The sequence below is a fragment of the Salmo trutta genome, chromosome 4, assembly GCF_901001165.1.
Source record: "Salmo trutta chromosome 4, fSalTru1.1, whole genome shotgun sequence".
Classification (NCBI taxonomy): Eukaryota; Metazoa; Chordata; class Actinopteri; order Salmoniformes; family Salmonidae; genus Salmo; species Salmo trutta.
The window spans coordinates 10,024,235-10,096,323 of NC_042960.1; the positions used below are offsets into that span (position 1 = coordinate 10,024,235).

Here is a 72,089-nt window from a genome sequence, read left to right on the forward strand (position 1 = left end):
GGAATATTCCGAATGTAATGTCACTGAGGCAACTATATTATTTGCAACATAATATATATATTATTTTTCATTCTCTCCTTTGGATATATACAGATGATTTAGCAGAAACGTGTTACATTTCCAGAACCTTTCCAGAAAAAGAAATGGAATGCAGTAGAAATGATTTAATCTTAATTAATGCATACGCAAAAAACAGCGTGATATTTTTTATATGCATTTAACTGGATATTATCTAGCTGATTATCTTGTGCTTTAGTGAAATCTGAGTCTAACTCTTCTCAAGTTACGTTTGAAAAAGCCCTTCATGCATTTGCAGCAACATTTACAGTATGTTCATTACATGAATCCAATTATGAAATGACATTGGCCTGTTAGGAAACAGTCATTTCAGACCTCCCTATCAGGAACAGGAACAAGTGCCGGCCAGTCGGTGGTCCAGCTGTGACCCCCTGGGGCCAGGTCATCCTGACAGTCTTGTTAATGTCCCCCCATCAGGCTGGTCAGGCGTCTAGCAGCTGGTCTATACAGCCACCGGCCCCTACCCGGACTAGTCCACTAAAGCAGCTGATTTAAGGCCGTTTGTGACATCAAGGCTGCTGCAGTGGCCATTCAGGCTCCTAATCATGTTAGCCCGCCTCAACGACCAGACGCCCCTCCATCCTCCTTTCTCTCTGATGACTAATCAAAGGCCAAAGGGGTGACTGGGACCGCGGTCTGCGCATGGCTGGCCTGGTCCACGTACTGTCGACTCGGGGATGACCGACCGACCGGCTGGTGTGATCACAGTGATCAGATAAGGGAGCAGAGCTTCTGATAGCAGCAGACTCAACGAGCCACAACCTCACAGAACCCAGCCAGCCCAACAGTCACTAAATAGAGCCTGGGTTCAATCAATCAGCCACAAGTGGTGGCTCTTAGTTTTCTGCTATCTTGATATTATCTAGAAATCTCCCCCTGTGCGTAATGGTGAAACAATTGAACACTTCACTAATGCTGTAAAATGACTGAGTGAAAGCGAAACCCCTAGTATATCTTGAGAACAAAATTCAGAGGACTTTTTAATGTGTTCTAAAACACCAGTAAATAATCTAGCCTTTGTAGGCTAATCATCTAAATACAGTTTGTAGCCTTGTATATCCATCCTGGTAAACAATGTGTATAATTATAATGAAATGTAACCTTGGGAGATATGCTACATAATTATTACATTTACACATGTATAACAGACTTGTGTCCCAATAATAACGGCCAAATATAATACAGCGATTTATGCTGAACATTTCAAAATGTTATATAAGACACAACAACTATAGCCTTCACGTCCTGTATGTATAAAACCACTGACAGTAAATGTATTGGGTTATTAAGGAGTTATACCATCGCATAAAATTATAACACAATCAACAGAATGGATCTGTGTACACCTTAAACATGGCAACGCAGCATAATTAATAAATAAATTACAAAAACTCTTAACACACCTCACCCTGAGAGAGACAGGGTCAGAGAAGGAGGGTCAGAGAAGGTAAAAGGCCTTCCCTCCCATCTCTCCATGGGGAAATCCGCCACTGCAGATTCTAGCGTCTCACACACACACACTCACACTCACACATGCATTCACCTGGTACACATGCACAGATGCTCCTGCGCATGCAATGGAACACGCGCACCAACGGGCACACACACACACACACACACACACACACACACACACACACACACACACACACACACACACACACACACACACACACACACACACACACACACACACACACACACACACACACACACACACACACACACACACACACACACACACACACACACACACACACACACACACACACACACACTGACCTTTGACATTATAATAGACAAGGCGTCATCGAATTCCATCGTAGATCCCTTTAAATATCAACGTTAGGATATTATGGGAGTAATGGGGGGTTGGACAACACTTGATATTTAAATATATGAAAAGAATCTCAGGTGAGATGTCTGTTTCCCTGTAAGCTGCTCTGTTCTAGGTTGAATTAAAAGCCTGTCAGACAGACATGGTATCTCCTTTGGTAGAGAGGATGTCCGACATACAAATAAAATGACTAGAACGGATATTCCCATTCAAATCAAATCAAACTGTATTTGCCACATGCGCCGAATACAAGTGTAGACCTTACCGTGAAATGCAAGTCAATATTCCTGTGATGAGGGCCTTTTCTCCCGTTCTAGTAGTTCTATTTCTATAGTGGGCTCAGCATCGACTCCTCTGCCTGCCTAGTCTGCCTGCCTGTCTGTCTGTCTGTCTGCCTGTCGGTTGGTCTGTCGGCCTGTCTGTCTGCATGTCTGCCTGGCTGCCTATAGCAGGGGTCTCCAACAGGTCTATCGCTAGATACCAGTAGCTCGTAACCCACCTATGAGTAGCTCGTAGCCCACCTATGAGTAGCTCGTAACCCACCTATGAGTAGCTCGTAGCCCACCTATGAGTAGCTCGTAGCCCACCTATGAGTAGCTCGTAGCCCACCTATGAGTAGCTCGTAACCCACCTATGAGTAGCTCGTAGCCCACCTACGAGTAGCTCGTAACCCACCTATGAGTAGCTCGTAGCCCACCTATGAGTAGCTCGTAGCCCACCTATGAGTAGCTCGTAACCCACCTATGAGTAGCTCGTAACCCACCTATGAGTAGCTCGTAGCCCACCTATGAGTAGCTCGTAGCCCACCTATGAGTAGCTCATAGCCCACCTATGAGTAGCTCGTAACCCACCTATGAGTAGCTCGTAGCCCACCTATGAGTAGCTCGTAGCCCACCTATGAGTAGCTCGTAACCCACCTATGAGTAGCTCGTAACCCACCTATGAGTAGCTCGTAGCCCACCTATGAGTAGCTCGTAGCCCACCTATAAGTAGCTCGCCAAACAATTTCCGAAAGTATGTGCAATTTTTCACGTGTTCCATCGCAAACTGTCATAAAGAAATTTCCCAAGTATCAGACACAAGCTCACAGCTCCAATCTAATGAACGCAACATTGACATTGTCCCACCCCTGGTTAGCCACTATTGGCTTAAAAAGCCAAACCTAACACAATATCTGCCAATTCATTTCCAGCAATATTGTCCGTGTCTGCCTGTGTGGTGCAGACATGTGTCTATGACTCCATGTGTAGCCAGTTGATGTGATAGCCGTCTTGTAGGTTGACAGAAATACTTCTCAATGAAATGTTACCTGCGAAGTAGGATCACCTGGCAGAAGTATATCTTAAGTGAGTATATCATTTGTATCTATTACTTGTTATTAGCAAACTTTGCTAAGAAATGAGGAGCAGCAGTACGGAACCATCGTTAGACCTGCACATTAGACTGCACATTCCTCACTCACTAGACCTGCACATTAGACTGCACATTCCTCACTCACTAGACCTGCACATTAGACTGCACATTCCTCACTCACTAGACCTGCACATTAGACTGCACATTCCTCACTCACTAGACCTGCACATTAGACTGCACATTCCTCACTCACTAGACCTGCACATTAGACTGCACATTCCTCACTCACTAGACCTGCACATTAGACTGCACATTCCTCACTCACTAGACCTGCACATTAGACTGCACATTCCTCACTCACTAGACCTGCACATTAGACTGCACATTCCTCACTCACTAGACCTGCACATTAGACTGCACATTCCTCACTCACTAGATGCACAATTAAAGAGCCACATGCGCAATGAATTGGGAATTACACCCAAAAAATACGTGTTAGTTTTCTTCCAGACCTAAAAAATATGGTCTTCTGATGTGATTTAACCATTGACATAGACTCAGAACATCCAATTTCGTTGTTTCTCTATAAAATAATTGAGAGTGGAAAAACTAAAAGATATCTAAAACCAGGAAAAATCTAACTGAGAAAACATAATTTGTGAAAATATAAAACATATTTTTTTAAATCAGATTTTTTAGGGCCCGCCTTAGAGTTGTTTATTAACCATTATTTGACCAGGTATATTGACAGAAAACATAGTGTACAAGAGAATATAGTGCACTAAGGACCCGGGGAAGAGTTGCAAGGCTGAGGAGAAAAGTAGCTCTCTTGCTAGAAAAGGTCTATAGCCTGCTGATATAAATGTAATACTCAGACACACAAATTGGAGAGGTTGGAATCAGCCCCACAGCGGGGAAGAAATGCTGAATAGAGAAAGAAAATTCGACATTAAATGGTAAAAAAATATAGTAAAAATTAAACACAGGAGGATGGGAAGCAGATACGGTCACAGGAAATTACAAACTCTTAGTTTACACGCATGCAGAGGTGAGGTAAAAAAAAAAGGTCCATTTTGCCATTTTAACAGGCCTGTAAAAGTTGTCTTTCGACTAACAAGGTAGGTTAACCCACAAAGTACACTCACTCTGTCATGAAGTTCTCTTTATAAGACAGCTCTGTCACATAGCCACTCAGCAAAGAACCACAGTAAACTCTGAATTACATCGTATACCAACATACAGTACTGTCCGTTAACCCTGATCTTAATGAATGTTTCAGTGAAGGGATACTGTACCACCAAAACACAAGTCCCTCTCTATATAAACAATATATACTGTACATATATAGAAACAATTTAAACATAGGTTTACAGACATATAAACCTCTGGATGATTTCTGATGCATGAAGGAGATTCATTTAGATGAAGAGCCATAATGGCAGGGTTGCCGGGAGAACAAATTAACAGAAAAAGGAAAACAGTGTTCCATTGTTTCCTCTTGTCCTCCGACCTCCAAAACAAGGTGCCTTAAAGATATACAGGCCACAAACAATTAAACCATTGGATGGATTTTAGTTTAGCTAATGAATGAAGTGTGAACTATAAGCCCTGAGAGAGAGAGAGAGAGAGAGAAACGGCATGTTCTCTCTGTCGCAGATAAAGCACTTTCGTTGGTCTCTGCAATAACAACGATCTCTACCAGGCTGCAACAGGACTAGTTTCATCTTATTTTGAATTACTTAATTTTTGTTAGTTTTCGTCCTACCCTTTCGTTCTGCCCTCATCATAATTAATCATTTTCCAAATGGCTAATGGTCATTATGTAACCAGAACATAAAGCAATGCTTATGCTTTTTGTCACTCAACAGAGATTTTTTTTCTTCATTTGAGTGTTTTGTATTTTTTTCTTCTTTTGCTCTAAGGTTACTTTAGGTGATGTCTGACAATTCCTCCTTCGGTTGAGCAGCCATTTTGGAATAGCCAGCCACAACAGTCCCTGGGCCTCAACAGTAAGAGACCCTTATGCCTCACAACACTTAGCAGGTGCCATCCTCTAGTCTAAGAGGCACTGCCACTGTCCCTACTTTCAGCAATAGGTGATTTGATGTTCTGACTTGTTTGCCCTGGTTGTGTCTCAGACATGGGGCCCCTGTGGCAGTGTGTGGTGGTCTGTGGTCATTAGTTGTAAGTCATTACCACAGGGGGTTAAACCATAAAGTCTACCCCAGCGTTTCTCACAAATCACAACACAGCATCTTATGAATGGATGTCGCTGTCTGTCTTCAGTAATGACACTGATTCTTAACAACAAGTATATACACTATATATACAAAAGTATGTGGACAACCCTTCAAATGAGTGGATTCGGCTATTTCAGCCACACCCGTTGCTGATGAACACACAGCCATGCAATGTCCATAGGCAAACATGGGCAGTAGAATGGTCTTATTGAAGAGCTCAGTGGCTTTCAACGTGGCACCGTCATAGGATGCCACATTTCCAACAAGTCAGTTCGTCAAATTTCTACCCTGCTAGAGCTGCCCCGGTCAACTGTAAGCGCTGTTATTGTGAAGTGGAAACGTCTAGGAGCAACAACGGCTCAGCCGCGAAGTGGTAGGCCACAAGCTCACAGAACGGGATTGCCAAGTGCAGAAGCACGTAACATGTAAAAATTGCCTATCCTCGATTGCAACACTCACTACAGAGTTCCAAACTGCCTCTGGAAGCAACGTCAGCACAAGAACTGTTCGTCGGGAGCTTCATGAAATGGATTTCCAATGCCAAGCGTTGGCTGGAGTGGTGTAAAGCTCGCCGCCCTTGGACTCTGGAGCAGCGGAAACACGTTCTCTGGAGGGATGAATCACGCTTCACCATTTGGCAGTCCGACGGACAAATCTGGGTTTGGCGGATCCTAGGAGAACGCTACCTGCCCTAGTGCCAACCGTAAAGTTTGGTGCAGGAGGAATAATGATCTGGGGCTGTTTTTCATGGTTTGGGCTAGGCCCCTTAGTTCCATTAAAGGGAAATCTTAACACTACAGCATACAACATTCTAGACAATTCTGTGCTTCCAACTTTGTGGCAACAGTTTTGTGGAAGGCCCTTTCCTGTTTCAACATGACAATGCCCCTGTGCGCAAAGCGAGGTTCATACAGAAATGGTTTGTCGAGATCGGTGGGGAAGAACTTGACTGGCCTGCACAGAGCCCTGACCTCAACCCCATCGAACACCTTTGGGATGAATTGGAACTCCGACTGCGAGCCAGGCCTAATCGCCCAACATCAGTGCCGACCTCACTCATGCTCTTGTGGCTAAATGGAAGCAAGTCCCCGCAGCAATGCTCCAACATCTAGTGGAAAGCCTTCCCAGAAGAGTGGAGGCTGTTATAGCAGCAAAGTGGGGACCAACTCCATGTTAATGGCCATTATTTTGGAATGAAAAGTTCAACAAGCAGGTGTCCACATACTTTTGGTCATTTAGTTTACTTCAGGCCCATTCAGAAGGGTTTAGGAAGTGGGTTAGAGGGTTGAATTCTGATGTGTGTGACTGATTTCCATGATTTCAAAATGTCCAAACAGGGCACCAGGATAATGTTTAAACCCCTGGGAAAACATCCTCTCTGAAGGCCGTTGAGTAAAGTAGTGTTGTTGTTATGAAGTGGCACCACCTACTTGTCCCTGTCACGTAGGCGTCACGCCACGACACACTGACATGAACGCAAACCCCGGCTATCGCAGAACAGTCAATCTCATTCACATATTCTCACTAATGCGACACTATTTCAAGTATTTTACAGGGCGTGTAATCTCTGTGACAGGAATGGCGAGGGCTGCCGTGACATGGGAAAGTTGCCTGCCCACCCAGGTGCTAACACCATGGGACCAGCTCTGTTTAGTATTGGCCGCTCCTCCACAGCTTTCAACAATGTTGTTAGGCTACTCTGACCACCACGGTTTATGATGAAGCCACTACAGAGGATCATGGGAGGTGTAGTTTCATCAAGTTTTGTAGTTGGAAACTCAATCAGGGTTGATTTGTAGTCTGACAAGTAAAAAACAACAACTTCATTTTCCTTATTTGATTCGATTCCGCAAATATTAGTGTATGTGTTGTCCTTATGGTCAAACAATGCATGTTTTGTGGCCAACATTTGTTTGTTTTTAAATGCAAGACTCCCAAACACTCAAGACGGTTGTGGCTTATGCTTCTATTGGATTTTGCGATTGGAGCTGTGAAGAAGGATGATGAAATGCTAGGCTCTCCCTTGCTGTGGCTGAGTGGTGAAGGAGGGCAAGCATCTGTTACGTCTCACGCTATGCCACCGCTAACCCAGAGGGACGTGAGGGAGGCCCGTGATTGGCCGCTGGCATCCTGTTGTTCTGAGGTCATACCGGGTCTGACCCCTGTATCTATGGTAATGACCCGTTTCTATGGTAGCCAGCTCTCTTTCTCTCTCGCTCTTTCTTTCTCTCTCTCTCTCTCTTTCTCTCTCTCTCTCTGGTACAGACAGGGCAACCCAAGCCGATTGTCTCAGAAAAAAAACGAATTAACAGCGGAAAAGTGGATTAAGATCTCCCCTTCTATGTCGCTTTGAAGCCTTTGTCTTTGCGGAGAACGAAAAACAAGACTTCTGCCTTATAAGTGCCCTTTTTCAGTCTCATTTCTACTATTTCTAACTCAAATCGAAACTGGATACCCACTCATCCATTCACATCAGCAGGCAAGGCAAGCACCTAGTAAAAATGGAGTATGGGACTCGGGACTCCTAGGATTTACAACGCACCGAACCACCCCTGAGGAAAGGCCGTTATCCAACTCTTCACTTCCATTGCTGAAATGGATTCCCAACTAGCTACTAGCCTACCCCGGCCCCTCAACCCCCTCAGCCTAGCCCCAACCTAGGCCATAAAAGCAGGCCCCAGCCCTGGCTGTTGGTGGTCCCACTCTAGTCCCTTTAAACTGGGAAGGGGGCCCAATTTGATTGTGTCCTTTCACTGAAGGGCCCGTCCGAGAGGGAGAAACTTCAAACGGCTACATAATCCAGGTACAGGCCCTCCACTTTTAGCTTCTCCGGCCCCGCACGTCTGTAGCAGCCGTAAAACTGTGGCCACTGAAACCGGAGGATGATTGATTTTATACAGAGCTTGATTACATTGGGGGTACTAGTCCTCTAGCTGACTGTATCAATATAATTTAATGATCAAAAATCAAGATCTTTAATGAGGGAAATGTCTAACTAATACATTACTCGATGGAGTGTAATCAAAATGCGCGTCATGTTGTAGTATCCTTCCGTCGGCTTATAATTGAATGAATCTTTTGCAAGATGACCTTCGTCCCCCCCATTGTTTTGTGTATCTAATGTTACTTTGACCACACCGTCTGTAGTGTTCAATGGACAGTGTTTTCCATGCTGTGTGTGGAGTGCAACCCTCTTACCGTGCATCTCCCTTGTCAGTCAGGCAACAGATATCCACACACGTCTCCGTCTGGCACGGACCAGGTTGTCCAGGCTGGCTTTGGGGTTGACTACATGTCAGTCAGTTTGGGGTGGAGGAGGAACAGCGTGTGGAGGAATGTGGGGAAAGTGCACAGTGTGTCTGGAGGGTCTGAGCCAGAGGGCTGAGTGTACGCCAACAGCTGTGAGTCAGGCCTGGAGCCGGGGGCATTCCTGTGGCAGTCCAAGCCAGCCTTGCGACCCGCGGCCGCCCACGGGGCCACGCAGGCGGTCAGAGCGGGTGAGAGGGGCACCTCGGGCCCCATGGAGGGAGGGAGGGAGAGAGGGAAGGAGGGAGGGAGGGGGAGGGAGGGAGAGAGGGAGAGAGGGAGAGAGAGAGAGAGAGAGAGAGAGAGAGAGAGAGAGAGAGAGAGAGAGACTGCAGGTATACAGAGACTAAATAAAATAGAGAACTAGCGAGAGAGAGATTGTTTGATGTGACTGGCTGCACTCACCATTCTAGAGAAAATAGGTGTAGAGAGATGGGGAGAGTGAAAGACAGATGAGAGACTGGTAGAGCAGCCAAGAGAGGCATAGAGAGAGAGAGAGAGACTCAAGAGCACAACAGTGGGGATTAGAATTTTCTCCCTCACTGTTCAGCTAGATGCGGCCATGTCTAGATGGGATACAGTTTATGTTAAATTGACTGAAAAGTAGATTTGTTTTGTATTTTAGCTAACCCTAACCTAATGATCCTAACCTGCTACGTAAGTTATCCTAACCTGCTACGAAAAGTCAACTTTGACATAAACTGTAACCTTTCTAGTCACTCGCCCCAGGTGTTGATGGGATTGATGGATGGTTGATATTCCACTGGGCACAGACATCTATTCAACGTCTATTCCACGTTTGTTCAACGTATTTTCATTGAAATGACATGGAAACTACGTTGATTCAAACAGTGTGCTCCCAGTGGGATCTGATTGGAGGAGCAGCTGGAATCGGCCTGCAAGTTAACTACAGAGCATGAACTCATGTTCTAGAGAAAAACCGTAATTGATGTTGTTTATTAGGGAGGTTGTGTTCTTTCTGAATGCTGCTTACACTTGGATATGTTTTTGTTTTGGTTGTTTCGACTTGAGGCAAAAGGTTGGCAGGTATCTCTGAAACCACGTTGTGTTTTAGTGGGGGGTTTCTATCGCCACCTAGTGATCCGGGACAATGCCTTGGTGCAGAGAGAGAGAGAGAGAGAGAGAGAGAGAGAGAGAGAGAGAAAGAGAGCGAGAGAGAGAGAGTGTGGTCTACCTTACGGGTAGCAATGATGGTTTTTCCACATTCGATGAGAAGATGGTCGACTTCAGAAGAAAAAAGTCCCAGTAGTGATTGTATCATTTTCGCATAAACGAAACATATACACTCTTAAAAAAAAATCCGGATAGAACCAAAAAGGGTTATATTGTTTGCTTCATACATGGCACCATATAGAACCATTAAGGTGCCATATATGAAGCAACCCTAGAAGCCTTTCTGGATCTATCCGAAACTTTTTTTTCTAAGAGTGTATATGTTTCGTTTATGCGAAAATGATCCAATCACTTCTGGGACTTTTTACTAAGAGTGTAGGACAGTTTTACGTGAATGGATTTCTTATTTGACTTATCATTTGGTCTAAAATCGTGGTGACCTGCTCTTGCAATGTGTCCTTGACGCATCGAAGGATAGAGAGCTGCAAATAACATAAGAGCAGCAATATTGTGTGCAGATTTGCTCTTCGTGAATTGAATTCATATGTCAGGCAAGTGTATAATGAAAACATCTGCAAACGAAACACAAAAAACTCTTGGAGAGAAATTCATGCTCTTATTGAAGAAAGGCCTTTTATGCAATACCAAATGTGATCAGGAATTAATTAAGTTATTCTTCCTGCCTGTTTTGTGTCAAAATGCCTTGCTCATGGTGTGTAGGATTTCCCTCCGCATGCAAATATGAGAAATATAGAGTAACATATACTACAATCCATTATTTCTAAATGAATCAGCCTACCGTTCGTTTTTATTTTACCCTAGTGAAAAATGTGTCGTTCATTTATTAAAAATAATAACATGATTCATTATTCGGCCTATAACATCATTTAAACAGCGATGTGGCATGTATACGTCGTCTTATAAGCGCACAACTCGAAGGAATTGATATAGTTCAAGGAATGTTATTGTGTATTCTAAGCCTATGTCGTGGCTTTGCTTTGTCTGGCCGTATTGCCAAGTCAAGTAAGGGAATAGAAATAGCCTAAACTGCATACAATTCGCTCACTAACCCTGAATGCAACTGTAAAAAAGATGTTGATCTAATTGTTGAACCCATCATTGTTGTCTATGTGAATTTATTCCTCATTGTCGTTATTTTGAAAGCATGATTTTTTTCACTTTCAATTCTTAATGGACCTATCCACTGTCGAATGATTATGAATCGTTTAATATTCATTTGAATAGTTTATTCGTTGGTTTCGTGGCGATATAATCCTTGTTTGAAAAGAATGGCACTTTGAATCAAATACTTTGCTTTTTCTAAAGAGAATGCTTGACTGGCCTATATAACCGATTACCCCTCTTCCAACAACGGGGGGAAGAGTCTGCATTGCACCGATGATTGCGAAGGGACACCTCAATCTTCAATAGACGATAGGCCTATAGATTCTCTATTATAGGAAAAGTACAGCATATACATTACACATACACGGAAACTGATACATTCATTCAATCTCTAATAAGCTGTATCTAAAAAAACGTAAATGTCTTCATTCCAACGTTTGTTACCCATATTTTTCGTACGAAAATCGCCCATCACCCACTATATTTGTTTCTAACAGTCGACCCAAATATATAACGTCCTGGATTTTGACCCGCTCAACATGTAAGAAAAATGTAGCAAAATCTACTTAAGTAAGCCTATCCTCGGGTAAATGAATATGTTTGCTTTGAAGTGAAACGCAATAAGGCTATATTAATATTGCGTATATATATATATATATATCATTATGTCCATTACATAGAAATGAAAACATCCTTGATTTTGACCCACTCAACATGCAAGAAAAATGTAGCAAAATCGACTTAAGTAGGCCTAGCCCAGGTAAATTAATATGTTTGCTTTGAAATGAAACGCAATAAGGCTATATTAATATTGCGTATATATATATATATATATATATATATATATATATATATATATATATATATATATATATGTATCGCATTAATCATTACAAAGAATAACTGGATAAATATCACCTTGTTTAAAAAAAAATCTGGCCTACATTTAGTTCCAATGTCGTCTACAATATCAATAAAGCCTTATTGCATTGCATTTCAAAGCAAACATTCATTTACCGAGGATAGGCCTACTTAAGTAGAGTTTGCTACATTTTTGTTGAGTGGGTCAAAATCAAGGATGTTTTCATTTCTATGTAATGGACATAATGATAAACCAGGCGGTAAAACGTTCCTCTAGGCTTTCATAAAGCACTAATTCATCCCCGCAATGCGATTATTTACCTCTGATTAAGATAATTATGATTAAACGAATCGATTACAAATCAAAACCCGTTACAAATCATTCTGAAAAACAAACATCATCGGTTGTCATAGTAATTATAATTATGTCTCAACGCTTTGATGGCTCGGGATTACAAATGTGTGTGTTTTATAATTACACAGCGCTCACCTCTGCCTTTTATTAACGCACCTTGACTTTTTACAATGTAGTAATGTGTGAAAACAAGGACAGCCCAGTCAATAAAGCAAATCACTCTGCAGTCCGGCGCCGATAAGAGGGAAAATTACCCTGGTAATTGCACGATTAATCACGCGCCTTTTTATGTTTTTCAGTAGGCAGACACCGAGGCTCTATACCACCAGTGCTCATAGGCACAGCAGCAAAACATGGTACATAGACGACGCTGGACAAACAAGCAAAACGTCCATGCTTCATTAAGCTATAATGAAGAGGCAGCATGCAGGCACAACACAGAGCAGCTATAGGCTTACAGAAATTAGGAAATTTGAATGATCTTAAAACCCCACGTATATAACGGATAGCTTACATCTAAAAACTACAGCTGAATAATTATTTGACATATAAAAAAGAGAAATGTCAACACATCTTGAACACATGCCCATAGTATTTATTTCTTACTAAAAGTGTATTAACATAATGCATGATTATCTCTCTCTCTCTGTGTGTGTGTGTGTGTGTGTGTGTGTGTGTGTGTGTGTGTGTGTGTGTGTGTGTGTGTGTGTGTGTGTGCGTGTGTGCGTGTGCGTGTGCGTGTGCGTGTGTGTGTGTGTCTCTCTATACGTGTAAACGTGCACCGTTGTGTGTGTGTAGTATGCCTCGCATGTCCCAGTCTGTGGTGAAGGTGTGTACCTCCAAACAATAGGAGCTAGGTAGAAGACAAAAATACATCTCTTCAGCCTCTCCCCTCTCCTGATACGTTTCTCTCAGCAATATTACCCTCAGGGATCAAACAGCTTGACATTGGCGAAATGTGCGCTGTTTAGAAGCCTATAGAAGCCCTGCCCTGATTGGTTGGCTGGCAGCGGCTGGGGTAATGTTATGACCAGGTAATTGCAGGCCTTGGACAGATGCATTAACCAGGCTCAGTGACTGGAGCCACTGGATATTGTTTTAGCCAGAGGGCCAAAGGAACCTGGAAGAACTGGGCCCTTAGAGAGGCTGAGGGCTGGACCTCCGAGGCCCCAGGAGGGCCCGGTACCCTGGCTCTGGTGCCCTCCATACCCACAGAGGGCTGCTCCCAACCGAGGTCTCGTTGGATCTCTGGGTCCTCCCTCCTGGTGCTTTGAAGCAGTGGGGCATTGGGGTTGATGAGCTCTTGTGGAGAGTGGGGACATTGGCACGCACCCTATTATAACTAACGCCATTCATAACAACTCTCACAACATGTGGTTGACCACTCTGTTGGTCTGTGTTTGTCTGTGCCACCCCGTCTGTGTATTTGATGTACACACCTTACGGTAGCTTTCTCACCCTTGCTTTAATATGCCAGGGTACTCTGTCTTTAGACTGCATACTTTGGACGATTCACTGAGAGTCGTATCCCCCTTTCCCCCCCAACCTATTGCCTCCTCATTCAGTACAGAAACTAGCCCCTCGCAAGGCCAGAAAACAGCTTTAACCGAAGATTGGGTTTCAGTGGTTTCCATCACATTTCCTGTCGGATCTTTTAGGAACCCCGAGCTGGAGACCAGCCCAGCAGATCCTGTTTAGATTGGACGCTTGACACAATGTAACTCTTATGGAATTCACTGGTGGTGCGTCCCAAATGTCACCCTATTCCCTACACAGGGTGCTACTTTTATCCAGAGCCCTATGGGTAATGGTCCAAAGTAGTGCACCGTGTAGGAAATAGGAGACGTTTTAAGACATAGACACTGAGGTGAGAAACAAGCGGGCTTTCTGTAAATGAAACCTTTATGGGTTATTATATAGATTACGCTCCTACGCCTTGTGGGCTTTTAATGTTCAACGGCGTAGCCAGTAAAGCCCACACTTCCTGAGATGCACTCGGGATCTAACAACACTGTCATAATGCTGCTGAATGGCCTGGTGTTGTCCAGCAGTATGTCAGAAGAGAGCCTTTGAATAAGTTGACCCTCGCCATCCGGAAATGAAATGCCTCCTTCCATAAAAAGCTTATTGCCAAATTTACAGCAGAGTTCATTTCCAAATGTTGGAAATGTACTCCAGTGTGTTATAATGTGTGGGCTACGTTGGACAAATGAGTGAATATCTGGGTGAATTATTTTCTATTCCATTCTATCCAATTCTATTCCCTTTCATTCCATTCCAGCCCATTCTATTCTCCATCTCTCAGTGCCAATCTGGTAACAGTAGCAGCGCAGCGATTGCGATATGATGGGGATGTATAAGCAGATAGATTAAAGCAGTAGTTCCATCCAACAGCTCAACAGCCTATAGAGTGATCACCGATCTCCCCTCCTTGTAATCTGACACGTGTCTGACACCCCAGCCTGTCACGTCGAGGCAGGGCGGCTCTCCCCAGTATATCTTTATGTAGCTTGGGGGAGGGGAGGCAGTAATGTAATGTAAGTTGTCAGAGAGATATGGTCTCATGAAAAAAAAACATCCCGTAAAACATATCCCCACCACTTACGTCACCTAACGGCTTATTCAGGACTCGCCTTAGAATCAGGAACTCACCTTTGAGTATTTGACTCAGAAACGAGAACCATAAGAGAGAGAGAACGGACTGCAACAGACTACTAGGCTATGCACATGGCTATGACAGCACTGTCCTGGTGCTGAAAAGGACTGTCATGTCATATTCGCAGCCATATTCCTTCCCAATCTGAATTCAAAATAAATCAAATAGGAAATATTATAGCGTACCGTCGAGCGCCAGACCGAGGTTTTGAAAAGTACCTTTTCCAATAGGATGTGAAGTCTCCTTCCTTCCTTCCCTGTATAAAACAGAAGACAACTGTTCCCTAACTCCCCTTCATCAGAGCATAGCCATGACAGGACAGGTATAGAGAATCAGCCTATGGGCCGTGTCTGTGATGGGATGTCTATGATGGGTATAGAGACTTGGTCACTGATCGCTCCCCACAGCTGGACAACAGCTGGACAGAGCTGTTGGATGTCCAGAAGACTCTCTGTCCACTCCAGAAAATAAGGGACACTTTAGGCTGCAGGATAGGAGACTGTGTGTGTGTGTGTGTGTGTGTGTGTGTGTGTGTGTGTGTGTGTGTGTGTGTGTGTGTGTGTGTGTGTGTGTGTGTGTGTGTGTGTGTGTGTGTGTGTGTGTGTGTGTGTGTGTGTGTGTGTGTGTGTGTGTGTGTGAGTGAGATATAGAGAGAATGACTCTGTTTGCAGATGGGGCTATGTTTAGGGTGTATATACTTATGGTATATACTGGACTTATATTATACAATTAGTTGCTTCACTGGCTTGGCTTCATAGCCAGTATAGTGTACAGAGGCTATACCTGGACATATTGTAATTCATTATGAGAACCTACATTTACATTATCATTAGAAGATTTCAGATTTCTGCTAACTTTTTATACCATTTTGTTTTTGGGATGGATTGTGACATTAGTATCAATTGCAACCAACTTGCTGCCGCTCTGTCAGGTCAGAAAAAGGGTAGGATATTGTTTTAATCTTCCCCACCCGACAACAATATGTATCCATGAAACCCTATAGCAAATGTAGGATTCGTTCATTTATATAAATAAACATTCAGTGGGCTACAATACTCCTCCATCTTCCTTGAAAGGACTTCCCCATGAACGACACAACGGCCATAAAAATCAAGTCCTCCAGCGTCTTTCATTTGTTACCTTAAGTACAAAGTAAGGCAGCCCATTTTCAATTAGAAGGCCATCTGGAGATTACAGTTCAATTAAAACTCTGACAGAACTAAAGTCCGTTATCTCTCGCACAGTTTCTTGATCTAATCAAATGTGACATTTCAGCGGACTAACAAGCAATTATATCAGGTAATCATATCAGTATAAAATTGTATCATGACTATTTATGATATGGTCAATAAGGCTACTTGATAAGTGTTAGGGGAAATATTGTTTGTGATAATGTTTCTGCTTTTAATTTATTTACGTGAACTGACGTATTTCATAAGGATAATAGAATGTATTTCTGTAATATTTTCATCGTAGAAAATCATGTTGAAAGAATGATCATAAGGACATCTCGTTATATATCACGTAAATTGCTTTATTCCCTACAACCAATATACTTCGCTTAAGTATTGAGAACTTATTAGATACATCTTATAACGATGATTTTGCAAATAATTGTATTATTATTAGGCCATGTAACTCCCTAAAATAATCCCAATTCGATGCTTTTTCGATAGGAAGTAGAGTTCTCAAGAACACTAAAGACCTGGAGTCAGAGAGGGCAGCTACAAGCACCATCATTGCGGGACTTCATTTCTTTCAAAGGACTAACCCTAGTTAACGTGTTTTCTTGAAATTATGTTAACCATCATTTCCAGTTTTATTAATACGTTTTTTAAAACCTCAGGGGTGTTATGGGACCTAGTGGATCCAACCAAAACGTAGTCAGTGCACGTTTGCAATCAGATTGAGTTATTGGCATGCTTTTGAAACAAACTGCAGACAATATAAGCCTATACTCACGGATCAAATCGGTAAACAAAACAAACACTCAAAACTCCTGCCTTTCTATAACTGCTGTCTGGTGGCATCGGCAATATTTCAATGTCACGTTGATTGAGATCTATTTTAGGACTTAAAAAAGAGCAGAAAATCATTAAAAACCCAATAATCCTAAACCATAAATTGTAAAATGACACCAAAAAAAAGAATAAAGGCTATGGGAACCGAATTTCCAATTTCCAAGAGCGTTGGGTTTGGGCTTTGAATTGGGAGGTGCGGTTTCAGTTTGTTAAGAACATCTCCAACTTTGGCATCTGCTTGACATTTGGACCCGAGGAAGCCTTGCGTGAGAGTAACACCAATAAAGATGCCAAAGCACATTTAAAACCTTGGGCAGAAAACATTATTGGTGGTTCCATACCAAAATAATGAAAGGAGATGCATCCGGTGCCATTTCCCCCCTCTTGCCTCTTTTCAAACTGTGATGTCATGGATAGTATTGCAAAAATGCCGGTTGCTGTGTTTCGGATGAACATAATTAGCATGATCATGAATAACATGATCACGTTTAGAGTTTGATGGTCAGTTCGCCAAAGGGTACGAGACCAGTGAAAGTAGGCCTATCATGCTGGCGTCAACTAGACGAAATAGTAGATAAGAATATTTCGATTCTGGAAATAGGCCTATCTATCCATATTCTTATTCTTTTCATTTTTTTTTGTTGGGTGGGGGGGGCTATTTGACTATAATAATGACAATGATATTTGTAATACTTTTATTATACCTGTTGCAGTATAGGCCTGGCTTCTTTCCGATTAGCATGTGTTTTTGATTTACATGACCAAAAGTCTGGTAAATGGAACTCAACATTCGCCGTAACCTATCCAGAAAGATATTATACGTTTTGCTACAAAATTCGTAAACTTAGGTAGAGTTCATCTTGAACTCTCAAACTGTATTTTGTATATGGCCTATTTTGAGGGTTAATTTTAGCATTGGCCTACTGTTCCTCAATAATATACAATATGAATGTTGGTAAGTGTTATATTACAATTATTATTGTTGTTATTATTATTGTTGTTATTATTATTATTGTTATTATTAGTAAAAGTACAGCGTATAGTTTTATAGTTTTATAATATAGGCTAGGCTATGGGTTCGAAGCCTACCCAAAGTTCCCCTGCTTTCATCCAGAGACCGCGCGCCTCAGCAGCGACAGCGTGGCGTCCCGCTCCCTCAGCAGGTAGTTGTGTTGACAAACTGCAGAATATGGAGAACCGTAAGGACTTCATCAATCATTCCAAATTAAAGGCAACCTCGGTGTCAGCCACCCCGAAAAAAAAATGTTACCTGTATAAACAGCATCAACTGTCGGAAACCCTGATTAGTCTATGGGAACAGAGCAGAATCAAATATAGCCTATTCATTGGAAGGTAGAAAAAAAAAATCTAATTTCATCATACATTTCAGTTTCTGATGCACCTAGACTAAATTAAATGAACGGTATGGCCCAATAAATGAACATGTATGAGCTAGGCTAATAAGTTATGTGTAATAAACAAATAAATAGTGCTGAATAATAAACAATCATAATTTCCATTTAATGGTGCAAATGAAAGAATAATACGCCCCCCAAATGTAACTATATTAATGTTGCAAGTACAATTTTATGGTCAGTGTGGTGAACTAACTGCAATCCTTATTTTGATATCTTATGTCCCATCCTTCCTCCCTATGCGCATAAGTCGATTGTTTGACACAACTCTTTATCGACTGATTTTACAGGGTCAACTCGTGCGTAATCGCTTTAGTCAAGTTAAGAATCTGCCTTATCAGAAAGTCATTTATGTCAGTCAATTAAACACGACGATTCCTATGAATTAATGTAACTTGCATGTAGGATTTTCTTAAATAGTATTGCTTTTATATAAAGGCGCTTGGAGCTCCTTTTGGCACAGTTGTAGATATGAGTCCTCAATGTTGAATAACCCCATGGTTGTTGCAACAATGATAGGTAGGCTATTAATCATATCTTAATTAGTACGAACATGTGTTTGACTGAAAAAGCTGGTAGTAAATGAATCATTAAGCCAATGGATCATATCATCTCAAGTAGGTTACCAACCATTCAATCATGCACCATTTCAGTTCTCCATCCAATTTAGCCTAGTATTTGGCATTGCTGTGTTTTTTGTAGGCCCTGAAATGAGTCTTTGAGGAAGACAGATAAAGTTGAGTTATAGATTCTCCCTCCTTGTGCTATGGAGAGCTAAAAAGGGTCAGGGTACACATTGCATCACCACTCTCTAAACTTTCTCAGATTGACCCCTCTCCCATGCAGCGCTAAGGGCCCTGTATCTCTCTGCTGACGGCCCCTGTGATGCTCGCTCTTTTCATTTACAGCACATAAAGCACACTCTGCTAGAGGTCGAGGGTCATGTTGTGTCTGGAGTCGATTTACTCCCATCTATCTATACACTGACAGGCTCAGAGGAACTCTATGGTTAATGTATACACTATGGATCGGGGCTTTGAAATGGGGTTTGGTAGTTTTGAGAGCCGTGTTTGAGAGGTGTATATAGGGGACTTAATTCGTAAATATAGTGTACATAGTCGAAGGGTGAATCAGTAATGGTCACAACCTTGAATATCAAAACATTACGATCACTGTAGAAATAGTCACAGCTCAACAAGGGGAATATTTTCTCACAGTTTTATTTGTATACAATCTAGACATGTTTCATTTCCAGTGTTGTCATTCAGCAACCTCTCTCAGATGTAAATGGTTTTGTTAGGCAGTTGAAACGGGAATTGTCTATAAAAATCTCAATCCGTAAATCCACACCGGAAACTAAAATGTACATGGAATTGAAAAAAAAAAATGAAAAAAAAAAAAAAGTCTGTACTGTCATTTGCTGCTGTTAAACTAAGTGTAATTAACATTTCATAAATATTACAATAATAATCTCAAATCACATAAATTGATCATGGTAGTGGAGAACATTAACTGTGCAAAGACTGCATGCAGTCCAGTGCTCATACAAAATGTCAGTGCAAAAACAGGTCTACTTGTGAGGAAAAATAACCTTTGTTAAAATACGTCAAAATAAAATGTTTCTTATATAAATCTCTATACTTAAATATATACATGTGCAAATAAAATAAAATCTGGGTTTTAATCAATTGTATGCAAACATTTACCACAGTTGTTATTCTGCTCATGTTCTCATGTCAGTTTGGTTGTCATTTTCAACATTTTGTTTATTGGCACTATAACTAATAATAAAGACTGCATGGCTAAGACAACAGATAGAACACAAACAGTCCTTCAGATATGTGAGAACTAAATAGAGTGAGATTAATATCCATATGTATCAGAAGACAGCAGTGTGGAGCGAAAACACCCCCTGGTTAAAGTGCTCACTAGTTAGTAATCATTAAAAGAAACAATCTTGTAGTCCTGGGCCACGTGCAATCTACTGAACACTGCATATAGAAATGTCACGAATAGAGCGGACATGATTCCTTATTCTACATGTCAGAGAGGTATGTCTGATCTAGATGACATTTCTGGACATTTGTAGCAAATAGAATCAAGCCCTTTTAGAGTCACTGGGGAGAGAGAGTGAGGTTGCAGTCATAGAATAGAGATGGACAGGAGGATTTAAACATGATAGAAGTATCAGTCCAGACTCACACACATAAAACAAATCACAAGATAAATGTAGTCCGCAAAGGATGGTGGGAAAGATTAACGTTCATATCTGTGGTATCACTTAGGCTGTTTACACAGGCAGCCCAATTCTGATCTTTTTTTTCTTCACTAAATTGGTCTTTTGACCAATCAGATCTGGATGTGAAAAGATCGGATTTGATTGGTCAAAAGACCAATGAGTGGAAAAATATATAAATCAGAATTGGGCTGCCTGTGTAAACGCAGGCATCGGTGCTAGTCAGTGCCGGAATGTGTCCCAAATGCCACCCTATTCCCTATATAGTGCACTGCTTATGACCCGAGCCCTATGGGCCCTGTTCAACTGTAGTACAACACATAGGGAATAGGATGCCATTTGGGATGCAGCCTGTTTTGACGGGGTAGAATGCTTGTCAACACAAAAGGATAAAGTAACATAGATACACTAACACATACCTTCATTTACCAACATCACCTATCCCAGCTTGGGCAGAGGTAAAAACTCACTGAACAATTGTCCTCAACTTTGACACTTATTTTTCCATCAACAATCAAGAGCTGTATTACCAGTGTTGTGTTCATTAGGCGCCAAATAGAAGAAAATAGATTGCAACATTGAGAAACTAATTGGACTTGTCCAATAAGAAACATTTATTTTCATCTTCCTTAGGCGAAAAACATTTTCAAATTTTGCACACTAATTAACACGACCCAGCTGAGATGCATGTAGATGGGAGTTCACATTACAAACTCAAAACTGGACGCTCTGAGATTCCCATGGACATTCGAGTCATCCACACACATATCAATTCAGAGTATGACCCATGGCGATTACTTTACAACTCATAAAATACTTTGGAATGGACGCAAATAGTCCTTTGAAGTTCGCTGCTAAAATATAAAAGGATTTCATGTTGTAAATGCGGTTGGACTAATTATTGTTGTGCCTCTTGGAAATTCATATTAATTCCATCCAATTTAATCCAGCTCAAAGTTAAGGACAAAAATGCAGTCATTCTTTTAAGTTCTTCTAATCGTAAAAAACATTCATTTAAAAAAGAAAACCAGAATATTAAACTCAAAACTCAGAGTAATTCACAAAACAAAAACAGAGTATAATGTGAACCACACAACTGTAATAATATTCAGTCCTTGTTCATAGCATATGTTTAACTTCTTCTTGACTTCGTTAACATACTGGAGCTACACTTCTGCGTGGTTAAGCTGGAAGTAGTTGGTTATATTGTCGTATGCTACTTGTGTGCCGGATATACGTCTAGCCTGTCTGAGGCCTTGCACCTTAAGATGTCACTTCATGTGGGCGGGCCAAATCTCTAAACAACTTGGTCTCCATTGGCTCTACAGCCGGAGAACAGATCGCCTCCCACCCAGTATTGAAACAAGCATCATTGCTAGCAGTACAGAACCCTATATTTAGAATGACCAGCAACAACTATTGTCCAAAGTAGTATCCTGCATCAGTGCAATCACTGGTTTGTGTATTCACCGACTTCCACTCCTCGTCACTTCCCGGTTAGGCCGCTACGTGGCCGATGAGATAGATGTTGTCGTAAAGATGGCCGACAAAGTCCTCGCTGATGTTCTGGGCAGCGTGGCGCGTGTTGCGGATAAACTCGCGTTTGGACATCTTGTTCTTGACATGCGGGCTGGTCAAGTCTATAGACAGCAGGATGAGCGAGTAGCAGAGCACATACACTGCATCTGGAGAGGAGAGATGGACAGAATGTGAGAGAGAGCGAGAGAACTGGGAGAGTGGTCAAACAAGTCCCAGCACCCAATGAAGATAGTTGTAAATGGAGCTGTGGGGTGGCAGCTAGCCTAGCGGTTAAGAGCGTTGGGCCAGTAACCCAAAGGTCGCTGGTTCGAATCCTGGGCCGACAAGGTGAAACATCTGCCGATGTGACCTTGAGCAAGGCACTTCGTCGCCCTGGATAATAGCATCTGCTAAATTACTAATATATATAAATAAAAGTGATGGTGTTTTTACCTAAAAAACTATTTTAGACTTAAGATCAATAATGGAGATGGGGCACACACACGCCAAAAAAATACATATTTTATCTTGCTTAGTAATATACATGTATTCAATATATTAGCCAGCCCCAATGTTTTAGTTGATGTCTTTCTCAGTCCAGCAACACTTTCTCTGTTCATTGTGTGGTCATCACTTGGCTGAGAGGGTGGGTGGGAGTTTAATAATAAACGACAGGGAGACAGAATGAAGGAAAGACCAGAAAAGAGCATCAGAACAGGAGAAGGGCAGATAAATAGTTTCATAATGACGCGTTTACAAAAAAATAAAAAATTAAATACACATTCTGAAGTGTGAATAATATTCCTTTAAGACAGGACACATAACAGGGAAGGAAAGAGACGCGTCTACTCATATTCTCAGACCTTACAGTGTGGGTATCAGCCCTGGTTCTGGGCAGACTAAGAGGGGTTGAACAGGGGGTCTCTTTAGAGTGGGAGAGAGCGAGAGAGCGTACATCTCCGCTCCTCCTTTACTGCTCTGCCAATTCTATCGCCAGTCAGTTTATAATAAATCAGCCGACTTCTCCTCCAGGACGACGCAGAACGGCCGAGATACGGCCCAGATGTTATTACAACGCCGTCCTGTGATTGGCTGGAGCGCTGCCCTCACTCTCCAAACACTTTAAGCCCGTGGGATTATTGTGGCTTTAGGGACCAATGACAGTGTTAGTAGAAAGATTTCTCACACATTTGATTCATGCAACAAGGACAGGACACAACTTGGGTCAAGTGCAACATCAGAGCCCTTAGTAAATTACAGAGGCATTGTGGGGAGATCAACAGACGAGAGAAGACCTCAAGCCTGTGGGATTTGTTGAGCATGGACCCCGAGTTAGGAGTTGTTCGACTGTGGCAGAAACTGGCAGGTGGTTGCAGGCGCTGTCAACAGAACAGAACAGGCCAGACAGACAGACACATGATGTCAGGTGTTTACAGTGACATCACCAATTCCTTTTAGCTCCTAGTGGAGTAAAGGGCCTTTTACAGTACTTGGGTCTTCTAGGGCTCGGTCCTCTTAAGCAGACCTACGTCTAGACTGGTTGAATCCATCTGTTGCCAGTACTACAACATCCACTTACCATAGCCGCGGGAATTATCGGGTGGTGAAGCACCCCCTGAAATCTGAATTAATATATAGTACCAGTAAAAAGTTGACACCTTCTCATTCAAGGGTTTTTCTTTATTTATTTTTTTACTATTTTCTACATTGTAGAATGATAGTGAAGACATCAAAACTATGAAATAACACACATGGAATCATGTAGTAACCAAAAAAATCTAAATATATTTTCGGTTCTTCAAAGTAGCCACCCTTTGCCTTGATGACAACTTTGCATTCTCAACCAGCTTCATGAGGTAGTCACCTGGAATGCTTTTCCAACAGCCTTGAAGGAGTTCCCACGTCTGCTGAGCACTTGTTGGCTGCTTTTCCTTCACTCTGCGGTCCAACTCATCCCAAACCATCTCACTTGGGTTGAGGTCGGGTGATTGTGGAGGCCAGGTCATCTGATGCAGCACTCCATCACTCTCCTTCTTGGTCAAATAGCCCTTACACAGCCTGGAGGTGTGTGTTGGGTCATTGTCCTGTTGAAAAACAAATGATAGTCCCACTAAGCCCAAACTAGATGGGATGGCGTATCGCTGCAGAATGCTGTGGTAGCCATGCTGGCTAAGTGTGCCTTGAATTCTAAATAAAAATCAGCAACAATGTCACCAGCAAAGCATGCCCACGCCATCACACCATGCTTCACGGTGGGAACCACACATGCAGAGATCATCCGTTCACCTGCTCTGCGTCTCACAAAGACACGGCGGTTGGAACCAAAAATCTAAAATTTGGACTCAAATGTCCATTGCTCGTGTTTCTTGGCCCAAGCAAGATAATTCTTATTGGTGTCCTTTAGTAGTGGTTTCTTTGCAGCGATTCTACCATGAAGGCCTGATTGACGCCGTCTCCTCTGAAGAGTTGATGTTGAGATGTGTCTGTTACTTGAACTCTGAAGCATTTATTTGAGCTACAATTTCTGAGGCTGGTAACTCTAATGCACTTATTCTCTGCAGCAGAGGTAATTCTGGGGCAGTCCTCATGAAAGCCAGTTTCATCATTGCGCTTGATGGTTTTTGCAACTGCACTTGAAGAAACTTTAAAAGTTCTTAACATTTTCCGGATTGACTGACCTTCAGGTCTTATAATTCTTGTCATAATATGGACTTGGTCTTTTACCAAATAGGGCAATCTTCTGTACACCACCCCTACCTTGTCACAACACAACTGATTGGCTCAAACGCATTAAGGAAAGAAATTCCACAAATTACCAAGGCACACATGTTCATTGAAATGCATTCCAGTACCTCAATACCTCATGAAGCTGGTTGAGAGAATGCCAAGCGTGTGCAAAGCTGTCATCAAGGCAAAAGGTGGCCACTTTGAAGAATCTCAAATACATTTTGATCTGTTTAACACTTTTTTGGTTACTACATGATTCCACATGCTATTTCATAGTTTTGATGTCTTCACTATTATTCTAATGTAGAAAATAGTAAAAAAAAAAAAAAAAAAGACAAACAATCAAGATGTGCTTTAAGTGTAGATTTATCTTTAAATTTAACGGTTTTGTAAAAATTATTGTATGAACCATTTAGGAATTACAACCATTTTTATACATAATTGGACAAACAAACAATCAAATTAAATTAGTTAATACTTGGTTGCAAATCCTTTGCAGTCAATGACTGCGTGAAGTCTGGAACCCATAGACGTCAGATGTTGGGTTTCTTCCCTGGTGATGCTCTGCCAGGCCTTTACTGTAGCAGTCTTCAGTTCCTGCTTGTTCTTGGGACATTTTGCCTTCAGCAAGTGAAATGCATGCTCAAATTGGATTCAGGTCAGGTGATTGACTTGGTCATTGCAGAATATTCCACTTCTTTGCCTTAAAAAAAGTATTGGGTTGCTTTCACAATATGCTTTGGGTCAATGTTCCTCTCCACTGTGAAGCGCCGTCCAATGAGTTTTGAAGCATTTGGCTGAATCTGAGCAGATAATATAGCCCTAAACACCTCAGAATTCATCCTGCTGCTTTTGTCAGCAGTCACATCATCAATAAATACAAGGGAAGGAGCCATGCATGCCCACGCCATAACACGACCTCCACCATACTTCACAGATGAGACGGTTCTGACTTAGAATATGTGGACAACTACAAATACCTAGGTGTCTGGTTAGACTGTAAACTCTCCTTCTAGACTCGCATCAAACATCTCCAATCCAAAGTTAAATCTAGAATTGGCTTCCTATTTCGCAAAAAAGCATCTTTCACTCATGCTGCCAAACATACCCTCGTAAAACTGACCATCCTACCGATCCTCAACGATGTCATTTACAAAATAGCCTCCAATACCTTACTCAATAAATTGGATGCAGTCTATCACAGTGCCATCCGTTTTGTCACCAAAGCCCCATATACTACCCACCACTGCGACCTGTATGCTCTTGTTGGCTGGCCCTCGCTTCATACTCGTTGCCAATCCCACTGGCTCCAGGTCATCTACAAGACCCTGCTAGGTAAAGTTCCCCCTTATCTCAGCTCGCTGGTCACCATAGCAGCACCCACCTGTAGCACGCGCTCCAGCAGGTATATCTCACTGGTCACCCCCAAAGCCAATTCCTCCTTTGGCCGCTCTCCTTCCAGTTCTCTGCTGCCAGTTCTCTGCTGCCAATGACTGGAACAAACTACAAAAATCTCTAAAACTGGAAACACATCTCCCTCACTAGCTTTAAGCACCAGCTGTCAGAGCAGCTCACAGATCACTGCACCTGTACATAGCCCATCTATAATTTAGCCCAAACAACTACCTCTTCCCCTACTGTATTTATTTATTTTGCTCCTTTGCACCCCATTATTTCTATTTCTACTTTGCACTTCCTTCCACTACAAATCTACCATTCCAGTGTTTTACTTGCTATATTGTATTTACTTCGCCACCATGGCCTTTTTTGCCTTTACCTCCCTTATCTCACCTCATTTGCTCACTTTGTATATAGACTTACTTTTCTACTACATTATTGACTGTATGTTTGTTTTACTCCATGTGTAACTCTGTGTTGTTGTATGTGTCAAACTGCTTGCTTTATCTTGGCCAGGTCACAATTGTAAATTATAACTTGTTCTCAACTTGCCTACCTGGTTAAATAAAGGTGAAATAAAAAAAATAAAAAATGAGGTGGTATACTTCGGATCATGAGCAGTTCCTTCCCTTCTCCATACGCTTCTAATCATTCTAGTACAAGTTGATCTTTGTCTCATCTGTCCATAGGATGTTGTTCCAGAAATGTACAGGCTTTTTTAGATGTTTTTTGGCAAACTCTAATATGGTCTTCCTGTTTGAGGCTTACCTATGGTTTACATCTTGTGGTAAACCCTATGTATTTACTCTGGTAAAGTCTTCTCTTGATTGTTGACTTTGACACAGATACGCCTACCTCCTGGAGGGTGTTCTTGGTCTGGCCAACTGTTGTGAAGGGGTTTTTCTTCACCAGGGAAAGAATTCTGTCATCCACCACAGTTGTTTTCAGTGATCTTCTGGGCCTTTTGGTGTTCCTGAGCTCACCAGTGCGTTATTTCTTTTTAAGAATGTACCAAATAGCTGATTTGGCCACACCTAATGTTTCTCTCTGCTGGGTTTGTTTAGATTTTTCAGCCTGATGAGGTCTTCCTTCACTGGCAGTGACAGCTCTTTGGACTTCATATTGAGGGTTAACGGCAACCGATTCCAAATGCAAATGCCACACTTGAAATCAACTCTAGACCTTTTATCTGCTTACCTGTAATTGATCTAATGGGGGAACACACACCTGTCCATGGAACAGCTGAGCAGCCAATTGTCCAATTACTTTTGGTGCCTTAAAAATGGGGGGGACCACATAAAAAGTGCTGTAATTCCTACACCGTTCACCCGATTTGGATGCAAATACCCTCAAATTAAAGCTCATATTCATTCTTTCATTTTAACTCCAATATGCTGTGGTTGACAGCTAAAATAATAATACCAACATGGTCAATGGCCAAATATTTATGGACCTGACTGTATGTATGTATGTATGTATATATATATATATATATATATATATATATATATATATATATATATATATATATATATATATATATATATATATATATATATATATATATATATATCTCTTTTTGTATTTTACATCCTTTTTCTCCCCAATTACTATCTGGTCTCGTCGCTGCAACTCCCCAATGGGCTCGGGGGGGCGAAGGTCGAGTCATGCGTCCTCCGAAACATGACCCACCTAACCGCACTTCTTAACACATGCCCCCTTAATAACCTGGAAGCCAGCCGCATCAATGTGTCAGAGGAAACGCCGTTCAACTGACGACCGGGGTCAGCCTGCAGGCGCCTGGCCCGCCACAAGGAGTCGCTAGAGTGCGATGAGCCAATTAAAGCCCCCCCCCCCCAGCAAAACCCTCCCCTGGCCAAACCCTCCCCTAACCCGGACGACACTAGGACAATTGTGTGACGCTCTATGGGACTCCCGATCACGGCCGGTTGTGATACAGCCCGGGATCGAACCCGGGTCTATAGTGACATCTCTAGCACTGCGATGTAGTGCCTTAGACCGCTGTGCCACTCAGGAGGCCCATATATTTTTATATAAAAAAATATACATTTGTCTTACAAAAGTAGTGCGCTGGGCCTTTACTAGTCCTGTATTAGCAGACCGATATAGCACTCTGTAGCACGGGCAGACAGCTAGATCGGCAAAAAAAAGAAAAACAAACATTGCAGCACCCACACACATCTTGCTTCTAACGCAACACCTGTCAGGACTACAATTCCCATGAATTAATTTATTACTACAATTCCCCCCCACTAAACAAAAAATCCTGTAGAACTACAACTCCCTCCGCTCACATAGGCTGAATTAACATAACGTTCAACAGAACTACAATCCCCTCCACTCATCCGACTTCTCTCAACACCCTGCAGATTAGAACTACAACTCCCTGCAGTGCACTGACCTGGGCTGAGTCCCACCTCCCGGACCAGGACGGGGTTGCAGGCGCAGAAGCGGTGGGAGAACTTGGTGATGAGCGTCTCCAGATATTCGCCCCTCTCCTCTGGGGCGTGGATGTGTCTGAAGAAGTCCCTCAGTGCGTTAGGCAGGAACTGGTTACTGAAGTTGTGCAGCGTGACCAGCTCGTCCAACACATCTCTCCTGCAATTAGAGACAAGCCAATAAGAATTTGAAAAAAGCCCAACGAGAATTCGAAAAAAGCCCAGTGAGAATTCGATGAAGAAAACCCACCTCTCATCTAGGTATACCCTCAGCATCTTCCAGTTGAGCGTACGAGTGCAGAAGATGAACTTGGCCAGGTCCTTGGGGTGGTCCACCAGTATGCCTTTGGACATGAAGTAACTGATACCCTATTGGGGGGGAGAGAGAGAGAGAGAGCGAGAGAGACAACATGAAACACACACAGAGAGAAAGAGGGATTAGAGGGGGAGAGTAGAGAGAAGAGACCCAGACAGCACCATCTCAGTCCATCACACAGCTATCACATGCCCTTTAAGTGGCTGGCCATAGTGAGCCTAATCCACTTAGCGATACAGACAGACCAAATAACACCATTAGAATGTTCCACAGATTCTAGGGAACCAGGCTTTGACCTGCAGTGACCTCCAAGGTTGATGTATTTCAGAATGTATGCATCAGCAGTAAACAAGTCATTTAGTTGCTAGTCATTTGTCTTCAGGGTGGGCTGAAGTGTGGTGGGTTTGATGTGTACTTACTATTTCTAAATCCTATTTCTTTTGTGGTTTTCATATAGCGAGGAAGGCTGATCTATGCAGAATCAATACCATATAGTGAAAAAAAGCTAATTGGCCTGTATACATCTAGCCAAATCTAATATATAAGGAATAATTTCCCGGAAACAGATTAAGCCGGCTTTATCTATGTCCGGGAATCCAGAGTGTTTCAGTAGGGAAGTGGTGATTTAAAAAGGAGAACGAGGCATTGGTGATAAAGGTGAAAAAGAGATTACTTACCTCCTGATGGTTAGCGTTGAATGTCAGACTGCCTTCATCTAGCATCATGTAGAGTCTTCTATATGAGAAGCCATAGGGAAGCCTTCTATTGTAGATGGAACAGTGACCCCATGTGGACTTACATAAACTAGGGCACAGCAAGAGAGAGACAGAGACAGAGCGAGCAAGTCAGGGAACAAGCGAGCGACAGAGAAAAAGGGAGGACTGCAATTAGAAACATGATCACCCAATCAACTCTTTGAACCGTTAAAAAAAAAAGCACATTTTCACACAGAATCTGGTAAATGTTGTGGCAAGCACCATTTGAATGATTTGTGGACAATTAAAAACATAGATGAATCTGTAATGGTATATCAGGTCCTGTCCTGCAGCACACTTCTCATTGGCTGCGTTCACACAGGGAGCCCAATTCTGATATTTTGTCCAATAATTGGTCTTTTGACCAATAACATCAGAACTTTTCACTTTTTTTTTTTAAAGCTGATCTTATTTGGTCAAAATACCAATTAGTGACATTAGTTTTGAATAATTCATTCTGAACACCCTCTAACTTTACTCACTCCTGCCTCCCTTCCACAGACCCTGTCAGTCTACTACTCACCCCTGCCAGAGGTACTCATCGTGGCCCAGGTCCTGCCACACGCAGGATGCCAGACAGAGGTCTGTAGCGTTCAGGTAGGACAGGATGGTGATGCTGAGCTCTGGAGGAAGCATCTCCAGGTCTATGAAGCCCTGCTGCTCCTTCCCCCGGCGGGCACGCAGCAGCTGGTAGATGTCTGCCCCTTGGCAGTGCTGGGGGTGGCGCCGCGGGTGGGGGTGAGGTGGCAGGGGACCTCCACCCAGGTCGCCCACCCCGGGGGAGGGGGGAACCTGGCCTGGGTTAGCCCCCATCTCCATCCCCAAATCCTGGGGCTCTCCGTCAAGGCCAGGTCCAGCGTCCCAGTGCTCTCCGTACTCCTGCTGCAGCTGCTGGTTCCTGGCCACCCTCCACAGCCCCTGACCCATCTGCAGGATCTGGTGTATAGGCAAGACAACACAGGCAGCACAGTCCGCATGCATCACATAGGGAATAGGTTCCCTCAGGAGGAATATCAAACAGAAGTAGCTCAGTGGTCTAGTTACTAGGCATTAAATTGGGAATTTCCTGGCCATCCAATCTGGCCTTAAATAGCCATGTTCTGTTATAATCTCCACCCGGCACAGCCAGAAGACTGGCCACCCCACCCCTGATTCCTCTCTAGGTTTCTTCCTAGGTTCCTGCCTTTCTAGGGAATTTTTCCTGTGCACCGTGCTTCTACATCTACATTGCTTGCTGTTTGGGGTTTTAGGCTGGGTTTCTGTATAGCCCTCTGTGACATCTGCTGATGTAAAAAGGGCTTTATAATTACATTTGATTGATCCAAAGTCCAATTTTAACAATCCAATATAAAAACGGAGGCCATCGTGCTACCGTGTTTAAATGTTTGAGCAACTGGATTACTTCCTGGTTAATTTAGTCACTGGCATGGCAACAGCTGATGGTAGGCATATCTATCTTGGAGTTACCCTGCTATGCTGAGTCACTGAAGGGCTCAGCGGATGTCACAAAATAGAGAATCATCCGTGACGGGTCAATTTAATCTGGATTCAGACCCTAGCTGTTTATCCGCAGAAACATTTCAATGATTGCCACTGCTTTCATGTGTCATCTCGCATACATTAGCCTAATCAAATCAAAGCAATTGCTTCCTGAAAGTGCACTCTGTAACAGTCTCTAAGGGTTCGAGGCAGATTCTAATGTGACTTTACACAACAAGCCATTTCGAAATATAGTGAACAAAAATATAAATGCAACATGCAACAATTAACAATTTTACTGAGTTACAGTTAATAATGAAATTAGTCAGATTTAAATAAATAAATAAATAAGGCCCTAATCTATGGATTTCACATGATTGGGCAGTGGCACAGCCATGGGTGGGCTTGGGAGGGCACAGGTCCACCCACTGGGGAGCCAGGCCAGGCGAATCAGAATATGTTTTTCCCCACAAAAGGGCTTTATTACAGACAGAAATACTCTAAGTTTCGATCCCGCAGATGAAGAAGCCTGGATGTGGAGGTCCTGGGCTGGCGTGGTTACACGTGGTCTGAGGTTGTGAGGCCGGATGGACGTACTGCCAAATTCTCTAAAACGACATTGGAGGTGGCTTATGGTACAGAAATTCACATTAAATTCTCTGACAACAACTCTGGTGGATATTCCTGCAGTCAGCATGCCAATTGCATGCTCCCTCAAAACTTGAGACATCTGTGTCATGACAAAACTTGGGACTTATTGACTTATTGTCCCAAGCACAAGGTGCACCTGTGTAATGATCATTCTGTTTAATCATCTTCTTGACATGCCACACCTGTCAGGTGGATGGATTATCTTGGCAAATGATAAATGCTCACTAACAGGGATGTAAATTAATTTGTGAACAAAATTTAAGAGAAATAAGCTTTTTGTGCGTATGGAAAATATTTGGGATCTTTTATTTCAGCTCATGAAACATAGGACCAACAATTTACATGTTGCGTTTATATTTTGGTTTCGTGTAGTTACTATATGCATCAAGCCTGCCATCTCCACCCTTATAATCCTTTGGCCAGGAACGACTATCTTACCCCTTCCATTTATAGCCATCTAAACCGTTACCCCATCAGACAGGAGACAGTGCAACTGAGGCAAGGCCTAAACCATTTAGCCTGCCATCATTTACCCTCTATCATGCCAGCTATGGCCCTGTTTATTCTCCATGAAAAAAAAGCCATCCGCAACACAGATTGACGTGGTATTATATTATAAACCAGAAGTAGCCTCAGTTAACCCGCTAGGTGACATGCATTCAACTCTCTCCGACTCCCCTGTCAGTCAGTCTCAGTGAGTGGGTTTGTAGCTTAATTTCTAATTCTTGGGGTTTTGTCACACATTTGTTTCCCCTTTTTTCTTATTTAACTTGCATTGTTTGGAAAGAGCTTGTGAGTAAGCATTTCACTGTAAGGTCTACACCTGTTGATGTTGGCACGTGACAAATAAAATGTCAGACAGTTTACACTACAGACACTCTCTTCTCACTTGTAATAGCATCTTAGAATGGTTCAAAGCTAAATCATAGCCTGGTCCCAGATTTGTTTGTGCCATCTTACCAACTCCTGTGGTTATTGTTAAGACAGCACAAACACATCTGGGATCAAGATAGAATCTTCCATCCCTGTCACTACAGCTGAATCGCAATTCCAGCCTATTTAGCCTACCCACTCCTCGGAATTCCTCACATGTTCTCAATTCTCTGTTTCCATGTGATGTGGGCATGCTCCTAGGCTGCTTGCCACTACATCGCTGCAATGCCATTGCACTTGTTATTCAGCATTCCCTGCTTTCTGCTGGAGCATTAAGACTGTAGGCTGCTCAAAGAACACACTGGGGAATGTCTTAAAGCTACAATATGTAACTTTTTGGGCAAGCTGACCAAATTCAAAGGAATGTGTGTTCTAGATATGTTAGTCTCATTGAAAGCAAGTCTAAAAAAATGGTAGTTATGTTCTTTCTAAGCTATGCCCATGATTCCCACTATGTTTATTTTTTGCATCTTTTACTTTTGTACACAAGCTTCAAACGGCTGAAAATACACTATTTTTGGATATGGAAAACATATTTCACCGCGGTTTAGGATGGTACAATGATTCTCTACACTGACTGATTATTTTGTCAAACTATTAGAATTTTAGCAACCAGGAAAAGGCAGAGCTATTTCTGCATGTTGCATCTTTAAAAAGTTGACATGAGTCTACTGGTTATATGGTGAGAGGGTTACTGTAGGTCATAGATGTTTCTAGACATGTAGGCCTAGACTAGGTCTAGATACATAGCCTAAACTGTTTGGATTAGGTCAACTGACCTAAGGGTGTATTTGTTCAAATGTGGATTGATGTCTTACTGTCATACTTATGACAGCCTAGCTTGCTAGTAAAGTGTTTTAAGCATTTTCTCAACAAATAACTCATTTAAAAGGAGAGAAAGCACAGTGCATGGTGTGATCACATTGGCTGAACTGATGTATTGTGAATGCACAGGACAGGCATATGGTTGGTCTAAATTGGTAGTTGGTTCATGGGGTGGGGCATTCAAATTAGTTGGGTTTGGGGGTGTTTTAACTGAATCTGGTGGTTGCAAACATATAATTTGAGTTTAAAATGTGCAACTATCTACAGTGGGTTTTGACTTATTCGTGATGGAAAAACAGGTGGTAGCCTACCTGTACATGTGTGTACGGAGAATGTTGTACCCAATGGTCTGTGTACAGTCAATAAAGTGACGCAGCACACAGATTCTGAGAAATCATTCCGATCAGCTGCCTACTGAATAGAATCTTTAACAAACTAATGCAAACGTTTTGCTAGTGAGAAGGACATTCATACATACCTGTAGTCATGTAATAAGAACTGTCTCTTGGTAAAAAGAGGGACCATACTCAAACACTAGAGTTACGTGCCCCATCGTCTGTTGACGTTTGCCTAATTCAGTAATTGGATAAACTGTCATACAAAGTCAGACAGTAGTGGGCTGGAAACACGTTCAGTGTCTTGCTGTAAACAACATCAAACTTGAAGTTATGTTCAGCAACTGATAGATAATAATTTCACTATCAAGCTAGATTGACCTAAAGCCCTCGCCTTTCTTCAATTTAATTATACAAGCCAACCAGCCATTGGGGAGCCTCGTCTTGTCAATGACAGACCATCGTAACCAGCGCCACCTACCTGAATTGTATGGAAGATTTTACCGCCGCCGCGACGTATACACAGTCCAGAACGTAAACAACTTCGGTGGGAATAGTTTGGGGTCTTCTACTGGTAACCGCATGCTCCCATCTCCGTTAAATGCAGGCCAAAAATACCTACTCTCGTCGCTGTTGTAGAGAAAAACTGCTCACAAAGTGACAACAGGCCTAATCTGCCCCTATCACTCAATATCGTGCTTCTTCAACTCCTCCTTTCGCCCTCCTCTTTTCACACGCACTGTTGTCTGGTTTGACGTTTCGCGTGTTATTGGTGGAAATGACGTAGCTGTAACTGAGTAAATCCATCTAACGATTGTGAATGGTACTTAACTGTGATATAAACAATATTTCATTTTTTTTTGTTTAGAAAAATATTATTATAGTAAAAAGGTCGGCCTACACAGAGCAGTCTAACGAATCTAATGAAATCCATTGGACTTTTTACAAAAAAATCTGCAGTGCATTGCTTTGTTTCTTCTAACACATTAAAGGTAGCTAACCCGAATAATTATGTTTCCCTTTCAACTACAGACAGTAAAGACGACGTTTTACATGGATTTATTTAGTTCAGCTTGTTTCATAAGTCGTCGTCAGTTTACCATCGACATTAAAACCAGAAGTCTACAACAAAACTTTTAGCGCCATCTAGCTACGAATGTGCTCTTATGAATCTTCCTTCTAGTTTTTCTGATTCACTTATCATGGCAGCCAATCGCGGCAATTATGTTATTTACCCGGGCAAAACAAACTAAATACATGTCCAGCTAGCTCGCCAATTTGGCTAGCACTTCTACTCAAATATAAGGTAATTTATTATATTTTGTGTTATGGTATGTTTCAGTAGCTGCAACAACGTGTCACCTCAACAACATCAAACGTTAGCCTATAATATAGCAAGTAACTTGCTGGCAAGCTGTGTTGGTAGCTAGCCAACACGTACATAGCTATATTGTTTATGTTAGTTAGCTAGTTGGTGTTTTATCCATTCGTTGTAAAAGAGTTCATGGAAGAATTGTTGTGATAACGTTACCCGTCTGTCATTTGCATCTTCAAGGTCCACAATGATGTCAACCGGTGATTTGAAAGGATGTCTTCGGAAGCTGAATGCTCAACTTCGGGCATTGAATTACCCAAGAGAGGTCGACTATAATGGGTATGTTAGCTAGGTCATGGATACAAAAATTGTGCCAGTGATAACTAAACAATTGTGCCACGTTCCCAAACTTTTTGAGGGAAGCGGCCAGTTTATACAATCTGTCGGCACCTGTGTTGTGGTTGTTCAGTTGGATGGCCACATGATGGCTCTACTATTCAGTCTGTTAGTTGCAGTGCAGGAGATGTGTGAACATTTGTGTCACTTTTACTTGCATTGGAGAAATAAATCCCCCATATATTCATTCATTCTGATATATAGTGAGCTCCAAACGTATTGGGGCAGTGACCATTTTGTTGTTGTTTGGCTCTGTACTCCAGCACCTGATTTTGATCATCAGGTGTTCCAAGACTGGTGAACAGTGGGTTGACACTTTGGATTTGAAATGATACAATGATTGAGTTTAAAGTGCAGGCTGTCAGCTTTAATTTGAGGGTAAATGACAACACTTTTTGTACATAGTTCCCTCAATTTTTGCTATCATTATTAGATAGCTCTGAATGAATCGTGAATAATAATGATGAGTGAGGAAGTTAGATGCACAAATATCATACACCCCCAAATGATAATCTCCCCTGTTATTATAATAGAGAGGTTAGTGTGTCTTGGGGTATATTTGTGAGTCTAACTTTCTCACTCATCATTATTTACGATTCATTCGGGACTATCTGTAATCATTGTAGCATCCACATGAATGTATGTGTTTAAAAGCATATTATATTCTTACTTACAATAAAAGTGACTCAAATGACAATACATTATTTACCATTCATTTCTATTGGGCACAAAATAATCTGAAACACAACCAAAACTAACAGCAAATGCATCCAACAAGTTTGTAGAGTCACAATCTTGACGTAATCATTGCGTGCTAGGAATATGGGATCAAATACTAAACTTTTGACTACTTTAATACACACAAGTTAATTTGTCTCAATACTTTTGGTCCCCTAAAATGGGGGTCTATATGAAAATATATTCATGTTAAAGTTGACAGTCTGCATTTTAACTTCATAGTCAAATCCTAAGTATTGGAGTACAGAGCCAAAACAACAACAAATGTGTCACTGTCCCAATACCTTTGGAGCTCATTGTATACAGCATACATGGAGTATACCAAACATTAAGAACACCTTCCTAATATTGAGTTGCTCACTGAGCCTCAATTCATCGGGGCATGACTACAAGGTGTCAAGCGTTCCACAGGGATGCTGGCCCATGTTGACTCCAATGCTTCCCACCGTTTTTTCAAGTTGGCTGGATGGATGTCCTTTGGGTGGAGGACCTGTCTTGATACACCCAGGAAACTGTTGAGTGTGAAAAACCCAGCAGTGTTGCAGCCATTAACAAAAACTGGTGCGTCTGGCACCTACTAACATACCCCATTAAAAGGAACTGAAATATGTTGTCTTGCCCATTCACCTTCTGAATGGCACAAATACACAATCCATGACTCAATTGTCTCAAGGCTTAAAGATCCTTCTTTAACCTGTCTCCTCCCCTTCATCTACACTGATTGAAGTTGACTTAACAAGTGACATCAATAAGGGATCATAGCTTTCACCTGGATTCACCTGGTCAATCTGTCATGGAAAGAGCAGCTGTTCTGTTTTGTATACTCAGTGTGTCTATATATACATACAGTGCCTTCGGAAAGTATTCAGACCCCTTGACTTGCCACATTTTCTTACGTTACAGCCTTATTCTAAAATTGATAAATTGTCCCCCCCCCCCTAAAATCTACACACAATACCCCATAATGACAAAGCAAAAAACATTTTTTTGGCTATGACGCTACAAAACTTGGCACACCTGGATTTGGGGAGTTTCTCCCATTCTTCTCTGCAGATCCTCTCAAGCTCTGTCAGGTTGGATGGGGAGCTTCACTCCACAGCTATTTTCAGGTCTCTCCAGAGTTGTTTGATCGGGTTCAAGCCTGGGCTCTGGCTGGGCCATTCAAGGACATTCAGAGACTCGTCCCGAAGCCACTCTTGTGTTGTCTTGGCTGTGTGCTTAGGGTCATTTTCCTGTTGGAAGATGAACCCTCGCCCCAGTCTGAGGTCCTGAGCGCATTGGAGCAGGTTTTCATCAAGGATCTTTCTGTACTTTGCTTTGTTCATCTTTGCCTCAATCCTGACTAGTCTCCCAGTCCCTGCCGCTGAAAAACATCCCCACAGCATGATGCTGCCACCGCCATGCTTCACCGTAGGGATGGTGCCATGTTTCCTCCAGATGTGACGCTTGGCATTTAGGCCAAAGTGTTCAATCTTGGTTTCATCAGATCAGAGAATCTTGTTTCTCATGGTCTGAGAGTCTTTACTGTATTTTACTGATGAGGGGCTTCCCTCTGGCCACTCTACCATAAATGCCTGATTGGTGGAGTGCTGCAGAGATGGTTGTCCTTCTGGAAGGTTCTCTCATCTCCACCATGGAACTCTGGAGCTCTGTCAGTGACCATCGGGTTCTTGGTCACCTCCCTGACCAAGGCCCTTCTCCACAGATTGCTCAGTTTGGCTTGGTGGCCAGCTCTAGGGAGAGTCTTGGTGATTTCAAACTTCTTCCATTTAAGGATGATGGAGGCCATTGTGTTCTTGTGGACCTTAAATGCTGCACACATTTTTTGGTACCCTTCCCCAGATCTGTGCATCGACACAATATTGTCGATAAGGAAAATTCCTTCGACCTCATAGCTTCGTTTTTGCCTGACATGCACTGTCAACTGTGGGACCATAGATTTAGATAGATGTGTGCCTTTCCAAATCATGTCCAATCAATTGAATTTACCACATGTGGACTCCAAGTTGTAGAAACATCAAGGATGATCAATGGAAACAGGATGCACCTGAGCTCAATTTCAAGTCTCATAGCAAAGGGTCTGAATACTTACAGTATGTAAATAAGGTATGTTTTTTATTTTGAATAAATTTGCGAACATTTCTACATTTTGCTTTGTCATTATGGGGTATTGTGTGTAGATTGCTGAGAAATGTTTTATTGACTCCATTTTGGAATAAGGCTGTAACGTAACAAAATGTGAAAAAAGTCAAGAGGTCTGAATACTTTCCGAAGGCACTGTACATTCTCACTCACCGGACAGTTTATTAGTTTCACCTATCTTGTACTGGGTCGGACCCCCCTTTGCCTCCAGAATACCAAGAATTCTTCGGGGCATGGAATCTACAAGTCGGAAATGTTACACATTCATGTTGGTACATGCTGACGCGGTGGTGTCATGCAGTTGCTGCAGATTGGACGGCGGTACACCACTGCAACCAGCCTGTACTGTTGACCAGAGAGTGTCCATAGACTGCCATCAGTATGACGCAACATCCCATCTGGTTTGGGCTTAGTCCCACTATCATTTGTTTTTCAACAGGACAATGACCCAAAATGCCTCCAGGCTGTGTAAGGGCTATTTGACCAAGCAGGAGAGTTATGGAGTGCTGCATCAGATGACCTGGCCTCCGCAATCACCTGACCTCAACCCAATTGAGATGGTTTGGGATGAGTTGGACTGCAGAGTGAAGGAAAAGTAGCCAACAAGTGCTCAGCATATGTGGGAATTCCTTCAAGACTGTTGGAAAAGCATTCCAGGTGAAGCTGGTTGAGAGAATGCCAAGAGTGTGCAAAGTTGTCATCAAGGCAAAGGGTGGCTACTTTGAAGAATCTCAAACATAAAATATATTTGGATTTATTTAACACTTTTATTTTTTTTATTTTGGTTACTACATGATTCCATATGTGTTATGTCATAGTTTTGATGTCTTCACTATTATTCTACAAATATTAACCATCCATGCAGTATCTAAGAATATTTTGGGCAGACGACACCTTGAAGGAGAGGCAGGTGTGCATATGGTAGTATTTCTCATGATTTAACATTTTGTTCCGATGACCCCATTGTTATGATGAGCATATCTGACCAGCTCTTAATCCAGGTTGTGGGGTCACTGATTTCTATGGCCTTTGCCCATTACACTCAGTATTTGGCTTGAAAGTGCCAACACATTGCAAGTGTGATGACATATGGAACTTGTGATGAATTAAGAATGACAATTTAGGCTAGAATGAATATTATCAACCGTCTGTATGATGATCTTGCGTGCTATAGGCAAACCTGCTCTGTAGTGTAGGATAAAGTCACGAGATTGTGTCCCATATGGGACCCTATTCCTCAGATAGTGCACTACTCTTGCGTGCTATAGGCTCTGTTTAAAAAAATTGTGCACTATATAGGGTGCTATTTGCGACAAAGACTAAATGATTTGGCTGGAAGACAGACTAAACATCTGTAGTCCTATAAACATCCAGATTGGGGCTGTAGCCACGGGTACAGTTCATGGTCTGAGTTTGTTTTGAAGTCTCCGGCAAGCGCCAGAGGGGGTTGTACAGAGCCCTGCCCGACTATAACTCGGTTTGTAAACATGCTTTACATTAACCAGCCGTGGGTACCCCTCTGACGAGGACCCCAGTCTGCACATCTGATGAGCAGGGAAGCAGGGATTCCTTTTGAAGTGAAGAGCATCAAACACAATATGCTTGTGGGGGATTTAAAAAAGGATATGGCTCAAATACAATTTTCTGTGGATGTGAGACAATTTAAATCAGGAGACAAAGGTTGGCCACTTTTTTTTCAATGTGTTTTTTTATCGAACTCGTTTGGGTTCCATTGTCAATGTGTGTTGCAGCTCAATTCTTCAATTTTTTTCCCCCACTAATTGGGCTTTTGACCAATCACATCAGCTCTGATAAAGATCTGATCTGATTGGTCAAAAAAAAAGTTGTTAAAATCGGTTTACCTGTCTGAACAGAGCATTGTCATATATTTTTAGGCCTAAATGATACTAATACATATGAAAACAGTCGTACACATTGTAAAACACAATCTATGCTTTATCTCCACAGCTTGGCCAAAGGGGATCCTTCTGCTTTTCTCCCCATAGTGAGTTATGCATTCATCTCCTATTCACCATACCTTGCTGAACACCTGGTGGTCTTCGGAGTGGAACTCGCTGGGAAGAATGACCTACGTTTTATCGAATGCATCTACAAGGTAAATCCACACATTGATTCTATTGTGTTCTTTAAAAAAAAAAAAAATCTATTAAGGGTAATAGTGTACAGTACCTGTCAAAAGTTTGGACACCTACTCATTCAAGGGTGTATCTTTATTTTGACTATTTTCCACATTGTAGAATAATAGTGAAGACATCAAAACTATTAAATAACACACATGGAATCATGTAGTAACCAAAAAGTGTTAAACAAATCCAAATATATTTTAGATTCTTCTAAGTAGCCACCCTTAGCCTTGATGACAGCTTTGCACACTCTTGACGTTCTCTCAACCAGCTTCATGAGGAATGCTTTTCCAACAGTCTTGAAGGAGTTCCCACATATGATGAGCACTTGTTGGCTGCTTTTCCTTCACTCTGCGGTCCAACTCATCCCAAACCATCTCAATTGGGTTGAGGTCGGGTGATTGTGGCGGCCAGGTCATCTGATGCAGCACTCATCACTCTCCTTCTTGGTCAAATAGCGCTTACACAACCTGGTGGTATGTTTTGGGTCATTGTCCTGTTGAAAAACAAATGATAGTATCACTAAGCCCAAACCAGATGGGATGGCGTATTGCTGTAGTAGCCATGCTGGTTAAGTGTGCCTTGAATTCTAAATAAATCACAGACCGTGTCACCAGCAAAGCACCATCACTCCTCCTCCTCCATGCTTCACGGTGGGAACCACACATCCGGAGATTATCCGTTCACCTACTCTGCTTCTCACAAACACACGGTGGTTGGAACCAAAGGACAGATTTCCACCGGTCTAATGTCCATTGCTTGTGTTTCTTGGCCCAAGCAAGTCTCTTCTTATTATTGGTGTCCTTTAGTAATGTGTTTTTTACACCCTTTTTTTTCTCCCCAATTTCGTGGTATCCAATTGTCCCATCGCTGCAACTCCCGTATGGGAGTGGCGATGGTCGAGAGTTGTGCACAGCCAGTCCTCTTCTGGCTGTGCCGGGTGGATATTATAACAGAACATGGTCAAGATGTTAAAATGTTCATAAATGACAAGCATGGTCAAATAATAATAATCATAGTAGTTGTCAAGGGTGCAACAAGCACGTCCGGTGAACAGGTCAGGGTTCCATAGCCGCAGGCAGAACAGTTGAAACTGGAGCAGCAGCACGGCCAGGTGGACTGGGGACAGCAAGGAGTCATCATGCCAGGTAGTCCTGAGGCATGGTCCTAGGGCTCAGGTCCTCCGAGAGAAAAAGAAAGAGAGCATATTTAAATTCACACAGGACACCGGATAAGACAAGAGAAATACTCCAGATGTAACAGACTGACCCTAGCCCCCCGACACAAACTACTGCAGCATAAATACTGGAGGCTGAGACAGGAGGGATCAGAAGGCACTGTGGCCCCATCCGATGATACCCCCGGACAGGGCCAAACAGGCAGGATATAACCCCACCCACTTTGCCAAAGCACAGCCCCCACACCACTAGAGGGATGTCTCCAACCACCAACTTACCGTCCTAAGACAAGGCCGAGTATAGCCCACAAAGATCTCCGCCATGGCACAACCCAAGGGGGGGGGGGGAAATTATTCTATATGTGTAGGGAAGTATTTAAACACTTGCTTAGGTCCAACCTCTGATCTTTCCAAGCATTTTTTTTGTTGCTAAAACAGGATAAAAATTGTAAGAAAAATAAGAAAACATATCAAATCAACCCAGACAGGAAGACCACGTCAGTGACTCAACCCACTCAAGTGACGCACCCCTCCCATGGACGGCATGGAAGAACACCAGTAAGCCAGTGACTCAGCCCCTGTAATAGGGTTAGAGGCAGAGAATCCCAGTGGAGAGAGGGGAACCGGCAAGGCAGAGACAGCAAGGGCGGTTCGTTGCTCCAGCCTTTCCGTTCACCTTCACACTCCTGGGCCAGACTATACTTAATCATAGGACCTACTGAAGAGAAGTCTTCAGTAAAGACTTAAAGGTTGATACTGAGTCTGCGTCTCTCACATGGGTAGGCAGACTATTCCATAAAAATGGAGCTCTATAGGAGAAAGCCCTACCTCCAGCCGTTTGCTTAGAAATTCTAGGGACAATTAGGAGGCCTGCGTCTTGTGACCGTAGCGTACGTGTAGGTATGTACGGCAGGACCAAATCGGAAAGATAGGTAGGAGCAAGCCCATGTAATGCTTTGTAGGTTAGCAGTAAACCTTGAAATCAGCCCTTTCCTTAACAGGAAGCCAGTGTAGGGAGGCTAGCACTGGAGTAATATGATCAGATTTTTTGGTTTGGTTTAACACTTTGTTTTGGTTACGACATGATTCCATATGTGTTATTTCATAGCTTTGATGTCTTGACTATTATTCTACAATGTAGGAAAATATAAAAAAAATAAGAAAAACCCTTGAATGAGTCGGTGTCCAAACTTTTGACTGGTACTGTAGGTTAACATGTTTCTGTGACATAGTTAAATAGTAAGGCTATCATCATGCACAGTGGAGGGATTTTACTCCATCGGTCTCCATTAGTATGGTAGGAAGAAGACACAGAGCGTCTTCTTGATGAAATCATGTTTTCGAATGTATCCCCCCCTGCCGCCGCCGCAACAATCCCACATCCAGACCAGTTGACTTATCTCCCAGCCTCATTCCTTCATGCCCTCCCTATGATTTAATGCTCTGTTCATTCACTGCGGGCTGGGATCTTTCCTGGGTCCTACTTTTCCAGTAGGCTCCCCACCACCGCTCTCCCCATGTCGTCTCTAACACGGAACAGTTTCTCCCAATAGCATGGACTCCCCCTCTAGATCCCCTCTCTCATACATCATAGCTATCATCGTAATGGTTCAAAATGGCAGTGTTTCCAGTATGTTTCTTCACAGGCAACGGTCGCACACTGACTTCAGTTTATTCCTTGGGGTCTCCTGAGGCCAACGGCTGTCTACCCAGACGCTCTGCTGTGGTTTAACCCCTCCGAGCTTCAGCTGAACCGCAATATTTTCCCCTAATACACACACACGGAAGACATTGCTATTGCGTCGCTCACTACCAATGAAGTCCTTTTGAAACAGTGCAGGATTTCCCCTGTAGAAGTAAAGGGTAGGCTACATGTGGGATTCCTTTTCATTCCTGTGGTGCTCAAATGACATGAATGGAGTCTTAAGGTACTCTAGGAATTCCATTCATTCTTATCTATTGGAAATGGTATAGGCCTCCACTGTCGGAATTCCTTTTTCCATGATATTATGCTTGGTCAAGGCTAAGCCATTTCCTTCATCGCACATTCTAATATTACAGCTCCTCTCTCATCACAACCAACCGAGGACTTGGAAGGAATGACTTGTGTAAATGCATCAGGGTTTTTTCAGTCTTTCTGTTGAGGCTGTACTGTAGCCTCTGTTAACCCTTCTGGTTCTGATAGCAGGGTTTTCACTGAGCGGGCCCTGATCTGCAGCATCTGTATTTAACACACTCTGGTGTTTCCTTCCAGCTGGCAACCGGTGGTCGGCAGCACAGTGTCCTTGAGCAATTGTGTTTTATGAAGGATCACATGAAATCCTGCGGTGAACACAGGAACTCCATGTTGGTCCAAGTTCTCATCTCGGATCAGAATCCCCTCTTCTGTTCCCTTAGTGCTGAGGCCGCAGGCGAGCTATCTGCCTCTCACAGCATTGGTTCATTTTGGCGAGAGAGGAGAGGAGAGGGAGACCGAGAAGGAAGAGCGAGACCCTCTGCGATGGCTGGCGCCCAGTCACTGCTTCGCCTGGCTGGCACACACACACACACACAAATATGGGAAACAGATTGGGCCGACACACCAGCAGCATTTCATACAGAAGACAGTGCAGAGAGGAGACAAGCCATTTGCTCTGCGATTTGCTCTGCGATTTGCTCGGTGTAACAGGAAAGCACTCATTTAGCCCTCCTGTCATACGTACTGCCATCTTTCCCTGAACTCATGTTAACTATAGTGAGTTTTACAATTATCAATAGAATGTTTGGATTTGTCATGCGTTCCAGCTCCTATTATTCCCTTTTCACATGAATTAAGTGTATCGAGGCAAGGGATACATGTCATTTTTTGGAAGGGAAAACGAACTCCATATACTTTTAAAGTGATTAAAACCAAATGGAAACTGTAGAAAATATAATGGACCTACATTTATACTGTTTCTTGACTGTGTCCAGCTCACTAATAATCATTCAAATGAAACCTACAGTGAAGGAAAAAAGTATTTGATCCCCTGCTGATTTTCTACGTTTGCCCACTGACAAAGAAATTATTAGTCTATAATTTTAATGGTAGGTTTATTTGAACAGTGAAAGAGAGAATTAAAAACAAATCCTGAAAAACGCATGTCAAAAATGTTATAAATTGATTTGCATTTTAATGAGGGAAATAAGTATTTGACCCCTCTGCAAAACATGACTTGGTGGAAAAACCCTTGTTGGCAGTCAGAGGTCAGACGTTTCTTGTAGTTGGCCACCAGGTTTGCACACATCTCAGGAGGGATTTTGCCCCACTCCTCTTTGCAGATCTTCTCCAAGTCATTAAGGTTTCGAGGCTGACGTTTGGCAACTCGAACTTTCAGCTCCCTCCACAGATTTTCTATGGGATTAAGGTCTGGAGACTGGCTAGGCCACTCCAGGACCTTAATGTGCTTCTTCTTGACCCACTCCTTTGTTGCCTTGGCCGTGTGTTTTGGGTCATTGTCGTGCTGGAATACCCATCCACGACCCATTTTCAATGCCCTGGCTGAGGCAAGGAGGTTCTCACCCAAGATTTGACGGTGCATGGCCCCGTCCATCGTCCCTTTGATGCTGTGAAGTTGTCCTGTCCCCTTAGCAGAAAAACACCCCCAAAGCATAATGTTTCCACCTCCATGTTTGACGGTGGGGATGGTGTTCTTGGGGTCATAGGCAGCATTCCTCCTCCTCCAAACACGGCGAGTTGAGTTGATGCCAAAAGCTCCATTTTGGTCTCATCTGACCACAACACTTTCACCCAGTTGTCCTCTGAATCATTCAGATGTTCATTGGCAAACTTCAAACGGGCATGTATATTTGCTTTCTTGAGCAGGGGGACCTTGCGGGCGCTGCGGGATTTCAGTCCTTCACGGCGTAGTGTGTTACCAATTGTTTTCTTGGTGACTATGGTCCCAGCTGCCTTGATCATTGGCAATATCCTCCCGTGTAGTTCTGGGCTGATTCCTCACCGTTCTCATGATCATTGCAACTCCACGAGGTGAGATCTTGCATGGAGCCCCAGGCCAAGGGATATTGACAGTTCTTTTGTGTTTCTTCCATTTGCAAATAATCGCAGCAACTGTTGTCACCTTCTCACCAAGCTGCTTGACGATGGTCTTGTAGCCCATTCCAGCCTTGTGTAGGTCTACAATCTTGTCCCTGACATCCATGGAGAGCTCTTTGGTCTTGGCTATGGTGGAGAGTTTGGAATCTGATTGATTGATTGCTTCTGTGGACAGGTGTCTTTTATACAGGTAACACGCTGAGATTAGGAGCACTCCCTTTAAGAGTGTGCTCCTAATCTCAGCTCGTTACCTGTATAAAAGACACCTGGGAGCCGGAAATCTTTCTGATTGAGAGGGGGTCAAATACTTATTTCCCTCATTTAAAATACAAATCCGTTTATAATATTTTTGACATGCATTTTTCTGGATTTGTTGTTATTCTGTCTCTCACAGTTCAAATAAACCTCCCATTCAAATTATAGACTGATCATTTCTTTGTCAGTGGGCAAACGTACAAAATCAGCAGGGGATCAAATACGTTTTTCCCCTCACTGTAGACAGTCGGGTAGCATTAAATTTCAAATGCATTGGATACAGGACAATTTCTTTGCACGTTTTGATGGTGAAGAAGTGAACACATTTTCAGTGCGACCCTCTGGACCTTCTTGAAGACCGAATGTGGCCCCCGGTGCAAAATGAGTTAAACCCCTGTACTAGATACTTTGCAATGTGATCTTCAATGACAATTCAATGAATGTTGTTTTGATCTTTGCATTTTTTACTGTTTGAATGAAACAACATGGTGTATTTTTGATTTGAAAGAATTTTTCAGCAGGGAGAATTCAGCCGTGTGTGTCATACTGTCTATTGTTCACCCACATCTAGGTACTGCGGGATCTCTTCCACTACAAACCCGTCCTGACCAAGCAGCAGTTCCTCCAGTTTGGCTTTGCAGAAAGAAAGACCTGCATCCTCTGTGACGTCATCGCCTTCGCCCTGCAGAAACACAAAGAGCTCAGCAAAGGCAACAAGGTCAGTCTGTCTCCCTCAGCTTTGACGAGCCTAGAGCAAAGAGTATCATCAACGACATGATAATGATGACGCGGTATTCACGGTGCAATTAACTATTGCACCCTCTTGATTAGACCATGTCTGTATTGTAATAGAGAATGCGTTCTCAATAGCCTACCTGGTAAAAGAAAAGGTTCATGTATTGCATCTGTGTGTGTTGCAGCCAAAGCCAAGAGCTCGTTTTCAGGCCTCGAGTTCAGACTCCAAAAGTGAGGCTCTCCCATTTCAGGCTGAAACAATGAATCCCATGGCCACCACAGTAAGTCTTTGCCATGGACATGACAGTGTAGACCAACAGACCTGTTCAACTCTCTACACTTTATCAAAGAGGCCTGAGCTAGCCTAGTTAAATAAAGGTTAAATAAAACATTTTAAAATAATAAAATAGTCCGTTGTAATTCTGCATGAGTACATGGCCCGGCCTTAACATGATTAGGTGAGATGGTTCTTTCCCACAGTTGTCCCTAAGCAGGCCACTAGTGGAGAGACACATTGGTGGTGACTCCTGGGTCTCCTCTAGTAGAACCTCAGATAATGAAGAGGAAGAGGGGCTGGGACTGGACGAGGTCCAGAACCAAGTACCTACAGTCCCTCAAACAGTGAGTACCAGCATACTTCTCCACAATATAAGCACAGACACACACACCCACAACACAGCCCTTCTCTCTGTAACACACAGCACCAAAGTGACACACACACACACACACACACGCACACACACACGCACACACACACACACACACACACACACACACACACACAGACTGGATTGTGACCACCCTTCCAGGACCTGGTGGTGGAGGGGAGGCTGGCAGCGCTGGCGGCCCAGCTGCTGCAGGTCCAGACCAGGCTGGGGAGGCTCTCGGCCCTGGAGCAGAGGCTGGAGCTTCTAGAGAAGGCCTCGGCCGGGAGGATCACTATTGACAAGCACCAGTGGGAGAACCTGGAGAGCAGAGTGCTACTGCTGGAGACCAGACTGACCCTCTCCACAGCCACGGCCCAGGTAGGCTCTGTGTGTGTGTCCCTATCCACTGCTAAGGGATTATTGGATACTGTGTGTCTGCATGCGTGTCAGCCATAGCCCAGGTAGGAAGGGATCTCTACACCACATCTGTCCGATCTGAAGACGCTTCTAAAGAACTCTCCGTACCTCTATCCAATGACAAGTGGAAGCAGATGTTGAACTAATGATGTCAGTCCATTCCAGAATGTCTGCTGTATCTCTGTTTGCTGGTTAAAGATGGAAAAATGTACAGCTTTCAAGGTTTTTGGGGGGTTTTTTCCCTCTAGGAGTCGTCATCACTTATCAATGGAGGTTGGAGTCATCACATGGCAGATAATGCAACAGAAGTCACGGGTTGGAACTGATTTTGACAGTGAAAGTATCTTAGTAGAGTATTGATGAGGCCATTGTATACAACAACTGAAATACAGTAATAGAAAGATCAAATTCCCAGTGTGATATAAAAGTTCAACTGATGCTCACATACCCTTAGAGTCAAGACCCAGTCCTCCAGAGAGCCTCCTACACAACTCTGGCTGTGAGCGTCCTCAGTCCTCCACCCTTTCTGCTAGCTATCCCATCATCAGCCCCTGTGTGACAACTGCACCCCCAGAGGTAATGGCAGATATTACAAGTGTGTATGTATATGTATATGTATATCTGTATGTCTGTCTGTCATGGAAACATTGGACTATTTGGGCTGAATTCAATCTGTAGTATTGTGAAAGATCCACGTTATAGGTCAATTTAAATTTTAAAGGCAATGTTTGAGGAGATTTCGTTCACGGTAAACTCTGCATATGAGGAGTCAACTGGACATGACCTTAGCATTTTTACGCGGATCTTCCGCAATACGGATGAAATCAAGCCCTTAGTTTTTCATTCATTCTTGACTCATTTTCTATAGGAGAATATGAAAGAGAGATTGGAAAGGATAGCCAACATGTAAGTACTGTAGATCTGTTGTATTCCCTCAAATGTTAACCAAGGCTAATACACCATCTACTGTATATAAAATAATACTGCATTTATGTTTAACTTCATTACGATTTGTTCTTCTCCTTTGTTTTAGGATGAAAGACACTTCCAGCCTTTTAAGAAGTATAGAACCCTCAATGTAAATTCAGACTTTTAAAAAAATGTATTTTTGTAATTGCTCTCTGGATTAGTATGTTAGTGATGAATAAAGGTATCATGGATAAATATCGACTTGTGTTCACAATCCATTATAAACAGTACTAGTCAAAAGTTTGGACACCTACTCATTCAAGGGTTTTTCTTAGTTTTTACTAATTTTTTTTACATTGTAGAATAATAGTGAAGACATCAAAACTATGAAATAATACATATGGAATCATGTAGTAACCAAAAAAAGTGTTAAACAAATCAAAATATATTTTAGATTCTTCAAAGTAGCCACCCTTTTCCTTGATGACAGCTTTGCACACTCTTGGCATTCTTTCAACCAGCTTCACCTGGAATGCTTTTCCAATAGTCTTGAAGGAATTCCCACATAAGATGAGCACTTGTTGGCTGCTTTTCCTTCACTCTGCGGTCCAACTCATCCCAAACCATCTCAATTGGGTTGAGGTCAGGTGATTGTGGAGGCCAGGTCATCTGATGCAGCACTCATCACTCTCCTGCTTGGTCAAATAACCCTTACACAGCCTGGATGTGTTTTTTGGGTCATTGTCCTGTTGAAAACAAATGATAGTCCCACTAAGCGCAAACCAGATGGGATGGCTTATCGCTGCAGAATGCTGTGGTAGCCATGCTGGTTAAGTGTGCCTTGAATTCTAAATAAATCACTGACAGTGTCACCAGCAGAGCACCCTCCTCCATTTCTTTTGTTTGTTTTTAACCTTTTAATTTAATTAACTAGGTAAGTCAATCAAGAACAAATTCTTATTTGCAATGACGGCCTACCGGGGAACAGTGGGTTAACTACCTTGTTCAGGGGCAGAACAGACTTTTACCATGTCAGCTCTGGGATTTGATCCAGCAACCTTTCGGTTACTGGCCCAATGCTCTAACCACTAGGCTACCTGCTACACCATCACACCTCCTCCATGCTTCACGGTGGGAACGACACATTCGGAGATCATCTGTTCAACAACTCTGCATCTAACAAAAACATGGCGGTTAGAACCAAAAATCTCACATTTTGACTCATCAGACCAAAGGACCGATTTCCACCGGTTTAATGTCCATTGGTCGTGTTTCTTGGCCCAAGCAAGTCTCATTGGTGTTCTTTAGTAGTGGTTTCTTTGCAGCAATTCGACCATGAAGGCCTGATACACACAGTTTCCTCTGAACTGTTGATGTAGAGATGTCTGTTACTTGAACACTGAAGCATTTATTTGGGATGCAATTTCTGAGGCTGGTAACTCTAATGAACTTCCATGCAGCAAAGGTAAGGTCCTTTCCTGTGGAGGTCCTCATGAGAGCCAGTTTCATCGTAGCGCTTGATGGTTTTTTCGACTACACTTTTCTGGATTGACTGAAGTAATGATGGACTGTCATTTCTCTTTGCTTATTTGAGCTGTTATTGCCATAATATGGACTTGGTCTTTTACCAAATAGGGCAATCTTCTGTATACCACCCCTACCTTGTCACAACACAACTGATTGGCTCAAACACATTAATAAGGAAAGAAATTCCACAAATGAACTTTTAACAAGGCACACCTGTTAATTGAAATGCATTCCAGGTGACTACCTCATGAAGCTGGTTGAGAGAATGCCAAGAGTGCAAGCCGTCATCAAGACAAACGGTGGCTACTTTGAAGAATCTCAAATATAAAACATATTTTGATTTGTTAAACTTTTTTGGTTACTACATGATTCCATATGTTATTTCATAGTTTTGATGTCTTCATTATTATTCTACAATGTAGAAATTAGTACATTTAAAGAAAACCCTTGAATGAGTAAGTGTGTGTCCAAACTTTAGACTGGTACTGTAATTCTGTATTTTATTTGCACAAACAATTTTATGTACAATGCCCGGTCTTGTGTAACCTTACTTTCAATCAGGGTGGCGTGTCGGAATACCCGTCAACTGAGGGCTCTATTCAATCCGTATAGCGGAAGTTCAGCATGTGAAATTTATAAGCAACGTTTCCGCGTAGGCGGACACTACATTCACGGTAAACGCTGGATGTCAGTTTAATTGGAAATAACCTTTTACATTTCTGTCACGCAATCTGTAATTCTTCAGCGATGCAAATTGAATAAAGCCTCAAGGTGTGTTGATGTCTACTTTGCAGTTGCGCCTAAACTGACACCAGTAGAGGTCACTAACAGACCTCTGAGACGTCTTCTCTGGCTATACTGGACTGTACTCCAGCTCCCGTTCAATCATCCTTCCTCCTCATAGTAGAGCTCTCCTAGGCCCTGTACGGACTGCAATGTATGAAGATCAATTGCATTTTGAAATGAAGGCTAGGAGAAAGGACACAAGGAATTAATAATTTGAGAAAGTCTAATTCTGCTCAAAGTTTCTCATTCAGGCCGAGATTCAATTCAAGGCATGTTATAAAGCAGTGGTTTCTCAAACGTCTCATTGAGATCCCCAGACCTTTCATGTACTTGATCTATTCTAGAGCTAGCAAACCTTATTCAATTTGTCAACTATACTGAACAAAAATATCAATGCAACAATTTCAGTGATTTAAAAAAAAAATTAACAGTTTTTACAGTTCATACAAGGAAATCAGTCAATTGAAATAAATTCATTATGCCCTAATCTGGATTTCAAATGAGTGGGCAGGAGCGCAGACATGGGAGGGAATAGGCCCACCCACTGGGGAGCCAGGCCCAGCCAATCAGAATGAGTTTTTCCCTCACAAAAGGGCTTTATTATAGACAGAAATACTCCTCGGTTTCATCAGCTGTTCGGGTGACAGGTCTCAGATGATCCCGCAGGTGAAGGAGCCAGATGTGGAGGTCCTGGGCTGGCATGGTTACACATGGTCTGCGGTAGTGAGGCTGGTTGGGCGTACTGCCAAATTCTCTAAAACTACGTTGGAGGTGGCTTATGGTAGAGAAATTAACATTAAAATATCTGGCAACAGCTCTTTTGGGCATTCCTGCAGTCAGCATGCCAATTGCGCGATCCCTCAACTTGAGAACTGCACATTTTAGAGTGGCCTTTTCTTGTCCCCAGCGCAAGGTGCACCTGTGTAACAATCATGCTATTTAATCAGCTTCTTGATATGCTTATTTCTATATGCAGCGTTGTACCGTGAATGTGGTCTTTGCTGACAAAGTGCTCTTTAATTGAATCCTGACCTAAATATCATAAAAATGCATAATAAAACCAAAAACAATGACCAAGGAGAGTTGTGGATCCAAAGAAATGGACAACCCAGTGTGCTGGAGCATGGTGCTTGCAACACCAGAGATTTGGCTTTGATTCCTATAAGTGCCACATAAGCTGTGGTGTAATCGAGGATTGGCCACAGTACAAACACTCAAGAGGCAGGTTTAAGGCAAAATATAGACTTTTAATGACAAACTTAGCTGGGGACGGATCAAAAGCCAGGACCTCCCTGGGGCTGAACAACCACCAAATCGGTCACCTTCTGAGGCTTAGAACCATGGTTCTGAGGGGCCCACAACATGATCAAACTCTAATTCAAAAGGCCTAGCTCTGTCAGAGCATAACTTACTCAATCAAACTGAACCAAAGACCTACATTCAAACAAAGGTCCATGGAGCTTGGACAGTCTTCAGTATCTCCTGCTGCTCTCTCTAAGTGGCAAACCCCCAATCAGTGGTGTAAAGTACTTAAGTAAAAATAGTTTTTGGGGATATCTGTACTTTACATTACTTTTTATATTTTTGACAACTTTTACTTTTAGTTCACTACATTCCAAAATAAAATAATGTACTTTTTACTCTATACATTTTGTCTGACACCCAAAAGTGCTAGTTACAATTATAATGCTTAGCAGGACAGGAAGATGGTCAAATTCACGCACTTATCAAGAGAACATCCCTGGCATCTCTACTGCCTCTGATCTGACAGACTCCATAAACACAAACTTCGTTCGTAAATTAAATTAATACATGTAATGGTGCCTTCTGGTTTGCTTAATATAAGTAATTTGAAATGATTTATAACTTTACTTTTGATACTTAAGTATATTTAAAACCAAATACCTTTAGACTTTTACTCAAGTAGTATTTTACTGGATGACTTTCACTTGAGTCATTTTCTATTAAGGTGTCTTTACAATTGGGTACTTTTTCCACCACTGTCCCCAATGCATCTTCTTCAATGAAGGCATCCAATAAATGTTGCATTACCAAATGTATTAACGGAGTCCAAAAACAAATGTGTTCAAATGCCTCTTGATTTTCATGCTTGTATATTTCACATACAAAATCTTTATATTTCACCAACATACAAAAATGCAGCGCTTTTGATGATCCTTTATTTCCCTGACCACAGTGTGATGCATGGATTTGACCACTAGAGTTCACTAACAGACAGGTATACAGTATATTCCAGCTGACATGATTAATTCATGCTTCATTGTTGTCCTCTAGTGGTCATTCTATGTATAAGAGAACAATACATCCGTCTTATCCTTCACTGCTACTTTGAATATTTGCAAAGTGCTCTGTGAGATGGAATGTTTTCAGAGCAAATTGCCACTAAATCTGAACGGTCATTCCTAGAGGGTCCATTCATTGACCCCTTGTTCTAGAGACAGCAAGTTAGAACAGAGCTAGCCTAACCTCTCAGACCTTTCTCCCTCCGTCTCTCCTTCCCTCTTACCTGTTGTTTAGCTCAGCTCCCAGGCCTCTAGCTGGCTGAAGCTGTTGGAGAGGCGAAACATCCAGATCATGTGGGGACCTGTCTGAAAGGATGTACACATTAGTATTCTGGAACAGAGCCTGCTATTGCAAATCCAAGGTACTGTTCCTGAACATTGTTATTGACTTTCAGTGTGAGTCAGGAGTAAGTATGTGATGCAGCTCAGCAAAAACATGGGTAGATCAGAGGTGAGCCCTGAGTGGAGGTGGTGTGTGTGTCTGTCTCTAGTTGTTTGTGAATGTGTGCATGTTTCCCTCTGCTTGTGTGTGTGTGTGTGTGTGTGTGTGTGTGTGTGTGTGTGTGTGTGTGTGTGTGTGTGTGTGTGTGTGTAGAGCAGCTTACCGTGATGCTGGGAGCTCAGCAGGGGCTGCCAGCTGGCAGAGTGAGACCACACAGTCTCTGTAGTAAAGTCTGATCATAGACCTACAGAGCGAGAACCAAAAGTAGCAGATCCACACATTCCTCCTTTTAGACTCAACAAACGGCATGTAACTCCTTTCAAAAAAACACCCCCACGTCCCTCCTTTCCTCCCCCAAATCCAACAGGAGACCCTGGACCACCCCCAACCCTCCCCCATACTGAAACACCCAGTCTGGGTTACTACATGACTGCTGCGGCCTGACGGTGAGACCTGCCCTACCCAGATGTGGCTAAGCCGGGGGAGAAGTCCTTAATCACTTCTTCTCCACTGCTATGTTTCCTCAAGATTGTTCCCTAAACCCTGCTTGTCTTTACTGGCTGTGTGTGAGGGTTTTAATGTTATGTTCTGTACTGTGCATCCTGTGTTTTCTGCGTGTGTTGACTGTTGTTGGGATTATGCGGTTGTGTCTTGCTGTATGTAGTCTATCAAGAGAAACTCCTCTCCCAAGAAAAAGAATGTTCTATGAGTTGAATACAACATACACCTGAAGAGTACTATGAAGCACTGTTGTGATCTCCTGCCTGAACAAACACATCTCTTGCATTGTGTGGAGTTGAAGAGAGACGCTCCATTTCAGCTTAAAGTAATTACCCGGAGCTGTAGGGCTTTTGGAAGGGGAGGAAGTGTATTCACTAGAAACATACCCCCTCCCTAATGTCGATATTTATTGAATAAAGGGAAGTGCTCCAAGGCTAAATCATGTTGAATGAAGCCCATTGATTCCATCAATCTTTTTCTTTGCAATTGTCTTCTCAGTCATCAGTTTAGTTCAATATGAATTGCAGTAAAATGGTCAATCCTCCAAGGCATTAGATTGGATTATTAGATTTTTTGTTGTTGTTGTTGCTGTCATTTCAATGTTGTTTTCTTGTTTTATGGACTTGACTATGAACCAATATGCTTATTCTACCCTAAAGGAATGTATATTTTACAGCAGAAAGGCCTACTACTGTCCAACAAGGAATAAACAAACTATGGCATCTGTTCACTCCAAAGTGTATTTCTGATAAAAGGCTGTAATATTACGTCTGTGTTGTCCTATTGCTAAAACATACCTACTATACCGTAAGTCAAACACCATCTGCTCAAGTAGCTGTTTCAACAGCAAACCCCTTCCCTCCATATAGACAAAAATATAAACACAACATGTAACAATTTCAATGATTTTCCTGATTTGCAGTTCACATAAGGAAATCAGTCAATTGAAATAAATTCATTAGGCCCTAATCTATGGATTTCACATGACTGGGAATACAGATATGCATCTGTTGGTCACAGAGACTGTACCTTAAAAAAAGGTAGGGTGTGGATCAGAAAACCAGTCAGAATCTGGTGTGATAACCATTTGCCTCATGCAGTGCGACACATTTCCTTCACATAGAGTTGATCATGCTGTTGATTGTGGCCTGTGGAATGTTGTCCCACTCCTCTTCAACGGCTTTGCGAAATTGCTGATTACTGGCGGGAACTGGAACACGCTGTCTTACACGTTGATCCAGAGCATCCCAAACATGCTCAATGGGTGACATGTCTGGTGAGTCGGCAGGCCATGGAAGAACTGGGACATTTTCAGCTTCCAGGAATTGTGCACAGATCCTTGAGATGTGGGGGCGTGCATTATCAGGCTGAAACGTGATGGTGCTGGATGAATGGCACAAAAATGGGCCTCAGGATCTGGGCCTCAGGATCTATCGTCACAGTATCTCTGTGCATTCAAATTGTCATCGATAAAATTCAAATGTGTTCGTTGTCCGTAGCTTCGTCAGTTGTGCAAACCCACAGTTTCATCAGCTCTGGTGGACATTCCTGCAGTCAGCATGCCTATTGTACACGCCCTCAAAGCTTGAGACGTCGCTGGCATTGTGTTGTGTGACAAAACTGCACATTTTAGAGTGGCCTTTTATTGTCCCCAGCACAAGGTGCACCTGTACATTGATCATGCTGTTTAATCAGTTTCTTGATATGCCACCTGTCAGGTGGATGGATTATCTTGGCAAAGGTGAAATGCTCACTAACAGGGATGTAAACAAATTTGAGAGAAATAAGCTTTTTGTACGTATTAAACATTTCTTGGATCTTTTATTTCAGCTCAAGAAACACGGGACCAACACTTTACATGTTGCGTTTATATTTTTGTTCAGTATCTATGCCATTCAGCATATCCAAAGCAACTTACAGTCATACATTTTATATATGGGTGGTCCAACCCACTATCCTGGCGTTGTTAGCATCATGGTCTACCAATTGAGCTACAGTTTTTAACTGAAAGCCAGATACCATCAGGGTCCCAATTCACTCTGCTCTAAAATGAATACGCTAGCCACCGCAATGATTCATGATGTCATCACAATGTGTCAAGACTAAGAGCCCCAGAGGCTGATATTAAGACAGACAGAGTGAGAGAGAGGAAAAGAAGTTCATAATGAATGGGTTATTATCTTTTGTTGATTAGCCTTGGCTGGAACACATGGCTCTGTCTGTCGCTCCTCACATCTACCTTCATCTGCACCTCCACTCCAGCCTTCATCAGTCACAGCAGTACTGAGAAAACAGACAGAACGAGAGATAGAAAGAGAGAGGGAAGAAAGAGGGATAATCTAAGAGGGAGCTGGCACTCGACACATTCTTTCAGGGTCCTGAGTGTATGTGTGTGCTATATGCATCTGTGTGCGCCCCACCACTCCTCCCTCCTCTCACACCAGTCCACATTCAATTTCACCACCCCCCCAATTAGCTGGATCTCAAGCATGCCCATGAACTCTTTACCTTTCTGATTGGTTAGCCCCATAGCAGACAGACATGGCAGGCACCGCCGCTGCTTGGGCCATGCTAGGCTAATTGGAGTAATCAGTCATTGTAATGACTGCTGCGGGTATAGATGACTGAAATGTACAGGCCCAAGCTGAGCAGTGAAGACTGAAATGTATGGGCCCAAACCGGGCAGTGAAGTGCCTTAGACACACGCCTGCGATCAAATGTGACACTTAGCTTATAGCGGATTCTCCCCATGACTGTCCACAGTAAGTGGTAGTTATTGGTTATTGTTTGTCGGCTCTTTCCTGAGCTCATGGGTAAAGGGACTTTGATGTTTTTGTTATCTGCCTATACGCAGACTATGCGCTGCAGGTAGGGGCCCGCGGCTGCTAGGGGGACTATTTGGGGGGGGGGGGGGACCTCAGTTGGGGGTTCTCAACTTACTGTTGAAAGATAGCATAGAAGAATATACCACGTGCAATTTCGAAATTTGGTAGCTAGTGCATCAGCAGTTTTTCTTGTGTTATGTCAGTCACTGAAAGTCAATCATGTCGATAAGGTTGCTCGGTAAGTTAGTCTAGCCAGTTATTTAAACCTTCATGGCTGAACCATATCCCGCTTAGGGCCCCTGTGTAAGAACATCTAGTCATTGTTGATTTGATTCACATTAAGATTCCGTTATTATCTTACCTAACATTTGTCTCGGTTCCAAGCCGGTCATCCTGCGGACAATTTACCTACTTCACGCTGAGGATTGTTTTTCTAACACTCCAATTTAACTCCACTATTTCTCCTCATTGTTTTGTTCCGAAAAGAATTTCCTCCGCTCGATCTAATGATTGATTGCAAATTTAGTCTTATTTCTCACTCTCTCGGCCAATAGAAGCCAAGTTGTTATAGTTGGACCCGGGCCAAAAGCCCTCTGGGTTGCCAATCAAAACAGTTTCCACAGGGCTATGGGAAGTCCTACAATAACATCTTATCATTGTGAGCGAGGACACTAGGCGAGCTGTGGAGGTCACTCGGACATGGAGTTGAAAAATAAACACTGCGGCTCTATCTCACATTGTCAATGTGCTGCTGAGGTCACCGCCCGAGCAGACGCTAACAAACGACAGTGGACTGTTGGCAGGACCTGCATCAGAGTCTGGGTAAAGAAGGCTATAGAAAGAAAAGAGGCACATTGGCCCACTACACACCACAAATCAGTGGTGGAAACATACAGTTGAAGTCGGAAGTTTACATACACCTTAGCCAAATACATTTAAACTCAGTTTTTCACAATTCCTGACATTTAATCCTAGTATAAATGCCGTTTTAGGATCACCACTTTATTTTAAGAATGTGAAATGTCAGAATAATAGTAGAGAGAATGATTTATTTCAGCTTATTTTTCTTTCATTACAATTCCAGTTGGTCAGAAGTTTACATACACTCAATTAGTATTTGGTAGCATTGCCTTCAAATTGTTTAACTTGGCTCAAACATTTCGGGTAGCCTTCCACAAGCTTCGCACAATAAGTTGGGTGACTTTTGGCCCATTCCTCCTGACAGAGCTGGTGTAACTGAGTCAGGTTTGTAGGCCTCCTTGCTTGCACACGCTTTTTCAGTTCTGCCCACAAATTTTCTATGGGATTGAGGTCAGGGCTTTTGTGATGGCCACTCCAATACCTTGACTTTGTTGTCTTTAAGCCATTTTGCCACAACTTTGGAAGTATGCTTGGGGTCATTGTCCATTTGGAAGACCCATTTGCGACCAAGCTTTAACTTCCTGAATGATGTCTTGAGATGTTGCTTCAATATATCCACATCATTTTCTATCCTCATGATGCCATCTATTTTGTGAAGTGCAGCAAAGCACCCCCACAACATGATACTGCCACCCCCATGCTTCACGGTTGGGATGGTGTTCTTCAGCTTGCAAGTCTCCCCCTTTTCCCTCCAAACATAACAATGGTCATTATGGCCAAACAGTTCTATTTTTGTTTCATCAGACCAGAGGACATCTCTCCAAAAAGTATGATCTTTGTCCCCATGTGCAGTTGCAAACCGTAGTCTGGCTTTTTTATGGCGGTTTTGAAGCAGTGGCTTCTTCCTTGCTGTTGATATAGGACTCGTTTTACTATGGATATAGATACTTTTGTAAATGTTTCCTCCAGCATCTTCACAATGTCCTTTGCTGTTGTTCTGGGATTGATTTGCACTTTTCGCACCAAAGTACATTCATCTCTAGGAGACAGACTGCGTCTCCTTCCTGAGCGGTATGACGGCTACGTGGTCCCATGGTGTTTATACTTGCGTACTATTGTTTGTACAGATGAACGTGGTACCTTCAGGCGTTTGGAAATTGCTCCTAAGGATGAACCAGACTTGTGGAGGTCTACAATTTTTTTTATGAAGTCTTGGCTGATTTCTTTTGATTTTCCCATGTCAAGCAAAGAGGCGTGAAGGTAGGCCTTGAAATACATCCACAGCTACACCTCCAATTGACTTAAATGTTGTCAATTAGCCTATCAGAAGCTTCTAAAGCCATGACAATTTTCTGGAATTTTCCAAGCTGTTTAAAGGCACAGTCAACTTAGTGTATGTAAACTTCTGACCCACTGGAATTGTGATACAGTGAATGATAAGTGAAATTATCTATCTGTAAACAATTGTTGGAAAAATTACTTGTGTCATGCACAAAGTAGATGTCCTAACCGACTTGCCAAAACTATAGTTTGTTAACAAGAAATGTATGGAGTGGTTGAAAAACGAGTTTTAATCACTCCAACCTAAGTGTATGTAAACTTCTGACTTCAACTGTATTTGTCCAGGAAAAATGTATCAAATATATCTGTCCTATCATGACCGTTGTGAAACAGAAACAGCATCTGCTGCAAAGGCCTGTCGGATTGTCAGACCTTGTGGCAACAGGCCAGTCATCATGGTTGAAAAACATGGCTGGGATAAAGGCTGTTTAGAGAATAAATAACACAAGACTATCTCGCCGAGCAAAGGGTTTGCAGAGTTTTTATAGAATGCTGAACCAATGTAAGCCCTTCTGCCTCTGTTTACATTGAAGATATCTCAACCCCGAGCAACGCTGGGAGTTGGCAGGGAGTTCTACTCTCTCTTTCGTTCCCACCATAGTTTGTAAAGAACATATTAAATAACCTCTTGTAGTTCTTATCTTAAAATCGGTTCCAAACCCCTCCAAAACAATAACTACATCCTGTGGTCGATAACCAATCGACCACGGCAGAGGATAGGACGAGGTCACACACACGTTTCCGTAAACATCTAGACATTTCTGAAGCAAGGCGTCATGTAATGCAGTTTAAATGATAAACAGAGGGTAAAGGAGTAAACTTCCATGAACGAATGAGAATGTCTCTCACACTTTTTCTAAGGGGTGGCCAGTAATTAGAGCCTAAGGGTATTTTCAATGGATGCGTGTCCTTTTAAATTGGCCCATTCTTTTTGAGTGACTAATTTTATCCCTGGCTGTCAATCATCATTGCTAAATATGCTCCATGATGTCATATCATTCTTGCGAAAGCAACAATGCTGGGAAAGTTGACGGCTCGACATACAGACATATATACTCATATTGTTTCTCTACGACCTTTGGGTTGCTTTTCAGTTCTCTAAAGCAGAGGCACTGATACCACACCATCCTCAGAGTCAACTTAATTGCTATGCAACAGGAATTTGATCATTTTCTGCTTTACATGCTCCATAGGAATACTGACAAAATATTGTGTTGGCTTATATGGGTTAAAGGGGCGTTTTATTCAGACTGTGGAGGGAGTTTGTTGACTGACTGTCAATCAGATTAAATGGCAGCCAGTCAGCGACCTTCTAGTCTGGTAGGTACTGTCTGTGTTTGCAGCCTAACCTTCTCACACAGGCACCATCCCTCCACCACCAATTAGCAGCCTATCTTACACACCACAAGGCAACAGTGTGCTTCATGAGTTTGGTGAAGTCCTGCTGAAATCGATAACTTATGTGTAAATCACTTTTTATTTTTGAACGCATGCTGCCAGAACATGCTGCTTTGACCTTACAGTAATTGGTTGAAATGAAGAGAATCATCATAGTCAAAAATAGAATAGGGAAATCAATTTTGGCAGCGGTGACTCAACTGTAAGTCATTTCCACTGTGCCATTTTCTCCTCAGACAACATAAGCAATGAGTTCACGAGAACCTTACAGGAGAGAAACTCACAAAGTTGTTGTGGGCTAGTTCTATGTGTCCAGAAGAGCGGGATCCAACTGGACACACACTGGTTGAATCAACGTTGTTTTCACGTCATTTAAATTAAATACCGTTGAACCAACGCGAATAGACGTTGAATTGACATCTGTGCCCAGTGGGATACCACTTTTCCTTCGTGGTGGAAAAAGTACCCGATTTTCATACTTGAATGAAAGTAAATATACCTTCATAGAAAAGTAAAGTAAAAGTAAGTCACCCAGTAAAATACTACTTGAGTAAAAGTCTAAAAGTATTTGATTTTAAATATACTTAAGTATCAAACGTAAATGTAATTTCTCATACTTAAGTACAAAAGTAAACATATAAATTATTCCACATTTCTTGTATTAAGCAAACCAGACGGCACCATTTTAGCCAGGGGCACACTCCAACACTCAGACACAATTTACAAATGAAGCATGTGTGTTTAGTGACTTCGCCAGATCAGAAGCAATAGGGATGACCAGGGATTTTCTCTTGATAAATGCGTGAATTGGACAAATTTCCTGTCATGCTAAGCATTCAAAATATAACAAGTACTTTTGAGTGTCAGGGAAAATGAATGAAGTAAAAAGTACATTTTCTTTTTGAGGATTGTACTGAAGTAAATGTAAAAGTTGTCAAAAATATTACAAGTAAAATACAGACCCCCCCCCCCCAAAACGACTTAAGTAGTACTTTAAAGTATTTTTACTTAAGTACTTTACACCACTGATTTTCCTGGTGTGTTCTACCCATCTGCCCCCTCTTTCCACTGCACCACACATTAAGGCTAGTCACAGCACTTTACACAAGGTCAAGCTGATGCGCCTATTTCCCAGTAATACAACAAAGACATGCACACACACCACACACACACTGCATTACAAAGCCCAGCCATTAAAAGAGCATATCACTAAATGACGGAGAGAAATCTCCAAATAATGTGCAGACAAAATGTTTTAATAAATCACGTGTTGAACTGCCAGTGACACTACTGTAAAGTAATCATCATAGTGCTTACACAAGTCTAACATAATGCTAAAGTTGACATAAACATTATGCATTTTGTTTATGCAGACATTGTGTTGCGTGACACAATATTGAAAGAAACACTATGGCTAAATGTATAAAGGGTGTTTGAAAGGTTTCTGGTCTTTCTTACTGCCTGTTATCAAATGTATGATTACTGTATTCTCTGGCATGTTGTGGGGGTTACCCTACAAGATGGCAGTCATTGTGTCACTGGTTTTCACCAGGATTCCCTAGATGAAACTAGACGTCTGATCCTCAAGGGGTTTACCCATAGAGAACGATAGAGGCCTCTAGTGGCCAAAAGACCAGTTTAGCATGGGGGCTTCCACCATGCTTTTTTGTTGTTGCCGTTTTAAGTAGTCAATGTAGTCAACTAGGTGGGGATTCCTATGGGTTGTAGCCTCAATGGCGCTGTCCATGCTGTCACAGATTCTATAATGGCGCAGACATAAAGAGGAGTCCTCTATCTAGCTCTATGGGTTTACCCTTCCCATGAGTTTCTTCATAGACAGTAGTCATCTTGTTGCTCAATATTTGTCGATGAACCAGATCTAATAAAAACATTTCCAGAGTATAAATTGTCGACACGAATCACTGTAAGAATAACAAAGAGTCTATGGGTAAACAAGAACTTAAAACTCACCTTTGACTCAGGTAAAGAGGCTTGGTTCTTCATGTGATGAAAAGTATTAGCTGTGGATCCATGCAGGTGCAGGTGTACAGCCTAGTGAAGATCACTAGAGGGCTCTGTCTCCTACTTCCTACAATGGGCGCGTTCCTCTGCCCAGGCGTTGTCGACGCATGCCAGATCTTACAACGCCTGGATAGGTATTTTATGTATCAGCTAAACACATCATGTGTTATAGCAATCTGGTGCCCGACTGCACAGTTGATTACATGGCACTCGGCCATCGGAGGATGCATTCAACGTCTGAGCAGGGGAACGCGACCAGTATCACTGTGAGGCTTTAGCTCTTTCTGCATGGACTAAAAGGCCTGTTCTCTCTCCTCATTCATTTCACTGATCTGAAAGAACCGACCAGAGGGGTATACTACAAAGCTGTATCAATGAGTTAGCCAGCTAACCTTGATAAACAACCAGAAATAACTATTTATTTTCTGGTTCATTTAAGAAAGCTGAACTTGGATATGTGTTATTGGTTGTCGAGTCAATTAGACCATGTCAATTTCAAGTTTTATTTTAAAATTTAATAATTTTCCAGAAGTTTTAGGCAAATTAGCTAGCTGGCTAACTCATTAATGCTGCTTTATAGCATATCCCTCTGGTGAAAGCCAGCCTAACGATGGGCTTCCACCATTTTGTTCACACCTGTCAAGGTTTTTCCAATCAGTGTATCTGAGTAAACTGAGGTGGAGCTTTTGCTTTCGTCTGTCCAATTGTCTTGCCAACCTTAAAAAAGGTCCCGTCTGGTTCAGTGGGTAAGAGTGTGGAGCTACCACCAACAACATCTTTGTGAGTTCAATTCCCACTGGTGCATGTTGAAAGGGCCGTATTCCCATCAAGGGCTGCTCTGTGGAAAGAAACCTCTCTCTAAATATCTAATTAATCTTTGAGCCATACTTCTCAAAAGCCCTGTTTATACCTGGTTCTGACCTTTGTCCTGATCTTGTCCACATTCTGACTGTGCCCACAGTTGTAGACGATTAAAAGATTGTGATCAGATCTTCCGACCTCCTCCAGAGGTAGTCATGGACCCATTGTGTCTGGATATCTTACAAGTGTAGACGGATCTGCACAGTGAAATCATCATTATATCGGCCTCGAAAATCATTGACAGGTGGCACCATTGACTTATGGCGTCAATGTGTTTCTTAAAATAGATAATTAAATTTTGAAAGAATATCTGTCAAATAATGTGCATACAGGCAGAGACCAGGAAATCTGGTCACAATGCGGACACAGTAGACGGATAAAAGACACATTTGTCTTTTATCAGAATGTGGATAAGTTCAGGACAAAGGACGCATGTTTGTACCTGGGACAGAGTGAGGCAATGGTATTTGAACAAATCCTTTCACCAGGAGCATTCTTTAAACACCTGGAGGTGTATGCATTTCTCAAAGCAGGTTGGGGAATTCAGTTTTTACACCTTTGACTCTGAGCCAACATTTAATGACATTTCTAATAAATCACTGTGCTTATTTAATGAACATAAACTCCAAAATATATTTTGAATAATTTACTTCCCTGTTGACACTCGAAATGCTCAGTCGGAAATGCTCAGTCCTTCTTTAGACTAGTTGAGTATCTGGAGCATCAGCATTTATGAGTTCGATTCAGGCTCAAAATGGCCAGAAACAAAGACATTTCTTCTGAAACTCGTCAGTCTATTCTTGTTCTGAGAAATGAAGGCTATTCCATGCGAGAAATTGCCAAGAAACTGAATATCTCGTACAACGCTGTGCACTACTCCCTTCACAGAACAGCGCAAACTGGCTCTAACCAGAATAGAAAGAGGAGTGGGAGGCCCGGGTGCACAACTGAGCAAGAGGACAAGTCCATCAGTTTGTGTCTAGTTTGAGAAACAGAAGCCTCATAAGTCCTAAACTGTCAGCTTCATTAAATAGTACCCGCAAAACACCAGTCTCAACGTCAACAGTGAAGAGGCGACTCCGGGATGCTGGCCTTCTAGGCAGAGTTTCTCTGTCCAGTGTCTGTGTTCTTTTTCCCATCTTTAATTTTTATTGGCCAGTCTGAGGTATGGCTTTTTCTTTGCAACTCTGCCTAAATATTGTAATCTAATTGGTGAAACTATTGACTCTTCTATAGCATGGCAAGGAACAGAAGCCTCTGGGTTTAATCAGGTCTTCAGGAAAATCATTTGGAATGATCGGTGATAAAATGTTTGATTTGGAACTGCAAGTCCACCTGATTCTTCTGTTCTCTGTAGTGTTGCATATTTAATCTGTGGTCTCTTTCTCCCCCAAATGAACTTCTTTATGACAGAACATGGAACTCATAAAATTGATACGAGGGAGGACATTGATTTTAATAATTGAGATTCTAGCATGCAAAGAAGTGGCCATAGCGGACCGTCTTTTTATGTATTTTTTATATTTTGAAAGGTCTCTAAGTAGTTCTTCCTGCAAGTAGTGTGAATAGAGGGGGAATACGGTGATGCCTAGGCAGGTGGTTTGTTTCTTCACTGGGATCATGGGTGGTAGTTGAACACTTCCCATAGCTGAGTTAAGAGGTAGTAGAGCTGATTTAGACCAATGGATCTTGTAACCAGACCATGAGCTGAATGCTGTGAAAATAGACATTATTGGCTGGAGGGATTTCTGAGCGTTTGCGACGTAGAACATTATGTCATCTGCATACAGAGAAATTGCTTGTTCAGTTTGTTTGATTTTGATATGTGAGGAAGCCAATTTTTGATGTATGTTTTGTACCAGCGGTTCAAGAGAGAGAGAGCAAATAGCATGGGGAGGTGGGACAACCCTTTTTACTTTTGCCCATTTTTTCTCCCCAATTGGTAGTTACAGTCTTGTCCCATCGCTGCAACTCGGGAGAGGCAAAGGTCGAAATCCATGCCTCCTCCGAAACACGGCCCTGCCAAGCCACACTGCTTCTTGACACACTGCTCGCTTAACCCGGAAGCCAGCCGGACCAATGTGTCAGAGGAAACACCATCCAGCTGACGACAGAAATCAGATTGCAGGCGCCCGGCCCGCCACAAGGAGTCCCTAGAGCACAATGGGACAAGGAACTACCGGCCGGCCGAACTCTCCCCTAACCTGGACAACGCTGAGCCAATTGTGCACCGCCTCGTGGGTCTGGGATTAAACCCGGGACTGTAGTGATGCCTCAAGCACTGTGATGCAGTGCCTTAGACCGCTGCGCCACTCGAGAGGCCTCTCCTTCGGTATTTTGGGTTATTTTATTAGGATCCCCATTAGCTGTTGCGACAGCAGCAGCTACTCTTTCTAGGGCCACAGAAAACATAAAACCAGATTTTAATTCATTAGGATCCCCATTAGTCGACGACAATGGCGACAGCTAGTCTTACTGGGGTCCGACATATAACAAAAAATACATTACAGACAAAATACTTTACAATTTACATACATTTAAAAACATTAACATATAGTGTGTTTATCAGTTACACATACTGTACATATCAGTACATACACACATAAAGTAGGTCACATGGGGGAGAGGGGCTGTGCCGTGAGGTGTTGCTTTATTCGTTTTTTTTTAAACCAGGTGTGTTGTTTACTTGCGCTATATAAGATGGAAGGGAATTCCATGCACTCATGGCTGTGTATAATACTATATGTTTCCTTTAATTTGTTCTGGACCTGGGGATTGTGAAAAGACCCCTGGTGGCATGTCTGGTGATGTAAGTGTGTGTGTCAGTGCTGTGTGTAAGTTGACTATGCAAACAATTTAAAATATTCACCACATAAATGTTTCTTATAAAAAGAAGTGATGCAGTCAGTCTCTCCTCAACTCTTAACCAAGAGAGACTGACATGCATAGTATTTATATTAGCCCCTGATTACAATGAAGAGCAAGATGTGCCGCTCCGTTCTGGGCCAGCTGCAGCTTAACTAGGTCTTTCTTTGCAGCACTTGACCACATGGCTGAACAATAATCAAGATCAGACAAAACTAGAGCCTGCAGGACTTGCTTTTTGAAATCTGAGCATCTCTTTATTATGGACAGACCTCTCCCCATTGTAACAACCATTGAATCTATGTGTTTTGACCATGACAGTTTACAATCTAATGTAACACCAAGTAATTTAGTCTCCTCAACTTGTTCAACAGCGACACTATTGATTACCAGATTCATCTGAGGTCTAGAGCTTATATTATTTGATACTAATAGAATTGCTTAGAGAAAGAGATTTTGGTTTCTCTAATCTCATAAAACATTTTAGAAAAAGACCCATTCCTGTTACCCTCTTAGGAGAGGGTACTGAAAACATGGGTGCCAATTATTTTGACCCCTATATTTTTTGGTTGATTTTTTTAAAGAATACTTGTTAAACAAAATCTCTTTCTCTTAGCAATTGTATTAGTATCAAATAATATAATTTCCCAATTTGTATGGAGCAAACAATATAGCTCAGTAGTTGTATTATTTATTTTATGCAGTCTTTTTTGCTCATTTTTATCAAAGGTGCCAACAATTCTGGGTATGAAGATTCCCAGAAGCAGGACAGAATAACCAGGAAATGGGTGTGTTGTATCTTATCTGCGGTAGCAGAGAAAACAGTCTATGACTTGGGTGACTGGAGTCTCTGACAGTTTTATGGGCTTTCCTCTGACACCGCCTATTATATAGGTCCTGGATGGCAGGAAGCTTGGGCTCAGTGATGTCCTGGGCCGTACGCACCTTACGGTCAGATGCCGAGCAGTTGCCATACCATGCGGTGATGCAATCGGTCAGGATGCTCTCGATGGTGCAGCTGTATAACTTTTTGAGGATTTGTCATGCCCTCTTCACGACTGTCTTGGTGTGTTTGGACTATGATAGTTCGTTGGTGATGTGGACACCAAGGAACTTGAAACTCTCTACCCGCCCCACTACAGCCCCGTCGATGTTAATGGGGGCCTGTTCGGCCAGCCTTTTCCTGTAGTCCACGATCAGCTCCTTTGTCTTGCTCACATTGAGGGAGAGGTTGTTGTCCTGGTACCACACTGCCAGTTCTCAGACCTCCTCCCTATAGGCTGTCTCATCGTTGTCAGTGATCAGTCCTACCACTGTTGTTTCATCAGCAAACTTAATGATGGTGTTGGAGTCGTGTTTGGCGTACAGGAGGGGACTAAGTACACACCCCTGAGGGGCCCCAGTGTTGAGGATCAGCGTGGCAGACGTGTTGTTGCCTACCCTTACCACCTGGGGGCAGCCCGTCAGGAAGTACAGGATCCAGTTGCAGAGGGAGGTGTTTAGTTCCAGGGTCCTTAGTTTAGTGATGAGCTTCGTGGACACTATGGTGTTGAATGCTGAGTTGTAGTCAATGAACAGCATTCAAGGGCTGCTCTGTGGAAAGAAACCTCTCTCTAAATATCTAATCAATCATTGAGCCATACTTCTCAAAAGCCCTGTTTATACCTGTTTCTTACCTTTGTCCTGATCCTGTCCACATTCTGACAGTGCCCACAGTTGTAGATGATTAAAAGATTGTGATCAGATCTTCCGACCACCTCCAGAGGTATTCAGGGACCCTGACGCATTGTGACCAGGACATCTTGTCACAATGCGAACACAATAGACGGATAAAAGACATTTGTCTTTTATCACAATATGGATAAGATCAGGACAAAGGACGCATGTTTGTACCTGGGACAGAGTGAGGCAATTGTATTTGAACAAACCCTTTCACCAGGAGCATTCTTTAAACACCTGGAGGTGTATGCATTTCTCAACGCAGGTTGGGGAATTCAGTTTTTACACCTTTGACTCTGAGCCAACATGTAATGACATGTGTTTAAAGCCCCCATGCAGTCTTTGTTTGTAATGTTGTTTTTAAATAATCACTGAGTGTCGAATAAATGAATGTGTGTGTTTATTTAGTGAAAATAACTATTTATTTCCCTGAATCAACTTTGACACTTGAAATGCTCAGTCTGATCGTGTGGGCATCAGGAAACAAATAAAAATATTTTTACATACATAGCATTGATTGGCTGATAGGATGGTCTAGAACCCACCCCTTTAACCAGATGAACAGTCATTGGTCTATTATAATCATGATATGGGCCAAAAGTTAGATCTCACCTGAACAGGTTGAAATTCCAGGCATTATTTCCAAACAGCTCTTACACAAAAATGACATTAATCATTATGTTCACAATTTCAGAGTGTTATTTTTACCTCATAGTGTGGACATATCATACAAAAACATGAAAATATGTTTTTACTGAACTGCCCCTTTAAGGCGTGGTTGCTGTGCGTGACATTGCACCCCATCACAAAAGGAAACATCAGGGACCATATTAGGATATGTAACCTTCTTCTTGTACACATTAATTCAACACCCTGATACACGGAAATACCATATTATCACATGCACAATAGACATTGTATAGTTTGCGCTCAACAGTGTGATGAATACATCATGCGTACACGCCATTCTGAGTAAACAGCTACGTGCGTCATTTGAGCACAATGTGAGTTTTGAACAGGAGAGAGAACATTCTGTCTAATTCACAGCGGTTGGGAGGTAGATGTAAATATAGGTTTTATGACCGGTGGTGTTAACTTAATGATATGATTTCAACTATAAAGTTCACACCCAGCTCCTAGTCAATGTAGCCGCCCTATCATTACATATGGCCTAGAAGCCCAACAACAGCAGAGAGAACACACACTCACACATTCCATCACTATACCATTCCACCCATCTCTCCATTTAATAAGGACCTATGACATAATTAGGCAGACACATTATCGTACTTAGCATGGGTGTGTTGTATTGTATCACATTGTATAAGTAGTCTTGCACGAGCCTTGGCTTGTGCAAGCCAAAACGGCTCATAGGAGCAGGAGTCTCTCTTCTGTTCCGTGAGGCAGGTTGATGTACAAGTACACCCCCTGGACAGGACTCTAGTCTATCGCAGGGCCTTACCGTCAATCTATCCCTTTAAAACTGCAATATGTCACTTTTTTTTTAGAACCCGACCAAATTCACATCTAAGAAGCGTTAGATCTGTTCTATGTGTGTTATTTCTATGCTTCCCTTAAGTTTTGTTTTTGCCGTATTTTACTTCAAAACAGCTGAAAATACAATAGTTTTGGTTATTGAAAAGATATTTCACGGTGGTTTAGATGGTACAAATTAGGCAAACTATTACATATTTAGCAGCCAGGAAATGATGGAGCGAGCAGAGAAACATCTGGTCCCATACATTCTTTGGTATGACTCGGCCAGGGATCAATCTCCCACAAGGTCCCTGAGTTGGTCTCTATCACATGTAGGGTTGCAATATTCTGGTTACTTTCCAAAAATGACCAGGTCTTTCCAGAAATCTTGGTTGGAGGATTCCAGATTTCTGGCCCATTTCCTTCTGATTTCTGTAAAACCTGGGAATTTAGGAAAATATCAAAAATTTGGCAGCCCTGGTGTCAGGGACAATATTTAAATAATTATAGAATTTCATTCCATTACTGCTAGAGATATAAACTGCTCAAAAAAATAAAGGGAACACTAAAATAACACATCCTAGATCTGAATGAATGAAATAATCTTATTAAATACTTTTTTATTTACATAGTTGAATGTGCTGACAACAAAATCACACAAAAATAATCAATGGAAATCCAGTTTATCAACCCATGGAGGTCTGGATTTGGAGTCACACTCAAAATTAAAGTGGAAAACCACACTACAGGCTGATCCAACTTTGATGTAATGTCCTTAAAACAAGTCAAAATGAGGCTCAGTAGTGTGTGTGGCCTCCACGTGCCTGTATGACCTCCCTACAACGTCTAGGCATGCTCCTGATGAGGTGGCGGATGGTCTCCTGAGGGATCTCCTCCCAGACCTGGACTAAAGCATCCGCCAACTCCTGGACAGTCTGTGGTGCAACGTGGCGTTGGTGGATGGAGCGAGACATGATGTCCCAAATGTGCTCAATTGGATTCAGGTCTGGGGAAAGGGCAGGCCAGTCCATAGCATCAATGCCTTCCTCTTGCAGGAACTGCTGACACACTCCAGCCACATGAGGTCTAGCATTGTCTTGCATTAGGAGGAACCCAGGCCAACCGCACCAGCATATGGTTTCACAAGGGGTCTGAGGATCTCATCTCGGTACCTAATGGCAGTCAGGCTACCTCTGGCGAGCACATGAAGGGCTCTGCGGCCCCCCAAAGAAATGCCACCCCACACCATGACTGACCCACCGCCAAACCGGTCATGCTGGAGGATGTTACAGGCAGCAGAACGTTCTCCACGGCGTCTCCAGACTCTGTCACGTCTGTCACATGTGCTCAATGTGAACCTGCTTCATCTGTGAAGAGCACAGGGCGCCAGTGGCGAATTTGCCAATCTTGGTGTTCTCTGGCAAATGCCAAACGTCCTGCACGGTGTTGGGCTGTAAGCACAACCCCCACCTGTGGACGTTGGGCCCTCATACCACCCTCATGGAGTCTGTTTCTGACCGTTTGAGCAGACACATGCACATTTGTGGCCTGCTGGAGGTCATTTTGCAGGGCTCTGGCAGTGCTCCTCCTGCTCCTCCCTGCACAAAGGCGGAGGTAGTGGTCCTGCTGCTGGGTTGTTGCCCTCCTACGGCCTCCTCCACGTCTCCTGATGTACTGGCCTGTCTCCTGGTAGCGCCTCCATGCTCTGGACACTACGCTGACAGACACAGCAAACCTTCTTGCCACAGCTCGCATTGATGTGCCATCCTGGATGAGCTGCACTACCTGAGCCACCTGTGTGGGTTGTAGACTCCGTCTCATGCTACCACTAGAGTGAAAGCACCGCCAGCATTCAAAAGTGACCAAAACATCAGCCAGGAAGCATAGGAACTGAGAAGTGGCCTATGGTCACCACCGGCAGAACCACTCCTTTATTGGGGGTGTCTTGCTAATTGCCTATAATTTCCACCTGTTTTCTATTCCATTTGCACAACAGCATGTGACATTTATTGTCAATCAGTGTTGCTTCCTAAGTGGACAGTTTGATTTCACAGAAGTGTGATTGACTTGGAGTTACATTGTGTTTTTTAAGTGTTCCCTTTATTTTTTTGAGCAGTGTATTATTGCCATTCAGCAATAGGTTGAAATGCTACATGTAGCTTCTTTAAGGACGATCTCCTCAGGGACTCCTGATACAGG

General features: G+C 42.5%; 3 protein-coding genes and 1 long non-coding RNA gene across 11 annotated transcripts in view; 1 reads left to right on the forward strand and 3 right to left on the reverse strand.

The window, feature by feature from the left end:
• Nucleotides 1-19,585: 19,585 nt before the first annotated feature.
• LOC115191820 (F-box only protein 8) lies at nt 19,586-34,787 on the reverse strand. Of its 6 annotated transcripts, none has more exons than XM_029749757.1 (8): nt 34,495-34,787; nt 30,314-30,726; nt 29,713-29,839; nt 28,970-29,088; nt 28,683-28,879; nt 28,340-28,413; nt 23,394-23,514; nt 19,586-22,302 (listed from the first exon to the last, which is right to left on the reverse strand). In XM_029749757.1, exons 2-8 carry the CDS (start codon nt 30,715-30,717, stop codon nt 22,115-22,117), a joined length of 1,230 nt encoding a protein of 409 aa, XP_029605617.1. In that variant the 5' UTR covers nt 30,718-30,726; nt 34,495-34,787; the 3' UTR covers nt 19,586-22,114. The 6 variants fall into 6 exon arrangements, with proteins under 6 accessions (XP_029605617.1, XP_029605619.1, XP_029605618.1 ...); XM_029749758.1 differs by having other exon boundaries at nt 22,126-22,302; nt 23,431-23,514; nt 34,495-34,786; XM_029749760.1 differs by lacking the exon at nt 23,394-23,514 and having other exon boundaries at nt 22,126-22,302; nt 34,495-34,784.
• Nucleotides 34,788-35,185: 398 nt separating this feature from the next.
• LOC115191822 (centrosomal protein of 44 kDa) lies at nt 35,186-49,218 on the forward strand. The gene is made up of 11 exons (XM_029749763.1): nt 35,186-35,319; nt 35,569-35,667; nt 40,573-40,720; nt 46,827-46,973; nt 47,176-47,271; nt 47,471-47,611; nt 47,800-48,015; nt 48,303-48,369; nt 48,509-48,630; nt 48,923-48,960; nt 49,088-49,218. Exons 2-11 carry the CDS (start codon nt 35,576-35,578, stop codon nt 49,134-49,136), a joined length of 1,116 nt encoding a protein of 371 aa, XP_029605623.1. The 5' UTR covers nt 35,186-35,319; nt 35,569-35,575; the 3' UTR covers nt 49,137-49,218.
• LOC115191823 (uncharacterized) lies at nt 46,704-54,573 on the reverse strand. 3 transcript variants are annotated; one of them, XR_003877772.1, is made up of 4 exons: nt 54,185-54,573; nt 53,804-53,881; nt 48,503-48,605; nt 46,704-46,937 (listed from the first exon to the last, which is right to left on the reverse strand). It is a non-coding gene; the product is annotated as an uncharacterized LOC115191823 (long non-coding RNA). The 3 variants fall into 3 exon arrangements; XR_003877774.1 differs by lacking the exon at nt 48,503-48,605; XR_003877775.1 differs by lacking the exon at nt 46,704-46,937 and having other exon boundaries at nt 48,527-48,605; nt 53,804-53,885.
• A 17,398-nt stretch (nt 54,574-71,971) lies between these two features.
• The window catches only part of LOC115191824 (P2Y purinoceptor 8), a 1,625-nt gene continuing 1,507 nt past the window's right edge, over nt 71,972-72,089 (reverse strand). The window contains exon 2 of the mRNA XM_029749764.1: nt 71,972-72,089. This exon is cut by the window's right edge and continues 837 nt beyond it. Coding sequence (XP_029605624.1) covers nt 72,070-72,089 — 20 coding nt within the window. The 3' untranslated portion in view covers nt 71,972-72,069.

Excerpts from the sequence above, each read along its gene's own strand:
- LOC115191820 (XM_029749757.1), bottom strand. The coding sequence starts at position 30,717 with ATGGGTCAGGGGCTGTGGAGGGTGGCCAGGAACCAGCAGCTGCAGCAG. Across the intron at positions 29,840-30,313 it reads GATGAGTACCTCTGGCAGGG|TTTATGTAAGTCCACATGGG; the intron begins GTGAGTAGTAGA and ends GCTGTGCCCTAG. Across the intron at positions 23,515-28,339 it reads AGGCCCAGCGCACTACTTTT|CGCCTGCAACCACCTGCCAG; the intron begins GTAAGACAAATG and ends TTCTGTTGACAG.
- LOC115191822 (XM_029749763.1), top strand. The coding sequence starts at position 35,576 with ATGATGTCAACCGGTGATTTGAAAGGATGTCTTCGGAAGCTGAATGCT. Across the intron at positions 47,272-47,470 it reads TGAATCCCATGGCCACCACA|TTGTCCCTAAGCAGGCCACT; the intron begins GTAAGTCTTTGC and ends TCTTTCCCACAG. Across the intron at positions 48,961-49,087 it reads TTGGAAAGGATAGCCAACAT|GATGAAAGACACTTCCAGCC; the intron begins GTAAGTACTGTA and ends CCTTTGTTTTAG.